The sequence below is a fragment of the Vulpes vulpes genome, chromosome 10 (assembly GCF_048418805.1).
Source record: "Vulpes vulpes isolate BD-2025 chromosome 10, VulVul3, whole genome shotgun sequence".
Taxonomy (NCBI): Eukaryota; Metazoa; Chordata; class Mammalia; order Carnivora; family Canidae; genus Vulpes; species Vulpes vulpes.
This window is the reverse complement of record NC_132789.1, coordinates 90,434,456-90,506,544: the sequence shown is the minus strand read 5'-3', so window position 1 is coordinate 90,506,544 and position 72,089 is coordinate 90,434,456. Positions and strand designations below refer to the sequence as shown.

General features: G+C 37.5%; 1 protein-coding gene across 3 annotated transcripts; it reads left to right on the top strand.

Moving 5' to 3' along the window:
• The first annotated feature begins 36,158 nt into the window (after positions 1 to 36,158).
• LOC112933412 (microtubule-associated protein 9) lies at positions 36,159 to 67,368 on the top strand. 3 transcript variants are annotated; one of them, XM_026016587.2, is made up of 14 exons: positions 36,159 to 36,699; positions 37,819 to 37,971; positions 38,746 to 38,830; positions 39,956 to 40,276; positions 46,435 to 46,664; positions 52,838 to 52,931; positions 54,630 to 54,871; positions 56,456 to 56,526; positions 57,903 to 58,071; positions 59,002 to 59,091; positions 60,245 to 60,406; positions 60,538 to 60,683; positions 60,849 to 60,981; positions 63,628 to 67,368. In XM_026016587.2, the coding sequence occupies exons 2-14, from the start codon at positions 37,897 to 37,899 to the stop codon at positions 63,748 to 63,750; spliced, it is 1,941 nt and encodes a 646-aa protein (XP_025872372.2). In that variant the 5' UTR covers positions 36,159 to 36,699; positions 37,819 to 37,896; the 3' UTR covers positions 63,751 to 67,368. The 3 variants fall into 3 exon arrangements, with proteins under 3 accessions (XP_025872372.2, XP_025872373.2, XP_072580996.1); XM_026016588.2 differs by having other exon boundaries at positions 36,548 to 37,065; XM_072724895.1 differs by lacking the exon at positions 36,159 to 36,699 and adding an exon at positions 37,535 to 37,654.
• Positions 67,369 to 72,089: the final 4,721 nt, after the last annotated feature.

Genomic DNA, 72,089 nt, shown 5'->3' with positions numbered 1-72,089 from the left:
AAACTTTGGTGAGAAGATGACCATTATCTAAAGACGTGAAGGAAGTGAAGCAAGTCGTGTGGCCATCTGAAGGAAGTGTCTTTCGGAGAGAATAATAGCCAGCGCAAAGGATGCGAGGAGGCAAGATGCTCTGCACAGTCAGGAAATGCAAGGAGGCCAGCGTGCTGGAGAAGGTCAAAGGGGAGGTCAAATAGGAGGCTGTCGCAATGATCCAGGTGAAACAAGGGTCTCTCTGAACGAATACTGAATTTCTAAGTCTTCTCATGAATATACTGATACCTCAAAGTCCTTTCTTTAATGACTAACAGGTAAAGGACTGTGAAAGTAGAAATGCTGAAAAGCAAAAAGTAGGATTATGTGATCGCTTGCTTTTTGAACGTGGTGCTAAAAGCTTAGTTGTCAGAGAATCCTAAAATCAGTGAAAAAAAAAATCTATACAATAAGAAATGCTTGTCTGAAAAAAAAAAATTTCCAAAGGACACTCAGAAGTGGAAAAGAATCCACTCAAAATAGAAAAACCAGGAAGAAAACCTCAAAATAGAAAATTCCTGGGAAGGCGTAGTTGCCAAACAAAATCCTTGTTTGTAACAAAGAAGGGGCAGCAGTGAAATGTTATTTATAATTGCAAACCAGAGTTATATGGAAAGCCCTCCGATCTCTTATTCACGTAGCCTCGTTAGCCTAGACCTGGAATCATGGTTCTGTATCTTCTACTGAACCCAGAAACCTGGAAGTACTAGAATATTTAGTACTTAGTTCTCTCAAGGGTGGTGAAGTTTCCTTAAAACAAATATTATGCTAAAAATAGATAAGGCTTGTGTGTTGTGTGCCAGGCACATGGTAGCTTGTGTAACCATCACAAGCATATGAGGTAATTCCTCACAGCATCCCTACTTAATAACGAAAAAACTCAAGTCAAGGGGCGTAAGTCATGTGCCCAGAGTTGCAAAGCCAGAAGTGGAGGGAAATGGGTTCCAGCACAGAAGAGAAAAAGGGCTTTGTTCACCTCTTTGGGAAATGATGGTTTCTGTGTAATAGTTTTGCTTTGATCCCAAATGCCATTCCCCCACTCCCTGCCTATTTAAAACTCACGCACCATGTGATCATTCTGGCTCCTATTGTGTTTTCCCCAAAGAGCTTATTTCTCCACCACCGACTCCAGGGTCATGTTACTTGTATTGCTGTTGAAGTGTTCATTGTTAAGTGTGGCTGGGGTAATCTGTACCGGCAGAAGTGGGATGCAAGATGATGCACCTGCAGTTCCTTGTAACTGGGGATGCCTGGGTGGCTCAGGGGTTGAGCGTCTGCCTTTGGCTCAGGTCAGGATCCTGGGGTCCTGAGATCTAGTCCCACATCGACCTCCCCGCAGGGAGCCTACTTCTCCCTCTGTCTATGTCTCTGCCTCTCTCTGTGTCTCTCATGAATAAATAAATAAAATCTTTAAAAAAATTCCCCGTAACTGAATGCTGCACTGTTGATGGTTTTCCATTTCTCTCCAGTAGCAAAACAAAACAAAAATCACTTAATCTTACAAATTTAGAAAACCTATCAACCCCAGATTTAAAAAAAAACAAAACAAAACAAAAAAAACCTTCTTTCCCCCTGTAGCTTCTCATAGTCAATGCGGAATTCCATCCCCCCACTCCCACCCCCTTCCCTCCTGTCTGGATAATTGCAGCTTCTGGGAGGGTCTCAGGTAGTGCCATTGAAGTCAAGGTAGGGAAGGGCTGCAGACGAGAGGGGCTGCTGGGTCTGGGCCCTCCCCTGTGCTCCCAGGGTTGCCCAGTGATGTGATGGCTCAGTCAGTTCTCACCATTTGACTACACGGGCAGCTGACATCCAGAGACTTTGTTTTCAGGGGACATACTCAGGCCCTCCTCATTCAAATGGCAAACACTTGCTCAATTCTCTGGCATGCTCTCTCATTCCTGGGCCCTTTATGAAAACTCTCCCCAAATTCTCTGGCTTTAGGAGAGCAGGAAGTCATCTCAGACTCCTTTCTCTAGTCTCTTCCCTTGCTCCTTGTCCTCTCTCTCTTGCTTATTCATACTCTGGCTCCACACTGAGCTTTCTCTGTGAGGCACGCAGTGCCCTTAGACCATGATCTCAGAAAAAAGACACCGATTCTCTATGCCCTGGGCCCCCCCCTTTTTAATTTTTTTTATTGGAGTTCAATTTTCCGACATAGAACACCCAGTGTTCATCCTGCCAAGTGCCCCCCTCAGTGCCCATCACCCAGTCTCCCCAACCCCTCGCCCACCTCCCTCCCAACATTGCCCCTTGTAAATTTCCCAAAGTTAGGTGTCTCACATGTTTTGTCACCTTCACTGATATTTTCACTCATTTTATCTCCTTTCCCTTTCATTAATGTTTATATTCCCCTTGGGTCCTCCTTAAAAAAATATCTACTGCCTTATTTCCCTCCAAGGCACGGAATGTGTCCTGAGAAGACAGTGGGAGGAATTCCTCATTAATCTATAAATACTTTTTCTCCTTTTAACCAAGCTCCACTCCTACCTCCTATATTATTTTTTTTAAAAAGGTCTTTTCTATTAATGTGTTGCAAATCAAACTGTCTTATCTTGTCCTACGTTCTTTTCTAATCTATTAGTTTGCTGATTGAAACCTCCTCTCCAAATCCTTCAGACTTTGCTCTTACTAATCAATACTAAGATTTTCAGGTTAGGGATCCCTGGGTGGCGCTTGCCTTTGGCCCAGGGCGCGATCCTGGAGACCCGGGATCAAATCCCACGTCAGGCTCCCAGTACATGGAGCCTGCTTCTCCCTCTGCCTGTGTCTCTGCCTCTCTCTCTCTCTCTCTCTCTCTGTGTGTGTGTGTGTGTGTGACTATCATAAATAAATAAAAATTAAAAAAAAAGATTTTCAAGTTAATAACTGAGCATTAAGTGTTTTCTTTTGTCTTCATGTATGAAGTAGCAAACCTATACCGAAAGCAGTACAGATAAAAAGCCATTAACGAAGCCTCAATGATAGAGGAAGGGGTAGTAGCAAAAGACATTGAGAACCACATTATTTAAAATCAAAATTTTACTCTACTAGTATGTCTTTTTCACTAACTAAATATAAGCTCTCCATCAGCACAGATTTATACATCCTACATATTCCCGTAGCCAGGCACTCACTAGTATTCTTGACTTGCCGAATGGATGAATAGAGCCAAGACAAGAAAAACAAAAATTCAGAAATATGTAAAAATTCCTTACACGCAGTGGAAAAAGGAAAATTAATGGTAATAATGGTAATGAAAATAACTGCTAAGGCTATGAACCAAGAGTTATTCTAGTGCTTTGCATATATTTATTTACTCATTTAATTTTCAAAACTCCTCAGAGTTATGTACTATGATGAAGCTCACAGAAGTGAAGCAATTTGCCCAGGGGTCAGGTACCAGAAATTGTAGAATCTGAATCCCATCTCAGATAATTTGGCTTCAGTATCAGAACTCTTACCAGTTGTGCCATGGTTACCTCTCAATACAATCCCTTTTATGGATATGCCAATGGAAACATGCAAATTTATGCCAAACCATGCAATGCATGTTGCCCTATCTCATCTCTGCTTTCAACCATTTTGAGTTTGAAACCATATTCTCATGTTTTCCTTGGCAATCTTGCCCTGAAAATATTAGATGCTAAGATACTGCTTCTCCCTATCTTTGCATATGATTTCCTCCTTTCTTTAATGAAAGAAGTCTACATAGTGGACTTCCAGTATGCCTTCATTTTTTTTTAATGAATGCATCTTTTGTTCTTATTTCTTAGATGCTGGCTTAGGGAATTCATCTTTCTAACTCATACATTCATGCCAATTATCCTATCTGTGCTTTTTCATTTTGTTTTATTTCTAGGGCATTTTGTAGGATAATTTTCCAGGCTGTCATCAACCATGGCAAAGCCTCCTTTTACTTTACTAATGATCTGTAAACATGTATTGTTTGAGTCAAGTTGCTGCTATTACTACCAGCCGCATGTATTTTTCTCTTTTATGGCTTCAAAACCACATCTAACTGTCCTTCCAACATCTGAAATAGCTTAAAATCTTTTTTCCACCTCTGCTAAAACCCTAACTTCCCATGTGTCAAAACTATGGTATGAACATTTCTGTGACAGGCAAGAATATAGCAAAGCCTCACAAACAGCATCCCTGCCCCCCCCCCACACAAGTATATAGTATATGCTATATACTTGTCCTGATCCTGTGTAGTACTTTTCCTTAATGTAGGTCAAAAGCTCTCCAATGACAGGAACCATGACTGCTCAAACTTAAGCCAATGTTATATTTTTCATGGATGCTCAGTAAACAATAATTGAAGACAACAATGGTGATGGCATATTGGTTCCAATTGGCCTTAAGTTAACTTATAAATGGAGGGTCATTTCTTCCTCTGATTAGACTAAATCAAGGAAATTATAGTTGTAAACACAGGAATATATATTCTGTTTTTCATAAGGCTAAATTGTGAACAGCAATGTAATTTTTACTAATCCTTGCTATTTTCAATTTTTATACTTCTCTGATTATTTAGAAAGAAACCCTCATTTGAATATTCAGTCGTAAACATCACTAGATTTTGGTTTATTAAACAAAACATACTTGTTAGTTTTAACATTAAAGTCTTGATAAGTGTCCAGATGTGAGTAATAGAGTTACACTACTACACCAATTTTGAGATCAAATTCTTCAACAGAAATAGTGAGTATATGTGCTGCCAAAGTGAGCACTCAACAGAAACAGTGAGAAAATAATCTCACTTTGCTTTACCTCTTCTGGCTCAAAAATAAAAAAGCAATGAATCAAATTTGTTTAAGATATCTACAAATTAGAAATTAAATCTAATGTTTAGCACTTTTAAGTAAAATTTAATTGCAAAAATTATATAGTTACATTGTTTCTTCTAAAAATAATTAAAATTAAACATACATTACTTTGAGATAAATACATAAATAAGCATAAAAAACTATTATACCATTCCTGATATTCTAAATGTCTCTATGATTAATACTTACTACATACACACACAATCGTGCATGTCCACGCACACACACAAATACATAAAAGATTCTCAGCTATCCTTCTACTTAAATTATTGCAGCATTTTATTGTCAGTTGCAGGTTTACCAAATTAAATTGCTGACACCTATCTAAAACACTGCAGATAAACTGTTGCAGTAGGCAAGCTCCACTTATGCCCGTAGAGCTTCCAATCAGATTTTTAGAGATTCACTTCTGAATGGAGCAGACCGCTAATTATAAATATTTGGAGAATCCTCTAATCTGAAAAAAAATACTAAAAAATAGAGAAAAAAAGCAGTAGACCCAGAAACAAATTAAACACATGCACACACACACATGAAATGATAATTATTACTTTCACAGTGATATGAAAAGATATATCAGTCAAAAAAGAAGTGTAGTAGAAGTAAGCAGAAATAAAGATTGGCTGGCAGAGAGAGAGATTTTAGGTTATCTTTTTAAAGTAAAATAGAAAAACAAGTAATAGAAGACTAAAAGCAAGGGGAGGGGTTGAAGGAAAGAACTGAAAGATCAATCCATAGTGCCTAGCTTCTAAATAAAGAAGGTTCTAGAAAGAAAGAATGGAAGATGAAAGGAAATCATCAAAAGCATAATAAGATAGCTTTCCCAAAATGAAAGACATTTATCTTGATTGAGAGCAGGCCAAATTTCAAGACCAAAGAATGAAATTATATGTACTTCGATGCACACTATTGTAAATTAAAAAAAAAAAAAAACAGGAATAAAGCCATCATTTCTAAAATCTTTCAGAAAAAAATATAACAAAAAGAGAAGTGACATTTCTTAACAACAAAATCAGATAACAGAAGAGGTAAGTACAATTTCTACAAATCCAAAAAAAAAAATACATTGTTTCTTATTTAAAAATCATAAAGTAAGGCACTCTCAATTTCAGCTCATGATTGCAGCTTCATGAGATTGAGTGCCATGTTGGGCTCCATCCTGGGCATGGAACCTGCTTAAGATTCTCTCTCTTCCCCTGCCCCCTACCCCTTTCTCTCTCTCTTTATCTCTCTCTCTCTCATCATAATGTAGGTTTATTTTATTGAATTGTGAAAAATTTTTACATACAGAGATGAAAAAAATTTATACCATGTACATCATCTTAAGAGGGTCTTGTAGGAGACATCAACAGGATGGCAGAACAGGAGCCCTGGACTATTCTTCCTTCCATGGGTGTACCGATTTAACAGCAATACGTGGATTAATTCAATTTGTGAGAAATCCAGAAACTAGTTGAGAGACTCCTGAACAATGGGCAGGTCCAAAACCAGCCACATCAAAACTGGAAGGAAAATTAGAGACATTCTTTTGCCATAACTGCCCCCTTTTTGGCACAGTGCCATAGGAGTAGGAGGAAAACTTCAGTTCTCAGCTTCTCTTTGAAAAGAGAAAGAGTTGGATCGCACATCTAACTTTCAACTTCTTCAGGTACTACTTGAAGAGATGGCTTTTATCTCACCTGTCTAGAGCAGTAGTAGGCCTGGCATATACCAGATCCTGGGGACTACAGAGAACAAAGGCAGCAGTTTGAACTTGCATGTGGGCCTTCATTACAGCTTGTCCCCCTGGCTTAATACAGAGTGAGTAGATATAAAAAATATATATATATTTCCCAGCTTCTCCTTCAGAAGAGAAAGAACTGGCCTCACATTTCAAATGTTCCAACTTTTCCGGGAGTTGCTCAAGGGACCATGTTTTATCTGGCCTATCTTAGAGCAAGGATGGAAGCTGGCATGCTGTAGAAACTGAAGGCCCACTAAGAACAAAGAGTAGAAGATTACACTACCACAAATACAACTATATGCCATCCAGAGGACTTACTTTAGATTTTAGGACACAGACTGAAAGTGAAGAGATGGAAAAAGATACTTACACCAAACAAAATACATTGAAAGTCAAAAGCTAATACTAAAATAAAAAAAAGGACATTGTATACTGACAAAAGGTTAATTCAACAGAAAGATGTAACCATCGTATTTACACCTAACATCAGAGTACCTAATACACCAAGCAAACATTAACAGAACTGAAGAGAGAAATTAACAGCAATAAAAAAATAGATTTTAACATCCTACTTTCAATAATGGATAAACAACCAAACAGAACATCAACAAAGAAACCCCAGACTTGAACAATGCTATAGACCAGGTGGACCTAAAGGACATTTACAGAACTTTCCACCCAACAACTGCAAAATATATTCAAGAATACAAACACTATTTTTTAGGATACATCACATGTTAGATAAAAGACAAATCTTCACAAATTTAAGTAATTTGAAATCACACCAAGTATCTTTTCCAATAATAATGGAAAGAAGCTAGAAATCAATAAAAGAAGGAAAATTGGACAATTCAAACACATGTGAAAATTAAGAAATACACTTTCAACAACCAATGGGCCAAAGAAAAAATCAAAAAAGAAATTAGAAAATATCTTAAGACCAATGAAAATGAAAACACGAAATATCAAACCTTAAAGAAAGCAGCAAAAGTAGACTAAGGAGAAATTTATAGCAATAAATATCAACATTAAAAAAGAAGAAAGATCTCAAATAAACAACCTATCTTGGCACCTCAAGAAACTAGAAAAAGAACAAACTCAGTCCAATGTTAAAAGGTAGGAAACAATAAATATTAGAGGAGAAGTCAAATAAGAAATAGAAAAACAATAGAAAAAAATCATCAAAACTATGAGCTGAGATTTTGAAAAGATAAAATTGACAAACTATCAACTAGACTAAGAAAAAAAGAAAACACTAAATAAATAAAATCAGAAATTAAAGAGGACACATTATAATTGTTACCTGAAAAATAAAAAAGATCATAAGAGACTATCATGAACAATAATATGCCAAGAAACTGGATAACTTGGAAGAAAAAGATAAATTCCTAGAAATATACAACCTGTTAAGAGTGAATCACGGGCAGCCCAGGTAGCTCAGCGGTTTATTTTTATTTTTTTTTTTAAATTTTTTATTTATTTATGATAGTCACACAGAGAGAGAGAGAAAGAGGCAGAGACACAGCCAGAGGGAGAAGCAGGCTCCATGCACCGGGAGCCCGACGTGGGATTCGATCCCGGGTCTCCAGGGTCGCGCCCTGGGCCAAAGGCAGGCGCCAAACCACTGCACCACCCAGGAATCCCAGCTCAGCGGTTTAGATTTAGTACCACCTTCGGCCCAGGGCCTGATCCTGAAGACCTGGGATCGAATCCCACATCAGGCTCCCTGCATGGAGCCTGCTACTTCCTCTGCCTATGTCTCTGCCTCTCTCTCTCTCTCTCTCCCTCCCTGTGTCTCTCATAAATAAATGAAATCTTAAAAGAAAAAAAAAGAGTGAATCATGAGGAAATAGAAAGCTTGAACACACCTATATCTAGTAAGGAGATGGAATCATTGCCAAAATTGTTCTAACATAGAAAAGTCAAGGACAAATGGCTACACTGAGGGTTTTATCAAACATGTAAAATAAAAGCTAATTAATTCCAATTATTATCAAACTGTTCCATAATATTGAGGAGAGAACAGTTCCAAACTCATTCTACAGAGTCAGGATTACCCTAATACGAAAGCTAGACAAAGACACTACAAAAAACATACAAACAACTACAGACCAATATCCTTGATGAAAATAGATGCAAAAATCCTCAACAAAATACTAGCAAGACAAATCGAGGTTACATTAAATGGATCATTAAATAGACCAAGTGAAATTTATCCTTGGGATGCAAGAATGACTCAATTGATATGAAAATCAATTAATGCCATGCAGCACATTAGCAGAATAAAAGGTAAAAATCACATGATCTTCTCACTAGATGGCAAAAAAGTATTTAGTAAAATGTGACACCCTTCTATGGGAAACTTTCAACGAAGAATAGAAAATGAAAGACTTATTTGAAACCACAAATCATGGATGAAAGAAAGTTGAAAAGACACAAATAAATGGAAGGGTACCCTGTGCTCATAAATAAGAAGACTTAACATTGTTAAAATGTCCACACAATCCAAAATGATCTACAGTCAATGTAATACCCAAGACCTAGTGGTATTTTTTGTAGAAATAGAAAAGAACTCTTCTAAAATTCATTCACGAAAGATAGCCAAATCAATCTTAAGAAAGAACAAAGCTAGAGGCATCATACTTACCAATTTCATATATTATGTAGCTAAAGTAATTAAAATATGATGGTTCTGGTATAAAGAGATAAATATAGTCCAGTAGAACAGATAAAGAGTCCAGAAAAAAATCCATGTGTATACAGTCAGCTGATCTTCAATAACATTATCAAGAATACACAATTGGAGAAAGGATAGTCTCTTCAACAAATGGTGGTGGTAAAATTGGATATCCACATCGAAAGAACAAAATTGAATTTTTATTTATACCATACATAATAATCAATTCTAAGTGGATTAAACACTTAAATAATAAGACCTGAAACTATAAAGTTCCTAGGAGAAAACAAAGGAGAAATCTTTATAATGTTGGTCTAGACAATGATTTCATGGCTATGGCACCAAAAACATTGGGAACAAACCAAAACCAACCAGTAGAACCAGGTCAAATTTAAAAGCTTCTACATAGCAAAGAACACAATCAACAGAGTGAAAAGACAGTCTATGGAATGGGAGAAAATATTTGCAAACCTGTATCGGATAAGGGGTCAATTTTAAAAATCAATAAAGAACTCCTACAGCACAATAGCATAAAAACTAATAATTAAAACTGGGCTAAGGATTAGACATTTTTTCAAAGAAGGCATATAAATGGCTTACAGGTAATAGATGCCACTGCACTAATCACTTGGGAAATGCAAATCAAAGCCATAAGATATCTCCTCACACCTACTAGGATGGCTATTAGAAAAAACAAAACAAAACAAAACAAAACACAAGTTGTTGATGAGGATGTGAAGAGATTGGAACCTTTGTGCACTCTTAGTGGGAATGCAAAATGTGCAGCTGAAATGGAAAACAGTATGGAATATAAAAATATAAAAAGTAAAACTACCATAAGGGGCACTTGGCTGGCTCAGTCTGTAAAGTATGCGACTCTTGATCTTGGGGTCACGAATTCAAGCCCCATATGGGACATAGAGCCTACCTTAAAAACAAAACAGAACAACAACAACAACAACAAAATACCATAAGTCTTAACAACGCACCAGATTTTTAAAAATTTTTAAATCTGCATCTAGAAGAGATATTAACACCCCCATGTTAAATACAGCATTATTTACAATAGCCAAGAGCCATGTTGTGGAAACAACCTAAATATCCGTCAAAGGATGAATGAATAAAGAAAATATGATGAATATTTTCATCATATTTCATCCCAGGACTCTGGGACATGCCCTGAGCATGGTTGAGCATCTGCCTTCAGCCCAGGGTGTGATCCCAGAGTCCTGGATGAGTCCCACATCGACCTCCCTGCAGGGAGCCTGCTTCTCCCTCTGCCTGTGTCTCTGCCTGTCTCTCTGTGTTTCTCATGAATAAATAAATAAAATCTTAAAAAAAAAAAGAATGATGGGTTGAGAGAAAAGGGAGCCAGTTCTTTTTATTGCAAGCTTTTCATAACTATTTTATTTTTGTATTACATATTAATTCCTTTAAAACTTGAAAATAAAAAAAAAAAACTTGAAGATAAAAAAAAAAAAAAGCCATGGGCTATATGGGAAGACATGGCCTAAAGGCACACTGTATCCTACTTTAAATTTTCTTTTGACCAAAGTTACTTTAAAAAGCAGAAGCTCTGTGGCTGCAGGCTGAAATATACCAGAATTTGTATAGAGAAGAGTAAACATCTAAACAATTATTAAGTAAAATAAAGAGATTTTCCTGACTATATGAAGAGCTGCCTACAGAAGAACATGTAGGGCTATCCAGGATCATATTAATGTCCCCTCCAAAAAAGAGGTTAAAAAAATCTCTTAGAAGTACCTCCAATACCCATACTAAAGGTATGAGTATGATCCTGTCTTAAAACAATAGACACTCTAATAGTTGCCCTTATAAGCATGTGACTTTGGAATAGATGCAAAATCCTTAGAGATGTTTAAATCCACAGAATCTCATCATCATCCAGAAAAGGGAAATGGGCTTAAAATAAAAGGTAAAATCTTCTGAATTAGGTAAATGTTCTAAGAAGCATAGCTTAAAAACATCTAAAAATATGTATGTCATTTTTTTATCTTTAAAGAAGCCAGAGAAAGCAATGGAAAAAAATTCAGTTGAGTGTGTAGGACTCAAACTCAGAAATGCAAGTTGGACATACTTGAATGACTCTAACAAGCTTACTTCCTCATACAAATAAGTTCAAGCAAATTGCAGAGCTGAAAAAGAAATCAAGCTTCATAGCTGCAAAATCTCACATCAAAACCACAAATGTTTTAAGTAGATTTGCCTAAAAGAATGCAAATAGATAAAATATTCAATGCTTATGTATCTGTAAGCTGTAGTATAAGGAACTATTTGTCTAACGTGATGTTACAAAGTATACATTAATGAATGAAATGCAATTATTAGAAAATATTGCCACTTCTACATTCTTCTTATTGTGTGCCTCCTATGCCACTACTTTTTGCCTTGCCTTTTAGTTTAAACCTATTTTAATACTTTTACATAAAAAATTTCCCTTGGGTAGCATTGTAAAAGATTCATAAATTCATAAGATATTTAGCATTTAATAAAATAATAATAAAATAAAGGGGTTTGGGAGGTTGATTTTAGTAGGAGTTATTTTATGACAAAGAAATCTGCTAAATCTGCTACAAGGTTTTTGGTATCTAAAATCTTCCCAATATGATCATGCTGACTAACTGGACCAGTCAGGTCATGGTTGTCTTCATGGGAATGAAAAATTGAAGATAAACATCAGTAATAGCAAGAAAAAGAGCCAAACGGGGAAAAAAAAAAAAAAACCCTAGCTGAGTCATAATAACTATAAGGCATTAGAGTTAGGAGGGTGTCTTCCGTCACTTTCCCCTGAAGGGGACACCAAGACAACTTTGCGTGCAAGTCCTCTATTAAGGAATTACTCAGAATAGGAAGGAACTAGTGAGAGGTGTGGGAAACTGGACAGAGGAGAGGATGATAAGTGAGAATATGAAGCCAGGCAAAGTCCCAAGTAGGCTTGCCCAGAACTGAGGGCAATTCCTGGACACAGCATTTTCAGTACTAAAATAGAAAATGTCAGCAACCTGGGACGAATTGATTCCCCTGTCTCAGACTGCTCTGGCAGGGGAGCTCAGCTCAGGAGCGTAGACTAAACCTCAGTCATCTGATGGTAGGCAAGGGAGTTAAGACTCTCCTAAGCACAGGCCAGTCTGTCACTTTTTAAGGGCTGACTTGAAAGAACATGTTATTTCTAGGGTCTTTGGGCTTCCAGCACATGAACAAAGAAGGATTCAGTTGCTCAAAATAGTCATCTGAGGAACAGTTCTAAGTTCTGGCTGTTAGATGTGGAAAATACATTAAAGGAGGGGAAGATGACAAATGAATAAAACAATGAAATCTGGCTTGAGCATTATCAACATATTTTGCTAAGAGACAAGCAGTTAATCTATCTCCAAAGCTATTTGGACCTAAAAGAGTTTTCTGGTTGTAAAAATAGATTCCAATAAAGTAAGATCTCACTGTTCCTTGATTCCCAAGAGGCTGAGTTCCAGAGATGTTTACCTTCTTTATTTTCATATGTATTTTTCTCTTAATAGAACTTGGGAGAGTCTCTGTGGAAATATGAAGAGCCTACGTAACATGGAATATTTATTAATGAATGTAAGTTAACAAGGCAAAGACAGGAAACCCAATTGAGGTGTGAACAAAAGGAAACAACCTAAGTGGATGGATATGAGTGGATGGATAAAGAAATTGTGATACAGAGACATATATCACATATGTACATATATGATGGAATATTATTTAGCCATAAAAAGGACAAAACCTTGCCATGTGCAACATGGATAGACCTCAAGGGCATTATGCAAAGTGAAACATGTCAGAGGAAGACAAATACCCTATGATGTCTCTTAATTCAAGAGAGTAGAATCTAAATAAAGAATTAAATAACCAAGCTCATAGACACAGAGAACAGATTGCTGGTTGTCAGAGGTGTGGTGGTGGGAAGTGGGGGGTAGGAGAACAGGGTAATTGTTTTTGTTTAAATAAGTTGATATATATATATATGTTTAAATAACTGAAATATTTACATATATAAATAAAAATATATGTATATATCTTACACATAAATATGTAAAATATGTACTTATTTTACAGAAAGGAAAGCCCAAAGGCTCACATTTTTTTGAAAATATGGTCTGATCAGGGAAATACAAATCAAAACCACAATGAGATACCACCTCACACCAGTGAGAATGGGGAAAATTAACAAGGCAGGAAACAACAAATGTTGGAGAGGATGCGGAGAAAAGGGAACCCTCTTACACTGTTGGTGGGAATGTGAACTGGTGCAGCCACTCTGGAAAACTGTGTGGAGGTTCCTCAAAGAGTTAAAAATAGACCTGCCCTACGACCCAGCAATTGCACTGTTGGGGATTTACCCCAAAGATTCAGATGCAACGAAACGTCGGGACACCTGCACCCCGATGTTTCTATCAGCAATGGCCACAATAGCCAAACTGTGGAAGGAGCCTCGGTGTCCATCGAAAGATGAATGGATAAAGAAGATGTGGTTTATGTATACAATGGAATATTACTCAGCGATTAGAAACGACAAATACCCACCATTTGCTTCAACGTGGATGGAACTGGAGGGTATTATGCTGAGTGAAATAAGTCAATCGGAGAAGGACAAGCAGTGTATGTTCTCATTCATTTGGGGAATATAAATAATAGTGAAAGGGAATATAAAGGAAGGGAGAAGAAATGTTGGGAAATATCAGGAAGGGAGACAGAACATAAAGACTCCTAACTCGGGGAAACGAACTAGGGGTGGTGGAAGGGGGGAGGAGGGCGGGTGTTGGAGGGGAATGGGTGACGGGCACTGAGGTGGACACTTGACGGGATGAGCACTGGGTGTTTTTCTGTATGTTGGTCAATTGAACACCAATAAAAATTAATTTAAAAAAAAAAAAAAGAAAATATGGTCTGAAGAATGTCCAAATTCACTATTAATGAGAAAGGCACACATTAAAATTCTTAAGAATATAAAATATTTTAATGTTAGATAATAAGAATTATTGGCAAAATGTGGGGCTTTGATATTCTCATTTTTGCTACTGCACATATAAACTGGCACAGTCATTTTGGAAAACAATCTGCTAGGATTTAGTTATCATATATGCTTATACCCAATGATTTATGATGCATATAATTAAGAACACAGAAAGCACAGAAAGTATGAATTTATGCATATGCCAATTTCAGTGGTACTCTAGGTGGGATCAATGCCATAATTAGGAACACAGACTCTAATTGAGATTCTAATTTTAATTGGTAATGTTAGTGGTGAGTTAGAATGCTAATCAGGAAGCTATGCTCTAGAGTTAACAAAAACTTCAAAGATTTTTACCTTCCATTAACACTAAAGGATTTACTAAGTTTAATAGATGTTGGGAATCTATTTTCATTAGTAAAATTAATAGTGTCATGATTCTTCTCATTCTTGCATAAATAGGATTAAGAGTTTATGTCAAGGAGACTGTATGCTAATAGTTGGTGCCCAAGATTTGGTCCCTAAATTGTCTTATATCCTGCCACTCGTCCTCAGACGAGTTCTAGTTTCTTGAGTTCAGTAGATGATGGGCCATATCCTGACATTGAAATAAGGTCTGATTTTTCTGAAGTAGAATTTTCATACGGGGCATTTTTGAAGCTCCAAAGAAAGACAGAAAGCTGGGAATTCTTGAGCTTACAGAAAAGATTATATGATTGCTTTGTTCTTGCTTGCCAGTAAATAGCTAATTGTGGAAAACTGTAGAAGAATCTAGTCTATAAGACTCCTGTTTCATTGTAACTTCATGACAAGATTATAGGAAAGTAGTTGACCCTAATCTGCATTCAACTATTGGTGGGTTCTAAGTTCTATTATAAATACGCTAACAATCACATGAACCAAGTTGAATTAGACCAGCTCGGTGGTCTTTAAACACTTTACTCATAATCTCCAAAATGAATAGTCATAAATTATGTTTCTGTCACAAACATTTTAAGTCGGCATTCAAAAATTTTTGTTCATTTCAGTGGGATACAGTTTCCAGGTTTTTGTAAAAACTGATATCATGAAATTGTTAAAAAATATATCCAATGTATCCAATAGAATCTAAATATGTTATAATTATGCACTTGACAGAATTAGAACATTATCATAACAATATCTGAGAAAAAGTCATTATCCTAATTTAATTATACTCATTTTCTAAAGGTCATGGACAATTTGCTATAGATAAGACTTTGGTAATATTTTGCCCCAAACTCTCGTAGATGATCTGTTTGTAGAGTATAACATGATGGTCTTTGTTGAAATAAATATCAGAAACAAGAAATGATATCCGTCTAATGATAATTTTCAAGCTTACAAAATGTATACTGATAACTTTAGTAAATGCACTACTGAACAGCATATTTCAAAACTTGGTATGTTGTGTTATGTTATATTTATATTATGTTAACCTATATTAACCATTATACAGTGTTAAATCTGTTAACAGCCCCAATGGTCAAAACAAGTCATATGGGTGATCCAAAATTAAGAAGCAAGTAAACTCTGCCTTTAATGAGAGGAATAAAGAAGTCACAGAGCAAAGGGCATGAATAAAGGGAAGGATGAAGAATTGGGGTCATTTCTGCAGTTTTTTAGATAATAGGGCTGGAATAGCCATGAAGTTTTGACTTTCTTCTCTCATCTTCCCTGTTCTACACTAGCTCTATCCTCCAGATTAGCAAAAACATACCAGGGACATTAAATCATCCTGATAGAATTGAAAGAGGGGCAGTGAACTAATTGTTGTATTTTTAAAATAGGTGATTCTACATAAATAGGATGTCTTGTTAAAATATATCTGAAAAGGTTTAGTAAAAGTGCAATTTTTAAATGAAATATACATCTGGAAATTTGAGTTCTATCTCTGTGTCTATCAGTGAATTGATCCTTGACAGTGCAAGAGTCTCCCTCTAACCTTTGGTCTACTCTTTCTTAGTCCCTTTACTGTCCAAGTGTACAATAGAGATGCAGACGGAGTTGGTCGCAGAGTGGGCTAGAGAGAAAGAGAATAAGGGCAAGGTGATAGGTAGATAAGAGGACAGATGGGAAGGAAAGAAAGAGAGACCCATGGCAAGCCAAGAAGGAAAAGTGCAGATAAGCTTTGATCCTCATGATTTTATCACTTCAATTCCCAAGATTATTGAAAATAATGCTATCCTGGACATTTGTCATGAGAATCCATAATAGTTAAATAAGAAAGAGAAAACCTGTGGGGACAAAATCGTCCACAGGGAGCCAGAGGAGAAGTGTCCATTCATCTTGCACTCCAGTCACTATTTGGCCCTGGCCCTCTAAAAATGACAGATCTAAACATGTTGGTTAACCCCACTCAAGAAATGAAATGCTGGACCAACAGCATCTGTGTCAGGTAGGAGCCTGTTAGAAATTCAGAAGCTCGGATTCCATCCCTACCTACTGGATCAGAATCTACATTTTAAGCAGCTGAAGTTTGAGAATCCCTGGTCAAATGCCCAGTGAAATCCCTTTTCCATATGTACTCCCAGAAGCTAAACAGGCTGGTGTGCAGAGATTTATATTTTCTTATAATACAATCCTTGTCTCAACTTATTAAGGCTCAGTAAACTCATGCAGATTTGCTTCAGGCCAGGATGGGCCTTTTGTAAACCCCACAGTGTCCACTAGCTAAAGCCTGAGGTCTAAAGCTGTATATGCCCATGCCACAAAGCCTCTGCATGTCCTTTTGTTTCACAAAATTTACTAAGTCTGATTATCAAGGTTCATAAGGTTTAAAAGAATCACATGTAGGGTTTTATTTTTCTTAATATAACATAAAATGTGCAATTCCGTGGCATTTAGTCTGTTCACAATGCTCTGCAACCATCACCTCCATACAGTCCCAAAACATTCTCATAACGGCCAGAAGAAGCCTCAGATACACTTGACCAGTCACTCTCTCTTCTCCCCTTTCTCCAGCCCCCCTGGCAACTATTAATCTCCTCTCTAACTCTCAGGATTCACATATTCTGGACATTTCACAAAGATGAAATTGTATCATGCTCTTTTGTATCTGGTTCCCCCCACATTGGGTAGTTTTTTTGAGGTTCATCCATATTATATAGCATTTATCAACAGTTCCCTCTTTCTATGGCTGAGTGACATTCCGTTGTATGGATATCCCACATCTGTTTATCCATTCATCAGTTATTGGACTTTTAGGTTGTTTCTACTTTGGGGCTACTGTGAATAATATTCCTCTGGAATTTGTGTATAATTTTTTTGATTAAATACCCATTTCTAGTTCTTTTGGGTGTATACCAAGGAGTGGAATTACTCTGTCATATGGTAATTCTATGTTTAACTTTTTGAGGAACTGCCAAAATGTTTCCCACAGTGACTGCACCCTTTCACATTCTCACTTGCCATGTAATTTTTCCATACCCTCATTAGCATTTACTTTCTTCCAATTTTTAAAAAAATTATAGCCATCCTAATAATGTGAAGTGGTATCTTGTGGTTTTAATTTGAATTTTCCCAATGGCTAATGATGTTGAACATTTTTTCATGTATTTATTGGCTACTTGGTTATCTTCTCTGAAAATGTGTCTCATCAGGTCTTTGGCCCATTTTTTTAATTGAAATATATAATTGACATAAAACATATCAAATCCAAATGTACAACGTAACAATTCAGTATTTGTATATATTATTGCAAAATGATCCTCACAATAAGTCTAGTTAACACCCATCACACCCAGAGTTACAAACTGTTTTCTTGTGATGAGAACTTTTAAGATCTCCTCTCTTAGTAACTTTCAAATATACAATACGGTATTATTAACTATAGTCACCAAGTTGTACATGACATTAGCCCATTGTTTTAAAGTGGGCACTTTGTCCTTTTGTTGTTGGCCTCAGTTTGCACACTCCTTCTCTAAAACTGATGTCAGGACCACCTATGAGGTAGATGTCAGAGGAAGGCAGATCTGTCTTGTTGGCCAAGTAGCCATAACGAAGGCTAGAGCTGAAGTGTGAGAGTGAAGTGGAGTGACTCCCTGCCCCCTTTCCAGTCCAGATCCTGCACCAGCTCATCCAGCATGTATGGGTTGGTAGGGTGAAATTTTTATTCAGGATTACTGCCTCATAGTGTTTTAAATGGAGTAAGGAAAAAGATATCTTACTTTCAGATTTTATTTTATTTTTTTTAAGATTTTATTTATTTATTCGTGAGAGACACAGAGAGGCAGAGACACAGGCAGAGGGAGAAGCAGGCCCCACGCAGGGAGCCCAACGTGGGACTCGATCCTGGGACTCCAGGATCACGCCCTGGGCCAAAGGCAGGCGCCAAACCGCTGAGCCACCCAGAGATCCCCTACTTTCAGATTTTAAAATGGTTAGCTCCTGGACGCCTGGGTGCCTCAGTGGTTGAGTGTCTGCCTTTGGCTCAGGTGTGATCCCAGGGTCCTGGGATCGAGTCCCGCATCCGGCTCCCACAGGAAACCTACTTCTCCCTCTGCCTGTGTCTCTGCCTCCCTCTTTGTGTCTCTCATGAATAAAGACATAAAATCTTTTAAAAAATTAAAAAATAAAATGGTTAGCTCCAGCCACAAGATAAATATGGATCAATGGCTTTGATAATGTAATACATCTCACTTCTGTGGAGAGGAATGAAGCATGGGTTAAGAGACCACAATACATTAATAAGGAAAATTCTTCCTCTTGGAACCAGAAAGTGGGGAAAAATCAACTCCCTATTTAAACCATCAGAATAAAAGCATTTTAATCTTAAAATCGCTTCTTCATTTTAATCTTAAAATTGCTTCTTTATTTTAATGATGTAAAATTGGCATTTATTAAATATCAAGGTGAGGTTTCCCACAGTCCCTCTCATTTTGTGTTTTAGGTTGCAGTCTCAAAATGAATAAGACGTTGACTATCAGATTCAACATTTTTTAAAATATTTTATTTATTTATTCATGAGAGACAGAGAGAGAGAAGCAGGCTCCACGCAGGGAGTCTGCCATGGGACTCAATCCTGGATCCCCAGGATCAGGTCCTGGGCTGAAGGTGGTGCTAAACCACTGAGCCACCCAGGCTGCCCAGATTTGACATTTCTAAGAGCACTATGGGAGTAAGAGTGAAGGGACTAAAGACAAAAACAGATCACAATAAAAAAAAAAATGTTTACAGTGTCTTTGGTTTTGTGTTCTCAAATTCTTTTTTATTTTTAGTTTTCTTGTTTATTTCATCAATCAAAATAAATTATGTGTTTGTTCCTGGAGGCATATGATAGTCTTGATTACCTCATTAAAGGAAGTGAAGCAGAGACATTTCATGGTTGAAGTAATTCCTTTGGAGCACATTATTTGAAGCACTAGACAGTATGTGGGAAAGAACACCGCCTGACATGCTTTCGGGAGCCTCCAGTGAGCCAGCCGTTATGGTGCGGTGGGCAGCACGCAGCATGAGCAATTGTTCTTGATGTGATGATTCCTCTACCTCTTGACTTCCTTAACACTTGTAGTAGCTTCCCTGCTCTTCCTACCCGAAGGGTTTTCTATAGACTTTTAGTCCCTAATTCTCTATGTTACATCACTTCTGGTGTTAAATACTTGGGATGGTTTCTGCTCTTCTTACTGCACCCTGGCTCAGGCAATATTTGCTGCCAGAAGTAGTTCTGGGCCCTTCAGAAACCTTCTATGACTACCCAAGGCTATCTTCTCCCTCACAGCCCCATGGCCACTGTTTACTAAAACAAATCCAAATTATATCCTTCTGCTTATAATTACAGCACAAATTTAATTATAGTGCTACTTGAATTTATAGTCTGAGAAGATCTTCTTTATGAAGATCTTTTTTATGAAGATCTTCTTTATGAAAGTCAGGACATGGTTGGAGAGAGTGTGGTTCTCAAGAACCAGACTTGAGAAATATGGGTAGGTTCAGATTAATCTGCTGATTTTTATCCTTTAAATTCCACTGTGGCTGCCCCGGAGAAAGAGCATGACTTTCTTAACCTTAGGCTGTTAGATTTCCTTTCTTGGAAATCCTTCATTGTCTTTATTTGAGGTATTTTTCTAATCCCCCAAAATGTGTTCTCTGCACTTTTTTTATATGATTTTTATTTATTTATGAGAGAGATTGAGAGAGAGAGAGCACGAGTGGGCAAAAGGACAGAGAGAGAAGTGGGCTCTCCGCCCAGCAGAGAGCCGGACTCGGGGCTGGATCCCAGGTCTCTGGGATCATGATCTGAGCCAAAGGCAGACGCTTAACCAACTGAGCCACCCAGATGCCCCTCTACACTTCTTAATAGCTCTAGGTCTGTAATTAGAGTTAGACTCCTACATGCTCTATGTGAACAAATAAAAATTATGGAAAAGGGAAAGGAAAATATAGCATGAAGACCAAAATAATCACAATATTTTCCAATGTATTTCAGCACAAACCTGGAGAATGTTTGTGGGAATGGATTCTATCAGTTTTAAACTGGGAAGGAACTAGCCTAGCACTCTGTCAGTTGGAATTTTTTGATGGCATATTTATCAGAGAGTATTTAATATGCTAGCTCAAGCACTAGGAGTCATTTTCATAGTTGGTTGTCTGATGGAAATCTGGACTCAATGGTGTTGTGTATTTAATGAACTTTAGATTCCAGAACTTCCTTTATAGAACTCAAAGAAGAATCTAAAAAATAAGGAAATGGAAATGTTGGAATAGCTTTGTTATGTGTAGCTCACTCAACCAGCCCCTACTACACACCCTGAAGAATCTCAAAGGATGCTCCTTTGCAGCACTGACGTATATTGGTGAGGGGAGCTCCGGTTTCCTTGAAGAGCTCTAACCTGTTTTTTTGCAGGCCAGAAATGATGTCAAACATTTTACCATAAAACACACTCCTTGATTTTACTGGGGAGGGAGTAGCATCTGAGAATGCTAGAGACCAAGTAACAGCACTTAATTTCTGTACGAGGTGGATTCTGTAATAAGCAGGAAAGTCGGAGCAGTAATGAGAATGAAGTAACTTGTAGAGATCTTTAGACGCAGCTAATCGGTGATGCCAATTAGACAGATGGGCAGCCCACAGAAGTCTCACTTGATCTCTACAATTACAACAAACACAAACACACAGAGCTCTAGGTTTCTAAAGACATGTGGTGCCAAAACATCTTCTCTATCAATGCCCAGACTTGACCCAGTCCACAGATTCAAGTTCATTTGAGTTGAGTAGTGGATGAATAGCACTGAGGACCAGGCAAAAGCACCTCAAGTATGAGCTCTAAATTTCCCTGAAAGAGACCTAAAGCCATTTTAGGAGGCACTAGGGGGAGATAAACACTGAATGCTGGCTCTGAGGTAAAGTTAAAATCTGAGTGTCCAAAATGTCATGGCACACCATCATAAGAGAGGTTCAGAGGTCAGGTGATAAATGAATATATTACCCAAGTCAGTTTCACTGTAGGTCCATTTGGTCTGAGAATCAACCCTCTGCTAATATATGAATTTGCAGTTGGCATAAGCATACCCTAAAACTTGCATAAACCTGCTTTGGCTCACTGAAACTAGCTTATAGGTGACTGAAGTAGGAAGGGTTAAGAGGAAACCCTGGTATAGATCTTACTTTTCAAATAATAAATAAAACACAATACATGCCTACCTGACATAATAGTGAATATCATGGTACCCACCCAAGACTAGAAGGTTACAGGAGTAGTGATTCTGGTTGAATCTTCATTTAACTCACGTATTTAGCCTGCGTGGAAGACAGACTTACCTAAAAAAAAATACAAATAAATAACAGTGGCTTATTGTAGCCATATCAGGGGATGTCTCCAATTGCAGCTTCTGTTTCAGATATGATCTCATTACAGAAATAAGTCCACAGAGCTTACGGGGCATTTTTGAAGCTACTGAGCATTAAAAAAAAACTTTTTAAAAATATATGTTGATTAGCAAAAACCATTGGGAACAGTTTATTTTCACATGGCAGAGAGAACACTATACCTTCTCTTTTATAACTTAAGGATATATGTTCTATCTCTGTCATACTCTAATGCTCAAGATAATTGACAGGTCCACCTTCATGCAGATTACCCACTATTGTCCACCATATTGATAAACTCATGCTGTTTGGACCTTGTGAACAGGAAATGTCAAATACCCTAGATGTCATGGTTAAGACACATGCATACTAGAAGACACATGCATTCTGTGAATATTCCCCATCTCAAGAAAATGTCTAGAAGCCAAGTATGCTGGACATATTGAGATGTTATTTTCCAACATAAAGACATGTTTCTGGATCTTATACCCTTTACCACCAAATAAATAAATAAATAAATAAAAATAAAAGGCTGTATTTTGGAAGGAACATGTAAAGCAAGTGAGTTTTCTGCTCCAATCTGAGGCAATTAGATAGGTTATATGGAGCTTCTGGTAAGTCTTGATAAAGATTCATGGCACAGACCCAATAGCCATGCTTACTTCTGCAGATAATCTCTTTTTGAGAAAGAGCCACTGGCTTGGCTCCTGATAGAAACCGACCATCTTATAAGACATGTATTGTTGAAACTGCCAAGTTGTGAAGTTGAAGATATATAACAACACCTAATTATCAAGTGGAAGCAGGCCATACAAGATTGGGCTCAGGTAAGTCCTGAAAGCAAAAGTCAAGTTACACGAGCAGGAGCTTCATACTTTTGAGGCATCTACTCCAACAGTATTTCATCTCCTCCTCAACCTCAACAAAGACCTACTTTGGGAATTCCCTACAACTGGTTATTGAGAGAAAAAAAAAAACAAAAACGATTAAAAGATTAATGAATGCTTCTCCGAGGAGATAAAACAATGATCTCATTTAAAAATTGAGGCTTTGACCTGGGTGTTTTGAGCTTCCTTTACTACTACTAGAGTAATTTATCTTAATTAAGAAGCAACTGGATTGTGTCTATACATACAATAGGGACAGGAGGAGTTTATCTGGAACATATAGTATGTATTATAAAACATAATATGTGATAGAATATGTAATATAAAACTGAAAGATATGTCACATATAAATATATATTCACAGCTCCATCATTGACTCTAGCATTAGGATAAATGTGTTACATATTATCTTTATTAATCTTCTCAACAGCAAAGATAAGTATTCCCATTTTTTTTTTCTGTTTTGCAGAGGAAGACACTGTAGAAAGATTGAGTAATTTACTGAAAGTCACAAAGCTAGTACGTGGAAGAGCTAGGATTTTAACACAGAGTTCTCATCCTAATGTCCAAATTTAATTGACAAATTAAAATAGACAAAATGCCACTATGCAAGATACACGAACACAGTGCAAAATTGCAAAATCTATTTTCGACATTTACACTGAAATTGAAGATGTAAAGAAAGGCAAACACATGAAACAAATGTTTAACTAAAAAAATTATAAAAAGAAAAAACAAAGAATACAGAAGATTTAAATTTAATAAGCAAATAGAGGAAATTAATGAATAAGGACACAAAAATGGTACATAACTCTAAGAGCTGCTCATATAAATGAGTAAAATTTGATAGGTTTATATCTAGTTTCAATAGGCATCGAGAAAATATATGAGACCTGCCAACTGATTTACAGCAAAGGGTTGATGAACAGAGCCAGAGGTGTAAGTGTGGTATGTACATTATTCCTATTAATTAATCAAGAGTCGGGGATCCCTGGGTGGCGCAGCGGTTTAGCGCCTGCCTTTGGCCCAGGGTGCGATCCTGGAGACCCAGAATCGAATCTCACATCAGGCTCCTGGTGCATGGAGCCTGCTTCTCCCTCTGCCTGTGTCTCTGCCTCTCTCTCTCTCTGTGACTATCATAAATAAATAAAAATTAAAAAAAATAATCAAGAGTCTTGCCCCACTGAATTGACTTCCAACCTTGCCTATTCCTTTGTTTCTGATCTTTTCCTTTCTAAAATATATTTTGATTTATTTATTCAAAATTCATTTTTCTCTATCTTCCATTTATACACGTTCAACAATAAGAATATTCTAAACTTAAAGGGAACATCAACAATTAGTGACATCTCTGAATCATAAACATCTAATTTAATTTTGTAAAATATCTTGGGCCAATAAGAAAAAGCCAGAATAGAAGAAGATAAGCAGAGGTGAGTTCACAGACTTATTCCTACACACATACATGCAACTGTAGAAACAGGGTCTTCTGTGCTGTTTTTGAATATCACCTTTGCATGGACTTTTAATATATTACAAAATTGTCCAAGTTTGTACTCTTGGGGGAGCATACTAAGAAAAGTTATAAAATACTCTTTGCTGAAAGAGATATGGGATAAGAATTACTTAAGAAGTTATAGTAGCTGATTCAAGAAACAATCTGTTCTTCAGGACAAAAACATAGCACCATTACTATCATTACCAGAATCTAAAAGTAGCTGAATTCTCTTATATTCATTCCACTGCCCTTGGACAAGACTCTTTTTAAAAATATTTTATTTATTTATTCATGAGAGACACACAGAGAGAGAAGCAGAGACACAGACAGAGGGAGAAGCAGGCTCCTTGCAGGCAGCCCGATGTGGGACTCGATTCCAGGACTCCAGGACCAAGCCCTGGGCTGAAGGCAGGTGCTAAGCCGCTGAGTCACCCAGGCATCTCCGAAAAGACTATTAAACAAATTTCATCCCTTTCCACTAAAAAACGTAAAAACTGAAATAAATGCAACCCTTATCTGAAGTAACACTTAACTAAAAAGACATAAAATTAATTATATAAGATTTACATCACATCCACACACACAGAGCACACAATAACCCTAACTTTCCATGCATGGAAATTATATATAAGAATTCTTTTACTTTATTCTATAAATGCCCACATATAATAGAGATTAAATGATGGAATCTCTCTATTTTAAGATCTGGACAGTAGAGAGTAATTATCACATTGTATTTGGTTAATAATGAAAGTTTTTGCGGTGGCAGTAAATGTGGGAAAGAGTTTTGAATGATGGTAGGTGGGAGGATTGGAAGAAATGACATTTCTATTTAAAAGATGCTTCCAAAACACAGTGTGTGTGTGTGTGTGTGTGTGTGTGTGTGTGTGTGTGTGTGTAATATAAAACATAGGTTTGTCTGAACAGAGTGGGGCGGCGGGCTTGGGAGCAGGTGTGCAGTCCTGGAATTCTATATTTCTCTGACTCTTGTTCACATGTTTTGATGCTATTAATTGTATCAACTGCTGCAAGATAGGTTACTCAGTGTGCTTAGTCCATTTCCAATTGTAAAGCTGTCTTACAAGTTGGAATTGTCTTCCAGTAGTGGTAGACAAACTAAATATTATGGTTTTAGGGAAACTGGTTTTCTGGTTGTGTGAGAATAGGAAATTCTTATCTTTCTCTTCCCATTCTCTTTCCTAAAAGAGCAGACTATATTCAACATTTCAGGGACTGTCAAGATTTTTGCCATAGATAGTGGTAAAAAATATATTTTATCCTGCCACTTCACCATAAGTGTATATATAATATAAATGTGCATTTCTATATCCTAAATATCTGTATATTGTGTAATATATTATAAATATTTGTTCTATATTTTCCATATATAGCATAATCATTATATATGGGGGAATATCGGTTTTCTGAAATAGCCCATACTTTTCCCATTTGTAATATCTGTGCATTTTTGTACTATTCCAGTTCAGTTTATGCCAGGAATTTCCTTTGAATCTTGATTACAATCAAATTAACGTGATGACTCACTAGTGGGTCACACTCACAGTTTGGAAAATGCAGCCCCTCCTCACACACAGTCACGGATGTGTTGAAAGCCGTTTCTAGTCCCTCCTCTATCCCTGTACTTCTTTTCTCCATCTTCTGTGTAGCACTCCCTGGTTTTCATACTCTTCCCTCTATGTATATTCCTATCCCTTCCATTTTAGAAATGGACAGACATATCTAATTTCCAGCTGGTTTGCTGAACAGGTGAGGCAATTACCCATTCCTGTTTCTTGTTTCCTGTGCATGATCTCACCACTCTGCTGATTCTACTAGTTCTCTCTGAACTTCTGGAGAGCAGAAGCAGCAACCACCCTGTGATCCTCCTTGCATGCCCACCAACTCTATTCACACTGCAAGTGGTAAAAAAAAAAACACAACAACTTTTTTTTAAGGATTCCTATATTCCCCCCTTTTAAAATCTAGCCTTATATTGACATGGATATGGGAAATATGGCTGAGATTTTGTTAGGATCACTATGGCGAGAGAGTTGTGATAGAAATAGGGCAAAATCTAACTCCAAAAAAATAAAAGCAATACCCAAAGTGACAAAAGCTCTTTATTCAACAGTAGTTTGAATCCTATTCAAAAGCTATGAAAGTCTGTGTGTGTGTTTTTATGTGTTTGCACAAAAGTCTAACCATAAAATCAAACAGAAATAAATATTCTCATCCATAACCAAATGTCTAAAGTTAAAAAATACAATAAATGGAAGCATGTCTATTGGTATTTCCTATATTAGAAATGTAGCTTATCCTAGGATTTTTGGATAATTCATATGTAATATTCAAAAAAAAAGAAATTGTTATATTTTAAAAATTTACTTAGCCTAGTCTATCAATGTCTCCTAATTAACCTTAGAGCTATTAGTACTATTTCTGTTTTCATGCTGACACTGTTTAAAATCTCTATTTGCCAAAATAAAAGAAAATTATTAAAATCTCTTTTAATAGTTCAATAACTGACATGTCTGATAATAGTAATTTTTGTAGTATAATTCAGTCATCCCCAAATCGTCATAAAGTAAGCATAATTTAATTATGTATAACTAAATTAGTTATATTAATTATTAAATATATTTAATGTAATAGTGTTGAGGAATTTTTGTCCTTCAGGTCTTTATTTAAATTGCAGTTAGTATACAGTATAATATTAGTTTTAGGAGTAGAATTTAGTGATACATCACTTATATAAAACACCCAGGGCTCATCACAACAAGTGCCCTCCTTAATAACCATCACACATTTAAACCATCCCTCCACCCATCTCCCCTCTAGTAATTATCAGCTTGTTCTCTATAGTTAAGAATCTCTTTTGTGGTCTGCCTTGCTCTGTTTCTTTTTTTTCCCTCCCTATGTTTGTCTATTTTTTTCTTAAATTCCACATATGAATGAAATCATATATATATATATGATTATATATCATATATGTGTGTGTATATATATATATATATTCTTTATCCATTCATCAATCAATGGACATTTGGGTTCTTGCCATAGTTTGACTATTGTTGATAATGCTGCTTTGAGCATTAGGGTGCACGCATCCTTTCAAACCAGTATTTTTGTATCTTTTTGGTAAATACCTAATAGTGCAATTGCTGGGTCATAGGGTCATTCTATTTTTAACTTTTTGAGGAACCTCTATAGTGTTTTCCACAGTGGCTGCACTACTTTGTATTAGCACCAACAGTATAAAAGAGTTTCCCTTTCTCTGCATCCTCACCAAAATCTGTTGTTGCCTATATTATTAACTTTAGCCATTCTGCTGGTGTGAGGTGATATTTCATTGCAGTTTTGATTTGTATTTCCCTGATGATGAGTGATGCTGAGCATCTTTTCATATGTCTGTTGCCCATCTGGATGTCTTCTTTGGAAAAATGTCTATTCGTGTCTTCTGCCCATTTTTTAACTGGATTATTTGGGTTTTGGGTGTTGAGTTTGATCAGTTATTTCTTTTTTTAAGATTTTACTTGTTTATTTGATGGAGAGAGAGAGAGACAGAAAGAGAAAATGAGCAAGGGGGAGGGGCAGAAGGAGAGGGAGAAGCAGATTCCCGGCTGAACAGGGAGCCCAATGAGAGGCTCAATCCACGACCCTGAGATTATGACCTGCGCGGAAGGCAGAGGCTTAACCAACTGAGCCACCCAGGTGACCCCAGTTTGATAAGTTATTTACAGATTTTGGTACTAACCGTTTATCAGGTATGTCATTTGCAAATAGCTTCTCCCCTTCCAAAGGTTGCCTTTTAGTTTTGTTGATTGTTTCCTTCTCTGTGCTGAAGCCTCTTATCTTGATGAAACCCTAATAGTTTATTTTTGCTTCTGTTTTCCATGCCTCAGGAGACAGCAGGAAAGACTATCTAATGGAAAAAGGATAGTCTCTTCAACAAATGGTGTTGGGAAAACTGGAAAGCCACATGCAGAAGAATGAAACTGGACCACTCTCTAACACCATAAACAAAAATAAGTTCAAAATCGATGAAAGATTCAAACGTGAGACAGAAAACCATCAAACTCCTAGAGGAAAATGCAGGTAGCAACCTCTTTGACATCAGCCATAGCAACTTCCTACTAGATAACGTGGAGGAATTTTTAGAAAGGAGAAACAATTCCCAATAAATCACAGCAGAGAGAAATGACAAACGACAGATTATAGTAAATCTGTAGTATATTAATTTCTATTGAGGCTTCATTCAAATAAACATTTCTTGGACATTTATGATTTTCTATGGCATGTTTTAGGTTTCAATCATATTACATGACTACTGAACCCATTAACAGACTATCATATAAAGAAAAATTATGACTGCAATTGGCAATTGTTACCGAAGGAGGAGAGAACCAAATGAAGGGAGTGTTGATGTTACTATTGCTGCCTTAAGAAGGAGAAAGAAGATTATGTTTCAGAAGTAGATTCCATTTCTCCAGACTATTGCCAAAGGGGAGATAGCAAAATCAACTTGCATTAACTCTGGTTAGAAAGACATTCATGTATGTGGATAAATTAAATGTTCTAGTAACACTTTCAGTAAATATCCTTGCCACATGCCTGGCTTTGTTAAATTTAAAGATAACACAAAAGTGAAAAATTGTATGCTAGATGACAAAATAAGAACTTGAGTTTTCTATACATTGAAAGATTGAAAAGAGATGCCCCAAACCGGACAATGGTATTTAACACATTAAAATACACATCCTACACGGGACACCTGAGTGGCTCAACGGGTGAGCCTCTGCCTTTGGCTCAGGGCGTGATCCCAGGATCTGGGATCGAGTCCCACATCAGGCTCCTTGGGGGGAACCTGCTTCTCCCTCTGCCTCTCTCTCTCTGTGTCTCTCATGAAGAAATAAAGTTTTTTTAAAAATAAAATACACATCCTACAATTAGATTCAAAGACTCTTTTGAATTATATGGCACCTAGAAAATCACAGCATTTGACTGAGTACAAGTCCACAACATGAACCAACAGTGGAACCCATCTCCTAGAAAGATGGGAGTGGAACCCATCTCCTACTTGCATTGATCCTTATGTTAACATAAGGGTGAGCAGTGTTCAGACCATAAAAAGGAATCATTTCTTTGCACAGATTAAACCACATTTAGGTTATTTTACTTATCTTTAGACACAAATCTTGAAGAACAAAATCAAATTATACTGTCCAAAAAGAATACTCAGGATGATAATGGGTTTTTGAAACTATGGAAGATAGCAATAAAGGAAAATGGTGAATAGGGAGAGGGATTATGCTAAATCTTTCCAAAATGAAAGTTTTGTCATATAAAAGAAGGATTAGATTTGTCATATAAAATGAAAGTTTTGTCATATAAAAGAAGGATTAGATTTATTCTCCAAAATTCTGCAGAATAGAACTAGAATCAATGTATATAAAGTGGGGTAGCACATTTTGATTAAGCATAAAGAATAAAATTGTGATAATTAAAACTGTCCAACAATGGAAAACATACATCGGATATTCCATCTATATCACTGGGAGCATTCCAGCAGGTGTTTTCCCTTAATATTGTCAAAGGCATTCAAATACCAAGAATTATGTTATTATTTCTATGGCATTCTTAGATTTTAATTGTATTCTTTCAGGGTAGCACGGTTTCATTTAGACAGTAGAGTCCTCTAAGTGAGACATAATGTTCTTGAATTGCTTTGTCTAACAGAAAAGAATCTAAAACATACTCGAATGTAAACTTTAAAACTGATATTTGTAAACCAGATGCCAAATTATGTCTCATTACTTCATTGTCTCACTCCATCAAAACAGTGAGATTTCCTTTTTAAAAAGGTGAGTCCAAACTTCCAAAAGACTTAGGTTTTGCAATATTAGCCCTCTCAAAAGAAGAAAGAAGAGAAAAAAGAAGAAGAAAAATACAATGTCTGTGCTATCTGTAACTTTCAGATATCACTAATTTTGACCAACTCCTGACGCACACTTCCAAATGTAAAATAAAACAAAAGTAATAAAAACAGGGAAAAAAAAACAGATTCTCTGGCAGCTAATAGGGAAAATCTGTCTTATCTAACAGATATAATATTGACTGTTTTATTTTATTTTTTTTATATTGGCTGTTTTAAAGTGAAAAATTTGCAGGCTTTAAGTGTAGAAAGAAAAGAGATATTGTAATAGATTAATAAAAAGAAAGAAATGTCCATTGGATTTTTATAGAGTACATACTTTATTCTTTCTCCATAATAGAAAAAGTCAGTTGGCTATAGGCTGTATGGACATGCTGTTTATTTATTTTTCAAAATATTTTCTTTATTTATTCATGAGAGACACACAGAGAGAGACGCAGAGACACAGGCAGAGAGAGAAGCAGGCTCCATGCAGGGAGCCTGATGCGGGACTCAATCCCCGGACTCCAGGATCACGCCCTGGGCCAAAGGCAGGCGCTAAACCGCTGAGCCACCCCGGCTGTTTAAACACCCATGCTGTTTAAAACAAAAAGTTGACATCTGGATCCAAGCCAAAGAATAAAAGCATCACCTTACATATTTACTCAAGAATCACAAAAGTTCATTTTAAGGTTAAGAAACTTGCATAATAGAAGGTTTTTATGAAAGTTTATTCTAGGTTTGGCTATAGTATATGTATATAAAATGCCTAAAATTGAATCCTTGATTGGGCAAATATAGTGCCTTTGAAGTTACATAAACTATTCAATAATGCCTTAACATTCATCATTGCCTGTTTCAAGCATGAAGAGCTTTAATTTATGTTATTTTTAGTTCCTGCGACCTAATGGATCTCCTTAAGAGCACTATATTAAATAATGCCTTCCTAATGCTAGGAATAATACTTATAGAATTCAGGAAATTTGGAATGTTTTATTTTTACCCACAGAAGAATACTTTCCTGTTATATTTTTAAATAATTACTTAACTTATGTTTCCTTTTAAAAACTGAAGAAAATATTTTATATTCATTTTTTATTTGATATGTAGTTTTTCTTATTTTGTGTCAATATATGATTTTTTTAAAGAGACAATTAACCCTGGAGTTACACAGAATGAAATGAGAAGAAAAGTTTAGCAAAAAAGTTGCAATTTAGTAGTGATCCAAGGGGCACCTGCACTCCAATGTTTATAGCAGCAATGTCCACAATAGCCAAACTATGGAAAGAGCCCAGATGTCCAGCAATAGATGAACGGATAAAGAAGATGTGGCGTATATATATACATATCTTCTACATATATGTATATATGTGTGTGTATATACATATACACACACATAGTAGTACATATATATAATGGAGTACTACTCAGTCATCAAAAAAAAAAAAAAAAGAAATCTTGCCCTTTGCAAAGACATGGATGGAACTAGAGAGTATTATGCCAAGTGAAATAAGTCAGTCATAGAAAGACAATTATCATATGATCTCACTCATATCTGGAGTTTAAGAAACAAAACAGAGGATCATAGGGGAAGAGAAGAAAAATAAAACAAGTTGAAATCAGAGAGGGAGACAAACTGTAACAGACTCTTCATAGGAAACAAACTGAGGGCTTGCTGGAGGGGAGGCCAGTGGGAGGATGGGGTAACTGGGTGATGGATATTAAGGAGGGCACGTGATGTACTGAGCACTGGGTATTATATGGGACTGATGAATCACTGACCTCTACCTCTGAAACCAATGATACATGTTAATAATTGAATTTAAGTAACATTAAAAAATAAATTTAAAAAATTGCATTTTATAAGGGAGCAAAAAAGGTATCTAACTCATTAATAAATTTAGATGAAAACTATTCTTATGTTCTTATATTCACGTGCATATGTTGTAAAAACTTTTCTGGAAGTCATTTTGGCAAAAAATATAAAGCCAGTTAATGTATATATACTTTGAACCAGTGATTCCACCTCTAGGATTTTATTCAAATTGAATAAGTATGCTACAACATTTATTCACGGTTATTTATAAAAATTGGAAACAATCTAAAGAACCATCAATAACAACTTTAGAATACATTACATAACCATAAAGGAATGCACAATTCATATTTTAATTGGCATGAAAAGATATTCAACTGAAAAGACCAAGTGATAGAAGAATACGTGTAAGCTGGACATTTTTATGTGAATAGAAAAAGTAATATAGAAAAGAATGCCAACTATTAACAATGACTTTGGCTGAGTTCAGGAGAGTAGAGAATACTTTGGGATATGAGCACTTACATGAGTCTTTTTCAAAAATATTTATTAAAAAATATTTTCTTGTCATTAAATTCCTAACATTCTAATGTAAGGAAAAAGTCGATCATTTACTATTAATGTTTTTGCACAAAAAATTTATGAGTTCTTATGGAATTATGATGCAGCATTGAGCTTTATGAAATTATTCTAAAAATAGTTTATTTTTCAATATAATTTGTAATCACTCTAAGCATAGTAAAATATCCCCAAAATATTAATGATTATGTTCCTGTTATACTCCCAGGTGCTAAATCCTTTGCTGCCATCTTTTGGAAGTAGGTTACAAATGCATGCCACGGATTTCTATTCCCTTCTGGAAAAGCCTTCTAAAATTAGAAAAACAAGGAAAAATTCCATTCTCACAGAAGTGCAATGCTAAAGCAAAATCAGATTTGCCGCATAGTGTTGAAGAATTTGTTTTATTCATATTACCTACAGCTGGATTCTGGCCTCAGTTTCTTTGAAAATCCTGCAATGGCTGGGCTTTCCTTAATGCTGCATCATAATTCCACGAAAACTCATAAAATTTTTGTGCAAAAACATTAATAGTTTGTCTCTTCTAACCCCAAACCAGATTTGTCTTAAGGGGAAGGTTCACAAAGCAAGAATGTTCCGAGCAATTCCAAAAAGGTAGCTGAAAGAGGGAGCTACACTTGGAAGAAATGAAATGTAAAATTATCTTACACAGCGTTGGTCTAAGAGATCAGAAAAGAAAGAATACACTAGCCCAACTTCCTAAGTAAGAATAAGGTCACTGTGTATATGAAAACATTATCAAAATTGAAGATAGCACATCATAAAGTCTGTATAATAAACCAGTCTTGTCTGACTTTTCACCGGCCAAAATAGCCACCTGGTTACCACATTGAATAATATTTTTTTTCAAACTTCCCTGAGTCTCAAGATGTTACAGTATACATTCTGGTATAATTGACTGGAAGTGGCCAGCTTCCTTCACTTATCAGAAGCTGGTAAATACTTTTAATCAGTGTATTTGGTTGTTGCTGGCTTCCCTCCAGATTCTAAGACTTCCCTTCTATAAGCTCTCACCCCACAAGTTGGCACCGGTATTGAGAAACGCACTTGTATCTTGAGTGCTTACTCTCTCTCTCTCTTCTGACATGTGCATTCAGTGTTCAGTGTGTATTTAGTTTTTATCAATTGGCACCTATGACGATTTGCTTTTTGTAGTGCACTTCTCAAGATGTTAGACAGGTGCTTTATTTATTCACCCAGGGCTGGCTGTGAGTACAAGATCCTTTGTCTCTCTCTAACTGCCAGTCCCAGGACAATAAACAATTTGTCTGATGAGGGGAGGGGGGGGGAATCTTTTGAAAAAGAGTCACTCCTTAGTTGCTTCTTGACTGGAAATAGATGTCCTCACTTCCCTTGTCACCCAAAAGGCAGCACACTCTCACTTTGTTGGAAGGCACAGTGAGATGGACTCCGTATGCACAGACCATTTCCTCTGCTTAAAATATACTTCTGATTCCTCCAATTTCCTAAACTCACTAATCAAGTCACATGTAGCTTTCTCTGTGAAACCCTTGTCGTGCCTCCAGGAAGACTTCTGTGCTGTCTCCTGAGACCTTCTCTCTCTGTACTTCTACAGAGAAATTAGCACAATGTATAATCATCGTGTGTTTACCCAACCTCCAGCTGTCTCTGTTCTATAAGATCCCTAGGCAGAGAACTAGTGTAGTGGATATTTGAACTCCCCAAATCTGATCCAGATGTTATTATTTTTTAAAATTTTTATTCATTTATGATAATCACACACAGAGAGAGAGAGAGAGAGAGAGAGAGAGAGAGGCAGAGACACAGGCAGAGGGAGAAGCAGGCTCCATGCACCGGGAGCCCGACGTGGGATTCGATCCCGGGTCTCCAGGATCGTGCCCTGGGCCAAAGGCAGGCGCTAAACCGCTGCACCACCCAGGGATCCCTGATCCAGAATGTTATTGATATGGGTGTATGAATGAATGAATGAGTGAAGGCAAGGTTGAGAAATTAAAGGGCATAAACTCAAAAAATATTTGCTAAGCAAGTAAGTCTGAGTTCAAATGTATATTTGAAAAAAGAAAAATAAATTTAAAAAAAACCTAAGTTACTAAAATTTTGTGTGTTGTAGTGGTTTTTTTAAGATTTATTTATTTATTTATTTATTTATTTATTTATTTATTTAATTGAGAGAGAGAGCATGCACTAATAGGGGGCAGAGGGAGAGGGAGAAGGGAAGTGGGGCTCGATCTCAGGACATGGGATCATAGCCTGAGCAGAAGGCAGATATTTTAAAGACTGACCCACTCAGACACCCCATGTTTTTCTTTTTTAATTGAATATATGTGGATTTGTTCTGGAATATTCTAAAAATTATTTGTCAGGTTAAAATGCTATTACTTCATGATTTCTTTCATTCAACAATTATGTATTTATTACAAACTATGTGTTAGATAAAATCATAGCATTAAATCAGATATTATGTTATTATTAACATACTGACGCTGAGGATCTTGATAAAGTGCATGATATTTTGCTGCTTATGGTAATAGTAGAAAAATACTGTGCTTTAGGTTTTGTGTAGAAATAGAGTTGAGTTCAGGTTGTCTCTGTTAACTGTAGCTTTGTAAGACATAGCTTGACATCGTTTATTATTTTGTTCTAAATTGAAAGTAAAAATCTAGTAGGTTCTATAGAAAGGCTCTTATAGGTTTTTTCATTAATGCTTTTTGTGAATTTTATTTTCTTAATATCTAGATGAATAGATGAATCTAAAAGTCATAGCTAGATGAAAACTACATATTAGGTGGATAAAAAATGCACAGAGTCTTTTGAATGAATATAAATATCCAACATGACCAAATTAGTATTTCACATATTAGGATGATGTGGATTCTATCCTCTCATTGTGGGCACAGGTACCAGGATGGAATCACACTTGTTTATTAATAACTTACATGAATTAGAAAGTTAACAGTAACTGGTAGGAATGGGGAATCTTTGTCTTATGCTATGACTCACTCAAAAATATTTGAAAACATCAAAATCAAGCAAATGTTGGTAAACTGACCTTTCCAAACAAGTTGAATATGAACCAAACACAATTTTGAAAACATTGAATTGTAAATGTTGTAAATGTTGCTAAAAGCATAATCCTAACTAAATTTCATATTTATTATGCACATTTAGTTTTCAAGACGTTAATTTATTAAATCTGTATGTCAATGTGATTTGTGTATAAATAATTGCTGAATAAGTGAAAAATGAATGAACTTTCGAGATCCGGGGAAAAAAAATACCAGGGACAACTTTAATCACTAGTCAGTGAATTCATTTGGACAATTTAGCTAGGATTAAATATCTTTTCGATTAAAAATAGTAGAAATCCATGTTATTTTGAAGTCTTTAGAGAAGTGTTCTTGTCTTTATTTCAGGATTCCCTTCGCTGATTACACGACGTTGATCTGATTACTTGGGCAGCACGTGGCCCTCCAGTCTGAGACCATGTTGTTTATTGACTAGTTTGACTCCAACCACAGTGTCCTCTTCGTATGCAAAGGAGGAAACTGTGCATTCAAGAAACTCTTGGGATAGGTTTCCAGCCGTGTCAACGCGGACGACCTCTGCCCCGGTCTTTGTGACTGAGCTGCATAGACTCCGTAAAGTTGACCGGATGCGATCCCGGGCAGTCTTGCAGGTATCCGGCCTGCGTCATTTCGTACAGTTACAGCAACCCCGTAAGGTGACTTTGTTTTCCCCGCAGAAGAGGAAACTGCCGCATAGTCTGCCTGCATGACGTCACACGGGCCCGGGGGAAGGAGCGCCAGGATCCACGCGGGCGGGCCCTCAGCCTGCAGATTCGCCCCCGGCCGTTCGGGCGCCTCGGTCACTTCGCCCTGCGCTCCGTACGCGGTTCCGAGCCGCAGGATCTGCCACCGTAGCGGCGGCAAGACGGGGGCCGTGCTCCCGGCTCAGGCAGCAGGTGGAGGTGAGCGAGGGGGGCCCGTCTCCTGGGCAACAGCCGCCGCGCCGCGGGCCCGCTCGCAGCTCAGTCCCCCAGGCCCGGGGCTGACGTCACTTCCTCCGTCTGCGCGGTTGCCCCAGCGACGCGTCCTGCGGAAGAGCGCGCGGGGTCCGCGAGAGGCGCGGCGGTCGGAGTCACTTCCTCCCGGAGACGCTGTTGCCCGGCAACCGCCTCCCGAGTCCGCTCTTCGTCCCTCCCCTGCGCTCGGTCCCGGTCGGTCTCCGTCCTCGGGCAGCCCCGGGCCGCGGCGAGAGGCTCCTGCCCAGGCCGGCGCTCGGTCCTCAGGGGCGCGGGGCGTCCGCCCCAGGGCCGGCTGCGACTGCGGCTGCGGTGCGTACGGGCAGCGCGGGGCGGGGGCCGGGGAGACGCGGCGTGGACGGCGCTCGGGCCTGCGGGGCGGGGAGCCGGGCGGGCGGGACGGTCCCCGGGGCGGGGGGGAGCCGGGCGGGGGCCTGGGCGCCACCGGGCGGGGGGAGGGTCCCCGGGGCGCGGGGAGCGGGGCGGCGGGGGGCCCAGGCCTCGGCTCCCGGCAGGAGCAAGGTGCGGGCCGCCTGGCGCGGTGACCTGACGGCTGCGCGGCCGCCCGCCCGGGCCCCTGCAGGTGGGCACCGCAGCTCGACGCCCTCCGCTCGGCCTCCGGCTCGGCCTCCCGCTCGGCCCGTGGGGGCGGACCCCGGGGCAGGCCTCTCACGGTGCCTCCGTTCCGTGGACCAGGGTTTAGATTTTGAACGGAGGAGAGGTGAAGAATAAAGGGGTTGCATTTTAATTAGCAACATTTCATTAAGCTGTTGCGGGCATTTATTGGCTCATCTTTAAAATAATTGCAAAACTCCGAGGATGACTTAAATCTGACTTCTCTTGGTTTGATGACAAACTCGTGAGAATTTTATGTTTCTTTAGGGGAACTCTGCATATTGAGGTGAATATGTAGTGCGGTGTTCATAGATGTTTTTCTTAATTGTTTTCTTGTTTGTTTGTTTGTTTGCTCTTTTTTTTTTTTTTTTTTGTGCTAAAGGGTAGTAATAGAAATTCTCCAATATGCAAAAAAAAAAAAACCTCTCATTTGTTTTTTATATATTTCAGACCCGGTCAGAGTTTGAATCTCTTAGCTGTTTTATAAAGGTAAAAAGTAAAAAGCAAAACAAAACCCAAAAAGACACTATGTCTGATGAAGTTTTTAGCACAATTTTAGCTTATACAAAGAGTCCGAAAGTCACCAAAAGGACTACTTTCCAGGTAAAGTGTTTCAAGACATTTTTATTTTGAGTGATTCTACAAGATAATCTCTGTATTAGGAATGTTGGGCTTGAAATGATTCTAGGAAACGGCTCTCTATAATAGAGGAATAATAAATCTTATTTTGGAGGTTTTGCAGATGATCACGTTTGGGCTCAAGTATTACCAGCTCTTCTCTGTGGCTTTCAGACCACTAACCTAGCTTCAGTACTAGGTTTTTACTAAGTTAAAAGTTTAAATCACCTAGCAACTTTAGCAACTTTAAATTTACATATTTTTTAAGTTTTTTTGTTTTTTTTTTCTCCTGTTGTAACATAATAACATTTCAGTTTTCTCAGTCCAGGTCACTACAATTTTAAACTCAGCCTCTAAGTTTGCAGTATTAATTACCTTTATTACTGCAATGTGCTAAAACAAAAAGATCTTAAAACTGGCAGTTTCTTCCAAAGTGCAGCTCGTAATAAATATGTCTAAATGGAGTCCTGTTTATTTCTCTTCTGCCCTAAATACACCCTGTAATTAATTTCTTTGCTATTGCCTGTCTCCTTCAATTTAACTGTAAGTTCCATAAGGAGAAGGATCTTGTTTGTGATGTTACACATTGAATCTGAGGGCTTGGGTGCATGGCATAAGGTAGGCTTTCATTGAATATTTGTTATATGAATGAAACCTGAGTTTGAAAGTAATTATTAATCAAGCATTGTTTGTTTAAAGAATTCTAGATAGGAGTCTTCAGTGTTTGGGTGGAAATTGATCTTCATTATCTCCTTTCAGGATGAGCTAATAAAAGCAATTACAGCTCGCTCAGCCAGGCAAAGGAGTTCTGAATACTCAGATGACTTTGACAGTGATGAAATTGGTATGTGTGAATGTGGAAAAGTAAAAACATTTTCTCTTTTTGCTTCCTTAGTTGCATTTAACCCATCCCTTCAAAAACAATCACTTATGTTAAAATAATACCTATAAATAAACTGGTTTTAAATTTCCAATTTTTTAATGAGTAAAAAGCCACTTGTAATCTTCAAGAAGTTGTATAATTGTCTTTGTTTATTTCTGAACGTGTATACAGAAAATATAAATTAATTGATATCAGGTTTGCAGTAAAAGGATGCCTGTCAGTTGTAAACCATGTTGGACACAATATCAGTGAGACCCTATAGTGAATTAGAAACTAGGGCCCATAGAACTAAACTTTGGTGCATGTCAGAATCACTTTTGTAGTGCTTTTTGTAAATCAATTTTTTTTTGGCTGTTGTAATACGGGCTCAGTTTTTAAAGCCTGGTATATCAGTGCTCGTATGACTTAATCTGGCCTCTCTTGATTATGTAAGAGTATTCACAAGTTTCAGATGTAAGTACACAGAATTCTAAACTTGAAATTCAATGTTTTATACTTTAATATTCAGTGAGTAACTTTTAATGTTCTCTGTAAAAATAATCAGAACAATAGTTAAAACATTGCTGTATTGTTAAGTTAGCATTCTTTATTCTTCTCACAGTAAAATCGAATACTCTGGTATGGATGAAATTGTAGTCGTGAAATTTTTATGGAAAAAAGCATAATTAGCAAATAACTAGTAAAATTCCTCCACTTACCAGTGTTTCTTTTTATTTTATATGATGAAGTCATTTGAAAATAAAAGCTCTATAGTCCAAAACCTAATTTAAATATCCTATGTCATTGTTATTTTGAGGAACCTTTGGATGACTTCTCAGAGAAAGCAGAGGGTTTGGCACACTTTTCACACTCAATAAATACGTTTTGAAAAAACTTATGAAATTGAAATTTTTATTTCATAAATACCAATGAAAACTGCCTAAGTTAGCTGTGTTTTAGAGCAGCAGATCTATTTGTAAAACAGACTTGCATCCATTCATGGTTGTAAATTCATTTCTAGTCTCTTAAGGTAATCTTTTTGATTCATATAACTTTCACAACTTTAAAAGAGACTATTGAAAACATTTTTTCTCTTCCATTTTTCAGTTTCTTTAGGTGATTTTTCGGACACCTCAGTAGATGAAAATTCAAATAAGAAAAAAATGAATGATTTCCATATATCAGATGATGACGAAAATAATTCTCCAAAACTGTCTTTTTTGAAAACCAAGAAATCAAACAGTGACATAATGAAAGATGAGCCAGTATTCTCCACCAAAAACGATGAGGAAATGGCACCTGATGGTTGTGGAAATATGGTTGGAACTCCTTTATCTGAATCTCAAAATAATGACCAAGAAATTGAAAAAGACAAAATTAAGATGAAACCTAAGCCCAGAATTCTTCCTGTCAAAAGCATGTCTTCAGGTAATTCACATTAGTATAATTGCATTTCTTGGAAACTTATTTATTTATTTTAAGATTTTAGTTATTTATTTGAGAGAGTGCAAGCATACGAGTGGGAGCAGGGGCAGATGCAGAGGGCAAAGCAGGCTCCCCGCTGAACAGGGAGCCTGATACAGGGCTGGATCCCAGCACCCTGAGATCATTATCTGAGCCAAAGGCAGACACCTACTCAACTGAGGCACCCAGATGCCTATTGAAAACTTATTTTAAGATAATCATAAAATATCTTTATATGATAGCTAGTAAATATTTTTAAAATAGACTTTTTAATTTTAGAGTTATAAGTCAAAATAATGGAACCATAGAGAAAACCCATAGTTCTGATGTCCAGTTGCATGTCAGTCTTGCATCTATACTGGTTCCTGATAGAAGGCCAGAGTGCCTTGTCCTCCACGGCTGTGTCTCCTGAAACTTCTGGGTTCAGTCTTGCAAGGCCTTTGGGCTTCAGTTTTGTTTTTAAGGATGGGACTGCAATGCAGTCCTTTCTAATCCATCTTACACTCCAGTAATTAGAGTAACAGCAGCATTGGAACATGTCCTTCAAACAATCATTTCCATGTCATCATTTGCCAGAAATTTTTTTTTTTTTTTCATATTTGAGTATGTGAAGGGAGAGAGTTTCATTGTTGGTGCTGTTATTTAAGCCTCCAACTTTTCTTAAGAAAAGAGAATCTCCATTTAGTTTCTCTGTTCCCTGGGAAAACCTACTAAAACCGTTTTCTCATGGAAGCTCCTGGTGTGATTGGGAGTACAGTGGTTTCTCCACAATTCTGAGCTCTAGGCACAATGGTGCAAAGATGGAGTGAAGCAGGAACCAGCCTCTCTGAGGTCCCATGGGCCACCACACAGAAACACAGCCATAGAGGTTTAAGGGTTTGGTGTCTTCTAGTCATTATTGCTGTATTATAGAAAAAAATATTATAAAAATAAAATCATAAAAATCTCTTTCCTTTATGTCATCATTAAATACTCTACTGGTAAATATTACATACTTCACATACTAGATATCACTGGTAACGTCAGATAGAACATTATTTCACACGTATATTAGGGAACCAGTCTTTCCCCAATAATCTCATTAATTTTCAAACACGAACAGAGCAGGGACCACTAGGAAAAAAGCCACCGTATGTTAATTATATGTGACCTTGGCAAACAGGGTAAGCTTTATTGTCATGAGGAGGAGGATAAAACCTGCTCTTCTTATTCTACAGAATTGTTTTCAGAATCTATTGAAGTGTATCTCAGAAACTATACAGTTCTACCAAAAATATAAGCATGAGACATAATGAAACAGAATTAAGTTGCTAAAGTGAACCTTCCCTGCATACTGAATAGGATCTGAGATGGAGAGAACGGGAACATAGTGTAACTTGCTGAATAATCCAGTAGTTCACCATTTCCCTAAGTACAGAGTTCGGGGTTCAGCAGTTGGTTCATTGGTATTATTGGAAAAATACAGAATCATAGAAATTTTAAAGTAATTTCCTTATGAGAAAACTTCTTGGAGCCATTATTAAAGAAAAATGAATGAAGAGGGGCACCTGGATGGCCCAGTGGTTGACTCTTTGCCTTTGGCTCAGGTGGTGATCCCGGGATGGATCCCTGGATCGAGTCCCACATCAGGCTCCCTGCATGGAGCCTGCTTCTCCCTCTGCTTATGTCTCTGCCTCTCTCTTTGTGTCTCTCATGAATAAATATATAAGATCTTTAAAAAAAAAAAAAAAGGAAATATGAATGAGGAATCTTCAAGAAGGATAGAGCAGACAATGTTTCCTCATCCCCATGAATTCAGAAATCTATTTTTGTGTATTATATCTATCCTGTTTGTGTCGATTCTGAAAAGCTTTTTGTAAGAAAATCTTACATTAAGAAAATGTAAGCATACAGAAGCTAAAATTTGGTCTGATATGGGTGGAAGTATATAATCAGAATTAGAGCTTTATGGTAGATAATCATCAATAATCCACCTATTTAATACCTTTTTTAAAAAAGCTGTGAAAGGGCAGCCCGGGTGGCTTAGCAGTTTAGCGCCGCCTTCAGCCCAGGGCCTGATCCTGGGGTCCCAGGATTGAGTCCCACGTCAGGCTCCCTGATTGGAGCCTGCTTCTCCCTCTGCCTGTGTCTCTGCCTCTCTCTCTCATGAATGAATAAAATCTTTAAAAATAAATAAAAATAAATAAAAATAAAAAGCTGTGACAAATTAAAATGAACAGAGAAATACTGTCCTTAAACCACAAGATGGCACCAGGATTCTAAATACTATACCCAAATGTGCAATACTATATTTCTAAAGTCATAAGCCATTTACCATTCACTATATGTTAAATAAAAATAATTACTAAACACAGGTAATCATTTACATTTAGTTATAAAAGAAAGCATTTTGAAAATGTATAGATTTTTATTCTTTTGGAAAACTTGACAATACTTCTGGAAGTGGAATTTTCACATAAAATATGTTAAAGGCATTATTCCTAGGCTCTTAAGATTGAAGAAAAAAATTGAGGCTGGTGATTAGTGCCTGGCATATACAATTTAACAGATATTTTAATGTATAAATGAATAAATGAATGATTCATTCATGAAAGAAAGAGTGTGATTCACAAGCTAAGCTTTATCCTACCCTACATTTTTAGACATTTTCTTTTTCCTACAAAGTTTGGAACTTAATGTTTTTAATGTGGTGAGACATTGCTGAGTAGCAATGAATCCTTTATGAAAATATTGGAACCTGGAAGTTTCCTTTGTTCTTGGCTGTCTTTTGTTAAAAGTGCAATAACTAGACTCCTTCACTTTTTTAAGCAACTTGTCACATGGGTAGTGATTGCAGAAAGTAATTTTTACAGGGTATGTTGCTTTTAACATTTAAATGACTAAAGTTATAAACTTTGGGTGCTCTTGCTTTAATCCTGCAAACTAAAGTTTATTACCATGGGCCCAGAACTTCTTTGTTCCTCATTTTCTTTGTTTGTAAAGTGGGCATAATAGTTGAACTTGCATTTGAGGTTTGAGGCAATTAAAGGAGTTTATACATTTGAAGATTTTGGAACAATCTGGTGTAAATCAAGCACTTTTCTAATTGCTTTTATTATTTATTTTATTATTTAGCATTTACTCACAAGCAGATCATTTTATTTTTCCACACGTATTTATTATGAATACAGTCTATTTCACTATGTTATGTTCATTGTGATGATAACTAAGAAGACGACATTAAAAAGACATAATACCAAAAAAAAAAAAAAAAGGCATAGTACCAATATTCTAAGACTGTCTTAGCCCATTTGGGCTACTGTATCAAAGTACCATAGACTGGATGCGTTTTAAACCACAGAAACCTATTTCTCACAGTTCTAGAAGCTAGAAGTCTGAGATCACAGTGCCAGCATGGTCAGGTGAGAGCCCTCTTCCTGGTCTCAGACTGCTCATTGTGTCTCTACATTATGGAAGGGGCAAGAAGCTCTCTGGAGGCTCTTCTATAAGGGCACTAACCCCCTTCATGAAGGTTCCACCCTCCTGACCTGATCACCCCCCTACCTCCTAATACCATCACCTTTGTGGTTAGGATTTCAGCCTAAGAATGTGGGCGTACACAAACAGACCATAGCAAAGATTGTACTATTTAATGGAAAGATAAATAAAAGGTAGAGTAAGAACACAGGGAAGTGAGCACCTAAGTTTACCTCAGGGCATCAGGGAAGGCTTCCCAGAGGAAATGGCAATAATAGTTTAACTGACAAATAATAGTATCGGTAGTCAAGAGTGTTGGCTGCAAATGACTCAACTCAGACTTCTGTGGAAGGAGGAATTTATCACCTTACTGAGCATAGATGTCAGAAGACCTCTCAGTAGGTGTGATTAAGTTTGGAAACAGTATTTATGTCTTCTGGATTCTCAACTTCTGTCTTCCCTCCCCAACTCCTAGACCTTCTTGCTGTCTCCTCCCACCCCTGTCACTAGCCCAGTTTCTCCATCCTTTGGTCCTATATTTTTGTCATTTGGTCTCTTTGTCTCCAACATCCCTTCCCTTGGCAGGAAGGAATGCCACCAGTTGTCCCCAAATCTTATCCTTCCAGCTTCATGACATTAAAGGCATGTCCTCCAACTCTAATTATAAAAAAAAAAATATACTCACCGACCACCTGCAGTGGGCCAGTGAAGTTTCTGTGATGAGCCAGGAGGGTGGTGCGCTTTGTGTTCCCACTCTTCTCACTGAGCTAGGGAGGAGATATTTGTTAACCCCCTAGAATTTACAAGGAAGAAGAGGAGAGACGACCCTGAAGAAAACAGGAGTGAGAAACCCAAAAAACAGAGGAGAAAGGAAAAGTCCATCACAGTTACTAATGCTCAGTGAGCACTTGCCATGAGTCAGGTACCCTACTGTGTACTTTACTCTCTCTCACTAGGCCCCACAGGTCCCTTGGGAATTCCTAACTCATCGTACCCATGGGTAAACTGAGGCATGTGGCGGTTATGATGCTGCTGAGTGTCAGAGCCCCGATCCAGATGGGAACTCTCCGCCACAGACCCCCTAAGAGAGAGGGCCGAGTGGTGTTGGCTAGGGGTGTGCGGAGAGGAGGAGGGGGTCGCTGTCCCACAGGTGTGGTCTCCCTTCCGCGAGGCGAATGCAGTTCTAGATCCGCCGTACAGCCCTGGTCCTTCAGCTGTCCGTGCCGAGCGGTGTGCTTGAAGTTGGTTAAGAGGGTACGTGTGTGGGGAAGTGTCCTCACCGCGATTAACGACAAAACCACACGCACCAAGTGACTTAACACCTTCTTTCAGGCGTCGTACAATATTCTGCTGCTACTGAGGCTCCTGTTTGTCAGGAGAAGGAGCAGGGAGCGACGTTCTAGGCAGAGGGCCCAGCGTGGGCAAAGGTACGGCAGGAGGAGACGGTGGCCCCGTCGACAGCAGTGAGCCCGGCCTGTCGGGCACGCGGATGACCGAGGGCGTGTGCCGGGGACAGGGCCGTGCCAGGAGGGGGGACCAGGAGACCTCGTGTGGCTCGCAGAGGCGGAGCCCACGGTGGGGCCGTGGAATGTGGGCTGCAGGAGAGATTGAGCTAGAAGGATTCATAGGGTGTCCTGACACTTTGCATTTGGAGGGAACAGAGCGAGGAGTCGGGGTGGCTTGGGCGTTTGGCCAGAGCTTAGAACACAGCTGAAGCTGGCAAGGACACCTCTATAGCGGCGCCAGCTTGGTACGGTGGCGGAACCTTCCAGCAGCATTCATAAACCCATTTATAGATAAAGAGGAGGAAAGCGTTGATTATTTCAGCTTTGAAGTTTGGTCGGAAGCAAACGCTGGTAGAACAATGGAGAAACGAATATGTGTAGCAGGTACAACTTGGGCAAAAAGTATATGTAAAAAACTGTCTTCTGTTTTGAGGGCTGGAGTATACCAGCGGTCGATTGTTGTTTTAAACTTGGAAGTAATGGAGGTAGTAACTGGGAAATTTTAATAACTCTGGAGAAGTTTCATGGACTCAAAAGAACAGCTCATGACTGTGGTTCTTCATGCTTCTGCCCCATCAGAGTGAGCACTTGTGCCCCCTGTACCCACATCATCTTCGTACTTGTAGCAGAACTTACCTTTCTCTAGTAATTTCTTTTGTTTAGAATCCCCTCCCCTTCCAACCTGTAAAATCCTCAGACAGGGCCATTGTCGCCGTCTCGATTAGGAGGTCCAGCGATGTAAGTAATGTGTGGAGGGCCTGGTGGCAGACGCTCACCAAAGGCCCACAGATGAGCCCCTTCGGGTCATTGAGGCAGAAACCAGGCCACATCTGGTGTTTTGTTTTTTATTATCTTTTTGAATGCTGAAGAGTTAATTTCTCACAAATTCAAATATACTAGGTGCTTCCAGGATGGCAGCTACTTAAAAACAAACAAACAAACAAACAAAAAACCCGATGATGAACTATTGCTTATCTGGGCCTACTGGTACACAGGCCTGTGTACTGGTGTAGAGAAGGGCTGTGGGCTTCTTCTGGACTCTGCGAGACAGGGGGCCAAGGTACACAGGCCCAAGAGGGAAGTATCAGGGCATCCTGGTAGTTGTTGAAGACGTGGGCGTTCTTTGGTATGCTCACCCTGAAACATGGTATTTTTCAACAGAAAACAACAGCAGCCCTGAAGCCAACAACCACATTAAGCCTTCACCTCGGCCACGGAGCATGTTGAAAAAACACAGCCACGGGGAGGAGAAAGATGGGCTAGGAGAAGGTGGAAGCCCTGCCCTCCGTGAGGAATTGGAAGCACGTTCCGCTCCTTCTCCCCTTCCAAAGCTAAACGACAGACACCTGGAAGCTGAGAAAAAATTGGCCTCCGAAAACCTAGATCCTAAGGTTAGCACTACTGCTGAACTGTGTTCTCGACCTGAGGTCTTTGCATCTGATTATGAGAAAGAGATTGTGTGCACGCGCGTGTGTGTCTTTGTAAGTCTGTGCGTTTTACATGTTTTCTACAGCAATTGATAAGAAATAACTTAAAGACATATTTTTTTAATGTACAGTATTCCATTGAGTCTAAAACCTCACCAACTGTGGGATACAGCAAAAATGTAGCATTTTGTACTGCTGAGAAAGAAGAAAACTCTGCCACTTAATCCACAATATGCCAGTAATTATAAAATGCACCATCCGATTTCAGAGAAAGTAAAATGTGAAAAAAAAAATGTTGCCCTTTTGAATCTATGCAATGCTGTCTTTAATTCTAAGAATTTATAGTTTTATTCACTTTGAATTCTATAATTTATAGCCAAGGACAGTTCAGCCAGTGTCATTTTGTTCATTTGGTTTTATTCACTCAACACACATATATTGAATGATCACAGCACTGTCCTGTGTTTTGGGGACATCTGCCAGGATGGGAGTAAGTGTGGTTAGTGAACTTCCACTCACCTTTCAGGAGTCAGTATGGAGAGAACATTCCCTGTCCATAATCTGCTTGAGCAGATGAATGTGTACCTAGTTAAGCTTCTTTTTGTTTTTCTTCATCCCCTCACTCTTCCCAGGATCTGGTCCCTGGGAAGTGGCATGAAAGGGAACTGGGGGCAGCTTCTTCCTGTTATGAATAAATGAATAAACGCTTCCACTTCAAACGGGAAATATGAGCGCAGTAGGCTACAGATTCAGATCTGGTTTTGTAGTTACCTTTGCCAGTAAAGCTGAAAATTTTATATAAGTCTATCTGAGCACAATGTGCCATTTTCTGATTTGTTCTGGAAAATCAAGAGAAGGGGGTCTCATCAAACCTGGTTATCTTTTATTTAGTAAAATTATCTGGTCAGATGGATTTTGTGTTAGTTTTGCTGTAGCTGCTATAACAAACTGCCACAAACTGGATGACTTAAAACAGAAATTTATTCTCTGAGTTCTGGAGGCCAGAAGTCCAAAATCAAGTTATGGGCAGCACCATGTTCCCTCCAAAGGCTCTACGGAAGAATCATTCCTTGCTTCTTCCAGCTGCTGGCTGTTGCCAGAAATCCTTGGCGGTCCTTGGCTTTAGCTGCGTCACTACCTTCCTTTGCCTCATCATGTGGCATTTTCTTCTTCCCTGCATCTCAATGTGTTCCTCTCTTTTCTATAAAAAAGACACCAGTCATTGGATTTAGGGCCTACCTATTCCAGTATGTTCTCATTTTAACTAATGCCATTTGCAAATACTTTATTTTCAAATAAGATCACATTCTGAGGTTCCGGATAGACATGAATTTTGAGGAAACACTATTGAATACAGTGCTGATACGAACTTTAAATGCTCTTTGGTAGCATTTCTGTATCCTTTGATTTAAGGGGGAATAAAAGTATTCCTAAAGTTTTTAAAGTAACATCATATTATGACAAAATTTAATCAAATATGGTATCAACCCATAATCCTACCATCTAGTAATAACTATGTTTATCATTCTTTTTCCCTTTTAGGCTGTCTTTCTATACCTGATTTTATATTTATCATCTTAACATAATGTTTTTTGTTTTTTGTTTTTTTGGTTTTTTTTTTTAACATAATGTTTATATCATGCTTTTTCCTCATCTCTTAGCATTAGGTCATGAAGTTTTTCCATATAGCTGGGTGATCTTGAGAGTACATTCCCCTTACTGATTATAACATAGCCCATAATATAAAACTTGGATACTTTTATTTTTAATAATCTAATAAGTGTTCCATATTTCTCATTATAAAAATCTTCCTGACTGTGCTCTGAATCTTTTTTAAACCCACCTTCTCAGGGATTTCCCATCTATTTTTTTGTTCAGCTCTTCTCTCTCCTATATCTATTACCTTTGACTCTTCACTGGAAAAGTCAAAGACTGGCAGGGTCTGTTTCCATGCAGATTCAGCTATGCTCAAGCCTCTTTAACTTTGTGTACACTCTCACTTGATACCACGCCTCTCCTACTGCCTTACCTTCCTGCAGATGTCACGGCCACATCTTGAAAGGGTGACATTTGCTTTCTCACCATCCTCAGCTCCCACTTTTCCTTTGTGTGTGTGTGTGTGTGTGTGTGTGTGTGTGTAAGAGAAAGAGAGAGAGAGAGAAGGAAGGAGATTATAGTAGAATATTTTATTGTTAATATTTTGTTAAGACTTCTACATCCGTATTATAGAGACTATTTGTATTTTTTTCCTTATAATGTTAGTATCAGGCTTGGGTATCATATGAGTAGGGGAGTGTCTCCTCCTCCATTATTTTCTAAAAGTTTGTTTCATATGAAACCAAAAGTTGGCTATCATTATTTTCCCCCCTGAATTGAGAGAATTCACTGGTGAAATCATCTGGGCCTGAAAGTTTCATCGTGGAGTGATATTTGACAGTAAACTGTATTCTTTGACAGATATGCTGGTATTCAGATTTTCTATTTTATCAATCTGGTAATTTACGTCTATTAAGAATTTGTCCATTTCAGCTGAGATTTTGAATTTATAAACATGAGGTTGTGGTATTCCTTCATCCTTTTGATGATGGTGGAGTTATAACATTCCATCTTTTATTTCTAATACATAGTTTATGTTTTCTGTCTTTCTTGTTAAATCTTGATAGGCATTATGCAGTTTTATTCAACTTTTCTAAGAACCAACTTGACTGTTAACTTTCTCTTTCGTTTCAAATTTGACTGATTTTTATTAATTATTATTATTACTATCTTTGGGTTTAATTTGCTTACTCAAGTGCCAACTAAGGGGTAAGGGGTATTAAAATCTCCAGTAATGTTTGTGAATGTGTCTCTACTTTCCTTTAGTTCTGTCAGTAGTTTATGACTGTTTCAGACACATACACATTTATTATTACTGTGACTCACCCCTATTTACGTTATGAAATGTATCTATTGTTGGTAATTCTCCTTATCTGGTAGTTTGCTTTGTCTGATATCTCAGCTTTCTTATCACTGATGTTTGCATAGTTTATCTTTTCCTATCATTCTCTTCAAACTATTTGTGACTTTTTCTTTTTTGTATAATTTTTTAATAACTTTTAAAACTAGTGTCACTTTTTTTTTAAAAGATTTTATTTATTCTCGAGAGACACTGAGAGGGAGAGAGAGAGAGAGAGAGAGAGGCAGAGACATAGACATAGACAGAGGAAGGAGCAGGCTCCATGCAGGGAGCCGGACATGGGACTCGATCCCCTGTCTCCAGGATCACGGATCACACCCTGGGCCGAAGGCAGGTGCTAAACCACTGAGCTACCCGGGCTGCCCCCCCCCCCCTTTTTTTTTTTTTAATCAAGTCTGAGAGTTTGCTTTTTAGCTGTAGTCTGTGAGTGTTTAGTCCGATTATTTTTAACTTAGGACCAGTTTGTTGCTGTGTTTTCTATTTACTTTATTTTTACTTTATTTACTTTTATTTACTTTATTTTATTTATTTTTAGTTTATTTTAGATTATTTTTACTTTATTTTTTTTAAGCAGATTTTATTTTTCCTCTATAATGCTTTCCCTGCCTTTTTTTTTCTTTTGTGAGAGTTAACAACATAGGTTTTAGTTTCCAATTTTGATTTCCTCTGTTGCCTTTTTAGGTGTACTTATTTGTGTTATATTTTTAGTAGTTGCTCTGTGGATTATGAGATGCAGCTATAAATGATCAGTCTACTTAGGACCAATACTGCACTATTTCATATTTAATATAGAAACCTTGTAACAGTGTAGTTCCATGTATTCCCTCGTCCTTCCTATTGTTATCATACACACTACATTTACAAATGATATAATTCCCACAATTCAGTATTAAAATTTTTCTTTAAAGAAAATTTTTTATCTTCAACTTTTAAAGAAATAAAGAAGAAAAGATTAAATATTTACATATTTATTCTTACTTACTCTTTACTTAAATATATATTCCATTTCTGAGGATCTTTATTCCTTCCGATAGGTCCAGATTACCTTCTGGTATTATTTCCCTTCAATTTAAGGAACTTATTTTTGCATTTTTTGTAATGCAAGTTTACCAGTGATGGGTTCTGTAGTCTTACTTATCTAAAAAATATTTATTTCATCTTCACTTTTGAAGGATGTCTTAGCTGAATGTATACTTCTGGGCTGACATGTCCTTTCTCACCCCCTCCTGGCCCTTTATGAATTGCCGTTGTTCCCGACCTATATTATTTCTGGTGACAAATCAGCAAGAATTCATTTTGTTGTCTTTCTATATATGTCTTGGTTTTTTTTTTTTTTTTTTTTTTTTCTGGCTGCTTTCAGGAATATCTTCAAGGCTTTTAAAAAAATTGTATTCTAACAATTTGACTACAGAGTAACTAGGTGTGAGGTTTTTAAAAAAATATTCTGCTTGGGTTTCATTGAGCTTTCAGGATCTATAAACAGGCACTTTCTATGAAAATGGGAAGCCTTACAATATTTTTTCCTGCCCTAGTTTTCTTTTCTCTCCTTTTAGTGATGAAATCCTTAATATGTGTCATCCGATCTCTAAAATTCTGTTTGTGTCCCTTTAGTCTTTATTGCCTTTGTTTTTCAAACTGAATATTTGTATTGCTCTGTCATTAAGTTCACTGTTCCCTTTTCTGCCATCTCTGATCTGCTGTTGCCCATCCAGCAAATTTCTTATTTCAATATCGTATTTTCCAACTCCATAATGTCCATTGGTATTTTTTGTGTTTTTCGTATCTCTAAGATCCCCATCTATATCAACCTCCATGCATGCATTTTCTCTAACTTCCTGAACATATTTACAATACCTACTTTAAAATCCTTGTTTGCTAATTACAACATCTGGGTCATCTCTGGGTTGGGTCCTAAGGACCATTTTTATGGGATTTTTGTTTGTTTTCAAGAGTATGCATCACCACTTTCTAGTTCTTCATCTATTTAGTGACCTTTGGATTGAATACAGGATATTATGAACGACATGTTATAGAGATTCTAGATTCTGTTATATTCCTGTGAATACATGCTTTAGCATATAGATATTGTGGCTGGACTCCAATTCTCAACTCTGTCTCCCCTGTCATGGATGTCATTGGAAATCTTTGTTTAGTTCTTTCAATTTCTAACTACTATGGTTTTACAGGATCTTCTCTGAAGTCTTCTCCATGCCATGCACAGATGAGCAAAGGGTTTGGGGTAAATTTTATATGCAAATTTTGGGAGTTTTTCCTCAAACTTACTGGCTGATCTTTTAGTCCTAAGTTCTGTCCTCCGTTCCCTTAAACTAGTCTAGTAAGGCTGCAACTCTCTACCACTTGAGCTGCACAGATGAGTGAATGCACTGTGATAAAAAGCTACTAATTTACCAGTCTCATCTGCAAAGCTTTCCCTCTCAAGGTACATTCCTGTGTTCCCGCCCTTCTACCCGCTTCCTAGACAGTTTCTGTTTATTGCTTTGGACAAATAACTGTCTTTGTGCCATAAAATATTGTGTAAACAAAAAATAGAATTTATTATTTATACAACAAAATCAAACTTCTTACATTGTGATGCCATCAACTTTATGCTAGATTACTATTCGCTAAAAAGATGGATAGTTCAGACACACACATACCATTATTTCATTTCTGATATAATTTTCAGAATTCGAGGGGAAATCAAGTACATGACATTTATCCTTTTTCTATCTAAATATTTGGTAGTAGCTGTCTACTTGGTTTTTATAAATTGCTTTTTTTTGGACAATTAGTAATACTTGACACCAAGGGTTTTTTGCCTATTGTCTCCTTTATGCTTTCTTAGAAATAAGAATTAGAGAAAAATATGCCAAATCTTTGTATCAGATATTTATGAGATTTGATTTGAGAGCAAGAGTTTGGAAAATGACTGAAAACAAATATTGAGATGCCGGTGAAAGTACTAGAATAGCTCTTTAGTGACCCTTTTAATGATCCAAGACATCAAGGCTTGAAAATAAAGCATGTTAGCTTCCATAGGCTTAATGCTTTGGTGTTTCACTAGCAAACTTGTAATAATGATGATTTCAGAGTTTTAAAACAGCCTTAATAATGCTATTTCCCTGCCACAAATCTTGAGAATTAAACTTACATAGTAAATACTTTTTTTTTTTTTAAACAGGATCCATGGTTAACAAGTCTATCATCATCATCCCTTAAAGAAAATCTTGGAGATTCCTTTTCACCAGGATCTGGGGGAAAAGCATCCGTAGAAGGTGGTTCTATCAAATTATTACATCTTAGTTTATGTGTGAACTCTGTATTACTTAGAATCTTATTTGTAAAAGAAACACTACATAGTTATAGGAATGGCACATGTTTGCATTTGCCTCAGTTTTAGTCCCAGCTTTGCTATTTACTAACCATGTGGTTTTTAGATGCAGAACTAGACACAGTTCTAAGAGCAAAGTAGCTAATCTCTCTGGCCCTGTATACTCTTTAAAATGGGGATCCTAAGAGCAACCTACCCCAAGCAGTGGCTGTGAGAATTAAATGAATTAATAATACATGTAAAGCACTGAGAACAGTGTCACAGTAAGCATGGTATAAGTGTGAGGTGTGAGTTGTCAACTTCTTTCTTTCCTTAGCCCTGTGACTTATAGCCTAATGAGATCTAAAAGGCATGGATGTTTTTAAGGACTGAGATATATGACATTTATTAAGTGCTTACTGTGTAGGATAATTTTTGTCATTTTACAGATGAGAAAAACTGAAGTGCAAAGATAATTGGGAAACATACCCAAGGTCAGTGACAGAGCCATAATTTGAATCTTTGGCTCCAAAGTCCTTGTTCTTTTTACTGAATACATTGATTAGCAGCTCTAAAGAATCTATCAATGATACTTGGAGTCATGAGTGCTCTCCAAATGAAGATGAAACTCTTATTACAAAATTATTTTAAATCCTGCTTACTTCAAAATGGGTTTCAAAAATGGCTGTAATGAAATGAGCAGAATTAAAATCTTTGACAGTAAAGATACAAGGTTAGCCAGTAGGTGGCTCCCAATGGAACTGAAGTTGGTGATCATTGATTTCTTTCTGCTGAAAATTCCAAAGTGGGGTAGACAGAATAATGGAAATAGTTCTGTAATAGCAAAACTAAATCGTCTCGTGCCAGAGCTTGAGACTGTCCCTTGGAGCACAGAAAGGATGAGTAACAGGCCTGCCTTTAGTGCGCCTATGGTATATCAGAGGCAACACTGCATCTTAGCAGGAATAGAACGGTCTATAGGATGGCTTTATTCTGTGTGATGAGTCTTCTAAAATTACATGAATTCTTGGTTCTCCTGCATCTATACAATTTTACAACTGTACCACTTGTACCTATAGTAACAGAGATGTATGACTCCTGCTTACACAGCCTCTTGTTTCAGCTAAGAAATACTGGCTTTGAATAGAATAGATATTGCTATCCTACTTACTTGGAGCTTCTGGTGTGTCTTTGGTTTAGGGTAGTTATTCCATTGCATTTACAATATGATGTTTTTTCCCCAAGTATTAGGTATGTCAAATGTTTTAGTAGATTGAGTAGCCATTTTCTCTTTCATAGATCACTTTGGAGAAAAGTTTATTCAAGATGAATATAATTGCTCTCCTTGTATGTTATTCTGCAAGACAAAGAGATTATAAACAATCCTCATTCAGTAGAAAGCAAATGAATCTGTTATCCACCTTACTAGTTCAGAAGGGAGTCTTAGGGTACCTAGGTGGCTCAGTGTTTGAGCGTCTGCCTTTGGCTCAGGTCATGATCCCGAGGTCCGGGGAACGAGTCCTGCATCAGGCTCCCTGCATGGAGTCTGCTTCTCCCTCTGCCTATGTCTCTGCCTCTCTTTCTGTGTCTTTCGTGAATAAATAAATAAAATTAAAAAAAAAAAAGAAGGGACTTTTAGTTTTGTGATTCTGTCTCAAAATAGATCAGAATGAAGAATTCACTGAAAACCACAATTCCTTCAAATCAAATGAAAATGAAGAGAATTCATTTTTGATAGACTTTGTTACTACGCCAGTCGAGAAATCCCAGGAAAGTCAAGTGATTACTGATGACCTTGAAGAAGAAAAGGAGAAAGCTGAACTGATTATGAATGACTTAACAGTTGACCCACTATTTAAATCTCAGAGTATCTTAATATCTACTGACACAACGGAGTCTTCAAAGGTATTTTAAATTATACATTTTGTACTACAGCCTAAAACTCAAAGTAGACCTTTTAAGTATTTGATCTGCCACATTATGTACTTCTGAACTGTCTGTGGAAAACTCCTCTTTTGGTAATGGTATATTGTCAGGTAGACATCGAATCAGTAGAATTTTACTTTGGCAAAGGTTTGCAGTGAATATAATAAAAGTCAGTATTTCATTAAAATTTATCAAAGGTATATGATCATAATATACTCTTAAACATCTCAGAAATACAAACGTATGAGTAGGTAGGTTTCTTTAAGTCTTCGTGTTATAAAAGTGCAGCTATCTGGAACAATTTCTGAGGTTTTGAATTAGTGAAAATTACTCCTTTAGATATCATTTTAAAACAGTTTACAAATTTTAAGGAGGAGCTTTAAGAAATGTTTATCAACATCTTGCTTGTTTAAATGGATGGACAAGATCATTTTCAGAAACATCATCATTATTACCTTGAGAACCAGATTTATGATGTATAGGATTCCTTGTCACTATGCTATGTTGTACCAGAATACTATATTTTTTAAATGTATGCTATAGCATTTTTAGTCTTTATGTCTCCTGAATGTAGTTTTTATTCCTAATAGCTGTAGTTAGCTGATGGCCATGTATACTTACTGTCAGGGAAGATAACGGTGCTACTTGAAAACTTGTGGTTGAATAGGACATTTATAATACAGAGTATTTGCACTTTGTATTACAATTTATGGAGAAGGTTCATGAAAACACGTTCCAGGTATATATTGTTCGTAACCACTTTCCTTAGGAAAAGTCACTCATGGTAAGTTAGCAAAGTGCTTACATCTGTGCTGTCACTTCAGTGCTAACTAACACCTGTCTTTGTAGAGAAGTTACTTCTTAAAAAGAAGGGTATTCTGGAATGTATAGACAGGATCCTAGAAATGTCTGACAGAGTCTAATAGATGCAGTTCTAAGAACAACAGGCAATCTCTATATAGCAGGTGAGATCATAACATCTGTTTTGAGTCCTTGGCTTTGTCTTTATTCCCTCCAGAGGGATCTTCTTCAAGTCGGAATTACATCATTCCCCTGCTAAGGTCTCTTGGTTGGATTGTCATCAGAAGAATAAAATGCAGACTCCACCCCAGTTCCTCATGACCTCACATGATTGCTTCTCTGACCATTTATTTGTCCATTCTCACTGCTATTCACTGTGCTTCAGCATCGTTCACCTTTTTCTGTTTCTCAAAACTATCAGGCTCTTAGCATTCGCTGCTTCTTTCTTTCCATAGACCTTCCTTCCCGGGGCTCCTTTCTTCCCATCATTTGTCTTAGCGCAGCTGTCAAGACCTCAGGGAAGCCTTCCCTGATCACTGTCATTATCGTAACCCCTCACCCTAGTTTATCTCCTTCATGACTCACATCTGTTGGGTGTTTCATGTCCCTCAACCCTCTAAAATGTAGTTTCCTTATTTGCTTTCAGTGACCACTGTACTCGATGCACAGTAGATGCTTTAGAAACATTGATTTCCTGGCAGTTTGGCCCTAAACCTAACTGTTATGGTGAATAATCCATCTATGATATATTCTATTTTACAGAAAACAATTGAAGATAGAAATATGAAGAATAAAAAGTCAACAAATAATAGAGCGTCCAGTGCCTCTGGCAGGTAATAAACTTTCGGTATCCCTCATTTATGACTTTATGTTCAACAAAGCTATTTTTAACTTCTGTAAAGTGAATTTCATTTGTATTATTTGATTTTCATTAAACTCCCATCTCATGAAATGAGTGAAGTAGTCACTTCATGATAAAACGCCTCAGCTGATCGTATGCTTTTATGTAAAGGAGTTGATTAGGGGTTCCCCGTACTGTACATTCCTAATGGGATAGTGTTTCTTTGCTGTTTTTCCGAAGATGATATATAGTAATGAAGCCAATGTCCAGCATTATTACACTTCTCTATTAGGTATCTTTGTCTAACACATGAAAATTGTACTTAAAACCTTGAGATTATATGGACTAAGTTGATTTATTAAAATGGTAAGACACGGGACGCCTGGGTGGCTCAATGGTTGGGCATCTGCCTTGGGCTCAGGGCGTGATCTTGGGATCCTGGGATCAAGTCTTTCATTGGGCTCCCTGCATGGAGCCTGCTTCTCTCTCTGCCTGTGTCTCTGCACCTCTCTCTCTCTGAATAAATAAATAAAATCTTAAAAAAAAGATCGGACTCTAAATTGCTTCATTCACACTGATGATAATGTCTCCCTCATAAATGCTAATCAAACCTTCTCTTTCAAATTATCATTAATCAAATAAAACAAGAGCCAGCAAACTTTAACTGTAAATTGCCAGTTAGTACATGTGTTAGACTTTGTAGGCCAGACAGTCCCTGTTGTAACTACTCAGTTCTGCTGTTGTGGCAGGGAAATCTCTGTGGTGCAATAAACTCACAAAATAATCAAACTGCACAAAACTGGATCATGGGCAATATTTTCCTGCCAACTCCTGAAACTTTATAGTTAGAGTAATTTTTCTAATAAGATGATACAAGAGAATTAAAATCTACTTTATTAATATTTTTTGCCATATAACTTTTAGATATAGTCCATTTCTCTTAAAAATGTTTTTTTTTTTTTTTTAATTTTTATTTATTTATGATAGTCATCAGAGAGAGAGAGAGGAATAGACATAGGCAGAGGGAGAAGCAGGCTCCATGCACCGGGAGCCCGACATGGGATTCGATCCCGGGTCTCCAGGATCGCGCCCTGGGCCAAAGGCAGGCGCTAAACCGCTGCGCCACCCAGGGATCCCAAAAATGTTCTAATTACAACTATCTAGAAATAGCAGTTTGAAACTCCTAGTAGACTAAGAAAAGACTATCATCATTTTCCTTTTTTATCATCCCTTTCAAAATACTTATTTATTAATTTACAATGTAATTTCAGATATAGCAGTTGTATATTCTAATGAATTTTCTGATGAATTTTTCTTCTACCAAGTGCAACTGTAATATTTTATTTTCATTTATTTGGATCTTTTCAGATTAATGACCTCTGAGTTTTTAAAGAAATCTAGTTCCATACGGAGACCTCCATCGACAACTACCTCTTCTCACTACTTAGGGACTTTGAAAGTCCTGGACCAAAAGCCCTCACAGAAACAGAACATAGAACCTGAAAGAGCAGATAGCATAAGGGCGGCTGTTTATCAGGTAAAAGGAAAACATGTAACAAAAAATGAACTGATTGCGTAACAAGGTTACCCTACCCGTTCACCAAGGAATAAATGACCCTATCAGACATTGTAGATTAATATTTCCCCTCTTGGAAAAGATTTTCCTTTATAGGGATGCCTGGGTGGTTCAGCAGTCGAGCATCTGCCTTTGGCTCAGGTCATGATCACGGGGTCCTGGGATCGAGTCCCACATCTCCCTCTGGGGAGCCCGATTCTCCCTCTGCCTGTGTCTGTGCTTCTCTGTGTGTCTCTCATGAATAAATAAATAAAATCTTAAAAAAAAAAAAAAAGATTTTCCTTTATAATATCTGAACAACCCAGAGGTTTTTTTACTAAATTGTTTCCTTCCAAGCTTTGCTTAACTGATCATAGTTGTTTAAGAGAATATGCCACAGCACTTTATAAAAATACAGTAGACACAAAAATGTGGTTAATGTCTATATATGTTTTTATACTTTTTCTTCTTAAAGTGTATATTGTTAACAAAAAGAGTTTTACTTTTTTTCTGGGCCTTTTATTTTCCTTAAGCTTACACAGAAAAAGACTTTCTTGATTTGTCTTCACAATTCCAAAAGAGGTTCTTTTTTTGGTCTTGTTTGTTATACAAAACAGTACACTTTAAAAAATTGTACTTAAAATTTTGGAGAAAAAACGTTAAGTTATGTAGCCATTATATTCAATCTTTGAAGTCTGTTGTTAAAACTAAGAAAGATAACATATTTTTCTTAACTCATGCTCGTCTTTACGTATTAGGATATTATCACAAAAAGGAAGCATGATACTGGCTTATATGGAATTTCTAAATTTTGTTTTCCTTTTTAAAAATTTATAATATTTCAGAAATGGATAAGAATTCTAATTCATTTGGGAAACTGAACATTATATACTTTTTCTCTTATTTTCTCAGGAGTGGTTAGAAAAGAAAAATGTGTATTTACATGAAATGCACAGAATTAAAAGGATTGAAAGTGAGAACTTAAGGATCCAAAATGAACAGGTAATCTGACATATAGAAGTGGAAGTTTTTCTGGATTTTTAAGTCAGTAAAATATCTCTCAGTAACATTTCTAAAGCCAATGGTTTTTAAATGGCAAAATAACATGTATATAAAAGAATGGATTTCTGATTTCCTTTCTCTGGGACTCCATACATTTCAGTTTGACATAAATATAATCATCTCGCAAGGAAACAGATACACAGAGATTTCTATTTTGTGTGTGTGGAATAGATCTGACACTACTGATTAGGAACATGTGACTGCCTCTGACCACCTGGTAACTCTTACTTCACTTTTCACTATTAAAAACTGACTTCAGTCTTATGACTTAGCCAAGAATGGGAAGGGTCATCAAACATCCACTTCCAGTTTTCCTCTTTTCCGTCTTGAATTTTATATGTGTCTTTAAGACCAGCTCTTGTGTGAGCTCTTGACCTGACTTCAGTCTCCATGTAGGCCTGGTGGCCTATACCCTGCTTAGTTCCCTCCCATCTTCTAACTAAAGTGCCTTTCCTGTGCTGTCTGACACTACAATGGACTTAGAAAGAAGCCTACTTCCCACATGCATGGTGCTGCATGGGATTGGATGGAGGTAAGTCAAGTAATAACATACCTACCGTATGCTCACCAACATACAGGTTCAATATCTGGGCTCTGCTTATGTTGTAGCAATCTTATGATTTGATGTCCACCAAAACTCAGGTTCAAAGCAAAGATCTATTTTGGCTTCCTACATGGCTTGGCCGGGTTACCTCACTCTGACTTACTTTATAAACCTGTAACTTTCCTGATACTTTTCTTGTGATGGAATGTTTCCTTATGAGCATTTTGCAGGAGCGCTCAGCCTTTCCAGTTTATTTAGATAACATTTTAGTATGCTGCCAAAAAAGAGGTCTTTCTCATAGCGGATCAATATCTGATAAATGGTTTTAGAAAAGGATATTTTAAAATGCAATGAATAGTTCTGGTGACATTCTTTTTTCCAAATCAGCTTGTTTAAGTTATTCTAAATGAGTCACCTGCTCTGCAAAACAATGTCTCGAAATGATGACTATGAAGGGAATTCAGCACAATCCATACGTGTGTCTCGTATCTACCTGTCTCCGTCTGTTTATACACACACGTCTCACTGTCTCTTACTTTCTTGAATCAGAAAAGAGCTGCTAAGAGAGAAGAAGCATTAGCATCCTTTGAGGCCTGGAAGGCTATGAAAGAAAAGGAAGCAAAGAAAATAGCTGCCCAAAAAAGGCTCGAGGAAAAAAACAAGAAGAAAACAGAGGAAGAAAATGCTGCCAGAAAGGGGGAGGCGCTGCAGGTACTCAGTGGCTTGGAGTCCCCGCAGTCATCATTTCACCATATCAGACACCTGCATTTGTGTCTAGCTGTTTCTCTTTTTCCTTGATCCTTTTTCACAGTAAATAAGAGAATCGTTATGAACTTTTTCAGGCCTTTGAACGATGGAAAGAGAAAAAGATGGAATATCTTAGAGAGAAAAATAAAAAGGAGAGAGAATATGAAAGAGCAAAGAAGCAGAAAGAGGAGGAAACAATTGCTGAGAAAAGGAAAGATAACCTAACAGCCGTTGAGAAATGGTAAGAGGTCAAGTGAGAGCTATTTTGATAGCTTTCAAGTGAATAACACTGGAGGCTCCTAAAAAGATTATATGCTTCACACTTACTAATGCATTGCCATCTCATTACTGCAGAAAGTTCATTCTCCCCTTTTAACTGTCCAGTGTTTTATATTATCCTACGCAGGAATGAAAGGAAGGATGCTTTTTTCAAAGAAAAGGAGAAAGAGAAAATAAATGAGAAGAGAAGAGAAGAACTGAAAAGAGCAGAGAAAAAGGATAAAGATAAACAAGCTATTGATGAATATGAAAAATGGCTGGTAGGTGTTGTCTGGGAATGCACTTGTGCCTTGTGAATGCACTTTATTCGTGACTTTTCTGTCCCTAATTCCGGTTCTCTGTGCCTCTTGCCTACTGGCCATTCCTATCTGAAGCTTCCTTGTGGAATCTGTTCTCTCCCCAAGTCTGTCATATTGTCTTTGATTTCCTCTTTTCTGTTGACACCTCTACTCTACCCTCAAGCCCTCAGACTTAAAAATTCAGGCATCATACTCTTCCTTAACCACATCCCCACATGCAGTCACTTACCAAACACTGACTCTTGCAATGACTTCGCAATGACCATCATGTCAGAAATCATGGGACGCTGCCAAGTGCATGCTGCCTGCCTGCCAGACTGTTTTAGGTGGGACTGGTCACGACACACAGTAGTGCTGAATTGAATGGTGCGAAGGTTGTTCCATCCTTTAAGTTGTCTTTTCATCTTTCTGATGACCTCAAGGATAAGGTCTCATTTTGGTGTTTTTAAGTGAAAAAAAGTCAGTAGGAAGTTTGGGAGGAAATGTCAAGGCAGACTTAACATTATTTTCTTTTTTATGTTTTTTGTTTCAGTGTACTTAGGTTGATAGTTTCTTTTCATTAATGTTAAGCAGAGTACTGTTTTCTGTCTTTAAATTTCATCATAAATATGCACGATTATCAAGTTTTGACTAAGTAATGCATTCATATGAATAAGTATTTTACTCGAGGGGGTGGCGCATTCCTGTGAGTGGTTAGCACATCACGTGCCGCAGGAATCAAAACGTGTACAATTGCTCTGTTGGGTTTAGAATCCAATAGGATTCTCACTCACCCGCCTCTGTATTCTCCTCTGGTCCCCCCTCTTGTCTTCTGCCCCGTTGGAGTCTCGGTGGCTCACGATGGCTCTGTCGTGGCCTCTCACACCCCACGTCTCTCCCATTTGTCTAAGTCCTCACACATACTGTTTGCTTGACTTGATGCCTACCACAAGGGGCTTGTCTTATCCATCTTTTCTCACTTTAAAGTGACTTTCTCTGAATCCAGTTTTCTTGTTTTTGTTTTTTTTTTTAAGATTTTATTCATTTATTCATGGTAGAGAGAGGCAGAGACACAGGCAGAGGGAGAAGCAGGCTCCATGCAGGGAGCCTGATCTGGAACTCGATCCTGGGACCCCGGGACTGCACCCCCGACGAAAGACAGGCGCCAAACCCCTGAGCCACCCAGGGATCCCCCCTGAATCCACTCTTCTTTGAAAGTGTTTTTGTTCCTTAACAATCACAACAATTTTATGTTCCTTAGAAATTCTCACAATTTGAAATCATCTGTTGTTTATTAACTGCCCATTTTGAAAATAACCTGAGGGGCAAGGACCGAATCTATGTGTTTACATTTTAGAATCACTTTATGCGTGGCCCCCAGTATACTGCTTGACCCAGAGTAGGATCTCAGGGCTTAACAGTTGAGTGAATGAACACAAATCAAAGCGGTATAATACCAGTAAAATAATAGACCCCCCCCCCCCCCAGGACTTTTCAGAACGGGTTACAAGTAAGGATGAGCTATATATTAAAGTAACACAAATTAATAGATGCAGGAAATTATAACTTGGGTTATCTGAGTGACATTTGGACATGAAATCACTTCAGAGAATTACCCTACAGAAATAGAAATGTCAAAAGCCCTAAAGCATTAAATATAAAATGCCAAACAATAGAAGAACTGAAAGAAAATAAAACCCCATCAGGATGCCTGGCTGGCTCAGCAGTTGAGCATCGGCCCTCAGCTCATGGCGTGATCCTGGGGTCCCAGGAACGAGTCCCACATTGGGCTTCTTGCGAGGAGCTGCTGCTTCCTCTGCCTGTGTCTCTGCCTCTGTGTGTGTGTGTCTCATGAATAAATAAATAAAATCTTAAAAAAAAAAAAAAACTATCTGGTCTCATGGAGATAAGATACTTTACTTTTCTAACCTGGAAAGTGCTGTAGAAATAATAAAGGAAAACAGGAATAGAAACGGAATTTAAAATCATTAATACATTAACATAAAAAGTCAGTGCAGGGCTGCTTGGAGGGTGGATTCCTACAGCTGCTTTGAAAAATCAGTCATTTCCCAGGAAAGTTGAACATATTCGTATATGCAGACCAGCAGTTTCAATCCTAGGCATATACATGGAGAGAAAATCTTGACTTGTAAGTACAAGGAATCAAACAGGAGTGTTTATAGTATTGTCTTTGTGTGTGGAAAAAACCCCATCATGTTTTCGACAGCAACAAAAATAGGTTAACAAATGGTGCTAAGTTGTTATCATGACATATTCAACCTTTGCAGTAAATTGAGCTCTGAGAATCTGTTCTCAGAAAGTCATCAGTAACTTCTCATAATTATTCTCTTTGGGTTATGCAGTTATAGGTCTTTTCTCATTTTTTCATAATTTTGTTTAAATATCACTTTTAATATTAAAAAATAAGTGATTAGGTGGTGCATTAATACCTGTTGGTGGTATACTTATAAGTGAGCAATATTATCTAGCCGTTATTCCTTTCAATTAAGTAGGAAATGATATTTAAATGTCTTATAATACATTTCTTTGTTCTTCAGCAAGCAACCTGTTTTGAAAATAATGTTCACATGTGTATATAAATTTTTAGTTTTCTATTTTTCTCTTTAGGAAAAGAAAGAAAGGCAGGAAAGAATTGAACGAAAACAAAAGAAGCGTCATTCCTTTCTTGAAAATGAGGCACTTCCTCCTTGGAGCCCTCCAAGCAGAACTGTGTTCTCAAAAGTGTTTTGATGATTCTTATTTTTACACTACTTAGTTATTTATCAATTCACCATTTTAGTCACTATTTATTCAATTAGTTATAGTTAAAAGACTCTATTTTAATTAAATGCCAGCTGTTTCCATTGACCATGGAAAAGATGATTTGGGGTTTAATCGGTAAAATAATTGCAAGCATTTTTTGACCTGAAGGTAAAAACTGCCTCAAACGAGAAGCTAATAATCAGATTGCTCTTACCATTCAAATGACCCTTCATCATGTCCCTAGAGTCCTTACAGTAAGATGATCCATGATCACTTTCCCTAAGCTTTGCATGGTATTTAAGTGTATTTATTCCCCAGAATAAAAAGGAAGCCATCTGGGTACTACAGTCATAGAAAAAATTGAATCTGTGAATGATTGTGCACCTAGATTCAGGTTTTAAAGGGAATCCTCACTGGGGGTATGCATATAAATATATAAATATATATATAGTCACACATATATTTTTTATTTCTAAAACTGATTTTTAGCTTTGCCTTGAGCAGTTGCACTTGCACTGTGCAAGTTAAGAGTTTTGGTCAGTTGAGGCAGTAGTTCAGTAGAACTCAAATCAAGGCATTTTATTTAAGAAGTTTGCCTTCTATTTTAAGATGAGTTTTATCTGTCCCAGACTTAACGTGACAATCATAGGCACTTTATAGTGAGTAGACCTCTGAAATTGTCTTCTAAATTCTAGCGCACTTCATTATTTCAGTGGTATCAAAAAATATCCATTTCTTGGTAGTGATAGACTTCCAGGAAAGTTATGGCAATTCCATAAGAGTTCAAGGTCATTTATCACTGTTAATAGTTTTTTCCAGACTAAAGCCATAAAGGTGATAAAGGCAATTTTTGATCTCTTAGCTTATTCCAGAGTCTTCTAGCTTATATTTAGAAGATAGCTGTATAGGAAGGCAACATTTGTAGAAAATTCCCAAAGAATCTTTATTTATTTGATCACTGCTTAATTGGACTCCTACTTGAACTGGTCAGCTACTTTATCACAGGCCAAATGTATGCGCTCAGAGCTGAAAGACTACTTTAGCCAATGATGAGATGCAACGATGGGTGAAAATAACTCTTATTATTAAGCACCTAATGTATGCTCTCTGCTGGATCTTTACAAATGTGAATTCTTATCATTCTAATACTTATTCACTGTCGTGTTATTTTGCAGATAAAAAATACTGAGACTCGGACAAATAACGTGCCATATATTTAGCATGTGACTGAGTTGGGATTAGAATTAAGTCTTTCTCCCTCCCAGAATCCATATGCTCATTTTTATGCTCTGTATTTCCAAACACATTTTACCTCTCAGATCTTGAAGTCATGTATTGTTATCTGGAGATCATCTTTCATTTACGAAGTATTTGTTTATTATTAGAGATGGTCAACTTTATTGGATCTGTAAAATGAAAGAAGAGTCCATAATATTTAAAGAATTCATCAAATGCCTTGTATCTAGTATTAGAATATCAGGAAAGCCAGCAGGTTGTGGAAGGTAGGCTTTGAGATAGTCATTCAGGAGGTTCCACTGTGAGGATTAACTTCCTTGTGCTTTGTGTGCAGGATAAAGGTGTCGTGGGTGACTTTCTAAGATCACATCACTGCCTCAGATAAGTTTGTTTTAAACTTATGAACAAAACTAAAAGCTGCTTTATACCTCCAGGAACCAGGAGAATACTTCATGAAATTGAAATTCTTAATACTCAGTGTGTATTATCCACATGGGATTTAGCTCCTCTTTTTTTTCACCAAATATGTATATAGTGCCCACCCAAATGAATCGTTGTTTATGGTATTGAATTAGCTATTCACAGCTAAAAAGGTATTTGCAGATTCCAGGGAAGTAAGAGGAAAAAAGATTATGAGATCATAAATGTATGTGTCATAAATTTCACGTTAAATATTTAAACTTCCCAATTATTTTCTGCTCTATTATCCTGTTTAGTGGCTTGCTGTTACCACTTCTCAATTCTTGTGAGCACTGGGTAAAATTACTAATTAATGTAAGCACATGACATTGTTTTCATTTCTTTACTGTCAAGAGCCCTGCATTTCCCCACTTCACGATGTGAATAGGTTAACATGGGTGGGTTTTTGGACGTATATTTTTAGCATACAAGAAGAAATCTGTGATTTCCTGGCCAGTCTAGCACTCAAAGGAGAATATGGAGATGACCCATATTAGGGAGTTCCTAAAAGGAAATCTAAATTCTAATTTCTTACCACTGCTTGTAAAGTAGGATGAAAAGGGAAACTGAGATGTTTGCAAAGACCCAGCAAATCATAACCCTCAAATGGGGAACTTTAATATGGAGGAATTAAAATTCAAATTAAGGATATTAAAAGCCTATAGATTTACAGTTTAAACTTCTAGTTTTGTAAATTGTATTAATCACTGGAATGCTGACACTTCAGAGCAAAGAAAGTAGGAATTTAATGAATATTTTAAAACAAAGCTGAAAACAATTTGCCTATAAATTTACATTACAAGACAAAAAGTCAAATTTTATAAATAATGTATTTTCCATAACAACCAAGAAAGCAGTGTTACATAAATAAAGAGAAACTATATGGCATTTTATATCAGAAGGAAGAGGCAGTTCTCTTAAAAGATAAGAGTTGTTCAGGGACCATAACGTTCCAGGGGTTTGTATCGCATCACATTTTGAAAATGTTATTGTTTTGAATGGTATTAAAATGATATTTTTCACTGTGGCCAAAGCACTAGCTGATAATAGCTAAGGTCCAGAGTTGTATTAACTTAGAGTGATAAAACTCTAAGTGCATCTGAAAGGTTTAATAGTTTAATAAAACTGCCTCAAGTGCTCTAAGTTGAACCAGACAAGTGACATGCCGGAACCCATACCACTAATCATAAGAATCTGGAGTTAGAAATCAGGTGTCCAGTTTTCTAGTTGTAACCTGCCCACCACTCCACATAGTTCTGAGAACCTGGTGAAAGATGTCACGCTAACTTCCATAACCATGGTCATTATCGACTTAGTTCATTTTGATCCTCTCAGATGGTCCCTTATCCTTCAGTGCCTTCCCATAACCCCACCAGGTCAAGGGTTGGGGCACCTCTCTGGGCACCTTTGTTACTACTTCATGGGTGGGAGAGTACTGATGGTTCTCAAGCCCTGAGTCACAGGCGAAGACACAATGGGAAAAAGGAATTTCACAAAATGGGGGAAATTGCATGTTAGTCAAAGTAGTTCCCAAGAAAAAACTAGTACAGAAAACAAATTTTCCCGATGTCATCTTGGCTCTAATTCCAATAGTGCTATATTAGCAGGTATTCCAACCTGTGAGCTTCCAGAATCTACATCAGTTGCCCGACTTCCTAGGTACCTTGGCTGACCGAATAATGAATGCTATGTAAATGCTTCACTGGTGACTGCCCTGAATTCTTGTTGTCTTAAAATTTTATGTGATTTGATTATTTTGAAACATGTTACATGTAATTGTATAATGTTAACTAAATTATTGGTATTAAATTTAGGATGTTGTTTTGAGAATTACTTGAGATGTATTTAATGTCTGCTTTTTAGTAGCATACTTCATGTTACGCTTAATTAAAGTTAGCCATTCAAGAGTTATTGGGTGATATTATTTATTGATTGTGCCAGAATTCATTTCATGATTTTGGAGAATGTGGTATGAGTTTTATTTGTGGGCTAACAATCATTGCCATTTGCAGCAACATGGATGGAGAGTATAATGTTAAGCAAAATAACCCAGTCAGAGAACGACAAATACCCTGTGATTTCATTCACATATAGAACTTACTAAAACAAAGAGAAAAAAAGGATAAACCAAAACACCACACTCTTAACTATGAGAATAAACAGAGGGTTACCAGAGGGGAGGTGGGTGAGGGGACGGGTGAAATAGGTGAAGGGAATTAAGAGTACACCGATCACGATGAGCACGGAGTTATGTACAAAATTGTTGAATCACTGGGCACCTGGGTGGCTCAGTTGGTTGAGCATTGGCCTTCGGCTGAGGTCATGATCCCAGAGTCCCTAGATGGAGTCTGAGTCTGACTTCCTGCTCTGCTCCTCCTCCTGCCGCTCCCATCCTTGTGCGCGCCTCCACCCTCACTCTCAAGTAAATAAAATCTTAAAAAAAAAACTGTTGGGCCACTATGCTGTATACCTGATATTAATATAACACTATGTTAACTATGCCAGAATTTTTTAAAGATGAAATAATCATTATGCTGATATACCTTCTGCTAGAAATGACTGAAAATCTTCAAAAATGACTGAAAATTTGAATTCAAACTTCTTTTACTTGAAATACTACACAAATTACAAAGGTAATGTAATTATAAAATTATCAAATACTTAGTGCATATAGCAAAAATAACTCATTCCCATCTCCCCAAAATAATCATAATGAACATATTTTGTCCTCTTCCAGCTTTTAATTCCTAGTGCTTTTTTTCCTGTAGTTGGAATTGAGCAAAGAGTGAAGAAAGTGGAGATACAATTCCCTCTACCTCTTTCTGTTTTTCTGTCTTTCTCCCATGCTACCTATGTGTGTATACATATGTGTTAGATTTCTGCATATATCTCTCTCCATATGTAGAAATACAATTCATATGCATATATTCAAACCTTTTTATTTTAAATAGAAAATGAGGTCAAACTGCATTTTTGGTTACCAGAGTTTTCCACCCAACAATATATAATGAACATATTTCCATGCTATTATGCCTTTCTAATAGTCTTTGATGCTGCAACTACAATTCAACCTATTCTGGGCAATTTGTTTCCTTATAAATGTTCACTATAGTAAATAATACAGTCAACATTCATGTAGTCTATCCTTGTTATTAAGATTGTGGACCTCATTAAATCTTTAAAATGAAAAAATTAATATTTAAGGAGTTAGTCAAATGCTTTATATCTGATATTAGAATGTCATGCGGGGCATCTGGGTGGCTCTTGTCAGTTAGGCATTGGACTCTTGATTGTGGCTCAGGTCTTGATGTCAGCATCGTGAGGAGCCCTGCATTGGGTTCCTACTGAACCTGGAGCCTGCTTAAGATTCTCTCTCTTCCTCTGGCCCTCCCCTACCCCACTCCCACTGCCGCTTGCTCAGTCTCTCTAAAAAAAGAATAAAGGGAAAGCCAGCAGGTTGAGGAATAAAGGTTTTGAGATAGTCATTCAGGAGGTTTCACTCTGAAGATTAAACTTGGAGTGCGTCAGCAAGATAAGGTGTCCTAGATCACTTTGTCAGTTCCCATCAGCACTATAGATAAAAGATATTTCATAAACACAGCTAGAAATCACCAAAACTATAAGACATGGAACGGGTGGGGCACCTGGGGGCTGAGTGGTTGAAATGTCTGTCTTTGGCTCAGGTTGTGATCCTGGGGTTCTGGGATTGAGTCCTGCATCGGGATCCCTGCAGGGAGCCTGCTTCTCCCTCTGCCTGTGTGTCTCTCTCCCTGTCTCACTCGTGAATAAAAACAAAATCTTAAAAATATTCACTTGTATTTTTGTACATAGAGCGATTTAACTCCCAAAATTAACCTATGGTGCTCATGGATTCCATTTGGGAAAAAATACACTGTGATCTCTACCCATCCTGCATACACCCAGAGTAACTTACTTTATTTTCTACACTGTTTCCTTGCCTTAAATAATTGTTCTTAAAGGCCTCATCTTTGTTAGTGAATGTATGTATTTCCCCAACTGAAATATGAGCTTTATGAGGGCAAGCACAGTATCTTATACATCTCGGTATTTCTATTTTATTAGTGGGGTCTGGATGAATTATTTCCTGTCTGATAAAAGAGGAAAGCTTTCTTGGCTGATAAAGTTAAAAATAGAATATAAAAAAACTTCATTTGTGTTTATAATGACTGTATAGTTCATATATGAATAAGGATCCTATTTGATGAAATTATATAAATTATTTTATATATAAATAGCTAAAAATGAGTCTTATAAGTATTGCAAATAGTGTAAAATTTTGTTTTAAATATTACATCATTTTCAACGCAAAACAAAACAAAAATTTTAAAAATGGAAAACTGTATGTGGGCATGTGACTTATTAAGTTGGAAAAGCTCACATATATTCTTTAAAAAAAAAAAAAAAGATTTATTTATTTATTTATGATAGAGAAGAGGCACCGACACAGAAGGAGGGAGAAGCAGGCTCCATGCCAGGAGCCCGACATGGGACCCGATCCCGGGATTCCAGGATCGCACCCTGGGCCAAAGGCAGGCGCTAAACTGCTGAGCCACCTAGGGATTCCGAAGCTCTTATATATTCTAACATTTACAATTAAATAGATTGAGCCCTACCCAGAGAACTCTTTCTTTCTTGGTATCCTTCCTATGGTAATATTAAGCAGCAACAATAAAAAGGAAGAAATGAAGGAAGGGAGGGAGGGGGAAAGAGGTAGCAAGTTGGGCTCACTCGCTCATTTAGTCTAAAGCATGAATCTGGGTAGAATAATCCATTAGCTAAAGTTTAGATTCAGATATCCCAAGTGTGGAAGATGAAACGACTCAAAAGTTACCCCCATTCCTGGTGAATGGAGGGCCTGGTCACTCTGTGGCTACTTTTATCTCATTACTAGATTTGGAACTCAGAATGAGACCTTTAAAGGTGTGATTGTGACCTCCACAATATTACCAGAGGCTGATTGTCCCATATCAAAACTGCTAGTTCAGGGGCAGCCCGGGTGGCTCAGTGGTTTAGTGCTGCCTTCAGCCCAGGGCCTGATCCTAGAGTCCTGGGATCAATCCAGTCCTGCATCGGGCTCCCTGCATGGGGCCTGCTTTTACCTCTGCCTGTGTCTCTGCGTGTTTGTGTGTCTCTCATGAGTAAATAAATAAAATCTTAAAAAAAAACAAACAAAAGAGTTCATCAAGCAGTGAACAAGCTGCCATGTGCGAGACTCTTGCATGAACATTAGGGCTTTGGCAATAACAGCCCCTGCTTTCAAGGAACTTATGATAAAGTCAGGAGGAAGCAAACAAAAATTACCTGAGCAAATATGCAAATAAAATAATTTCACTCACTGATAAACTGTGAAGATAAAAGAGCTTAACGTGATAGAGCATGGCCAGGTCGTAGACGATTGCTTGTCAGCAGTAAGAGGAGGCATCTCTGAAGAAAAAACATGTGAGTGACAACCTGAAATGAGAAGGGAACCCTGGGAGGACCTGCTGGAAGAACAGTCCAAGCATCAGGAACATTGAGTGCAGAGGCTTCGAGGAGGGCAAATGCCAACCTGGTGGAAGGTAAACAAGAAACAGAGAGGGAGGAAACCACGACAGAGAGGAAGGAAGGCTCTGGGGTATGTAGAGAGTCAGAGTTGAGCCCAGTCACAAGGCAAATCACCACTTCTCTTGCTGTTTGGAAAGACTTTTTCTGCCTTCCCCCACCACATTCAGCTGGAGCCTCTTCAGTACATCAGGACAAAGCATAATGAAAGAGAAATATCTCTGTGTATTTACTTCAGGAAGCCACTTGGGCCCTCTGCCAGGTCCTCACTCTTCTACCAATAATTCTCCAATTCTGCATAATAATAAGCACGTTGAAGATCACTGTTTGTCAAGCAAATGACAAATGCAAACTTCATGTCCTATCCCAGAGCCAATCCCTGGATAGGTTCACAAAGTACTAGATTCACGTGGTGATATTGCTGTAATAAGAAACAAATATTTGATATTCGCTTCTGACACAGAGCTCCTAAACTCTTGGAATTTCTTAAGTGATGAAAGCAATAGAAGTGTCTTTTGTTATGTTAATAAAGTGACTGTACTTTAGGAACTGGGAGACCCAACCAAGCCATTAGAGGGTTGAACCAGTTGCCTGTGGCTGATGATTTCATCAATCCTGTCTTAGGTAATGAAGCCTCCATACAAACCCAAATGAGTGAGGTTTGGAGAGCTTCCAGGTTGGAGAACATGCAGAGATTTGGGGAGGATAGCACACCGGGAAAGATCATGGAACCCTTTTCCCATACCCTGCCGTAGGGATTTCTTTCCGAATCCTCAGGATGTTCCTGAACTACATCTTTTTCTAATAAACCAGTGATCTAGTAAGTGTAATGTTTCTCTGAGCTCCATGAGCCAGGCTGGCAAATTAATTGAACCCAAGGAAGGAGCTGTGGGACCTTCCAATCAGAAGCACAAGTGATAAATAATCTGAGTTTGCAACTGGCATTTGAAGTGATGGTGGTGGGGGTTGGGGGGTTGGGGGGTGGGGAGTCATGAGGGATGAAGCTCTTCACCCATGGAATCCGAGGCTCTCAGAGTACAGAGTGTCAGAACGGAGTTGCACTGTAGGAC

Bases quoted from the DNA above. Each gene is read 5' to 3' on its own strand.
- LOC112933412 (XM_026016587.2), top strand. From the start codon at position 37,897: ATGTCTGATGAAGTTTTTAGCACAATTTTAGCTTATACAAAGAGTCCG. The intron at 52,932-54,629 runs GTGGTTCTATCA...GTCTCAAAATAG, and splicing joins GGGAAAAGCATCCGTAGAAG to ATCAGAATGAAGAATTCACT. The intron at 58,072-59,001 runs GTAAAAGGAAAA...TTATTTTCTCAG, and splicing joins TAAGGGCGGCTGTTTATCAG to GAGTGGTTAGAAAAGAAAAA.